General features: G+C 37.1%; 7 protein-coding genes and 1 non-coding gene across 9 annotated transcripts; 4 read left to right on the forward strand and 4 right to left on the reverse strand.

Annotated features, from left to right (window-relative positions):
- Positions 1 to 11953: 11953 nt before the first annotated feature.
- Positions 11954 to 17512, forward strand: LOC146531831 (uncharacterized). Its single transcript, XM_085197727.1, has one exon. The coding sequence runs from the start codon at positions 11954 to 11956 to the stop codon at positions 17510 to 17512; it is 5559 nt and encodes a 1852-aa protein (XP_085053853.1).
- Positions 17513 to 21082: 3570 nt separating this feature from the next.
- LOC146531832 (protein D2-like) lies at positions 21083 to 22628 on the forward strand. The gene is made up of 4 exons (XM_085197728.1): positions 21083 to 21238; positions 21703 to 21823; positions 22001 to 22211; positions 22493 to 22628. The coding sequence occupies exons 1-4, from the start codon at positions 21083 to 21085 to the stop codon at positions 22626 to 22628; spliced, it is 624 nt and encodes a 207-aa protein (XP_085053854.1).
- Positions 22629 to 25129: 2501 nt separating this feature from the next.
- Positions 25130 to 25291, reverse strand: LOC146531833 (U1 spliceosomal RNA). The gene has a single exon (XR_014878767.1). It is a non-coding gene; the product is annotated as a U1 spliceosomal RNA (small nuclear RNA).
- Positions 25292 to 34846: 9555 nt separating this feature from the next.
- Positions 34847 to 38041, reverse strand: LOC146531834 (protein D2-like). Its single transcript, XM_085197729.1, has 5 exons — positions 38018 to 38041; positions 36876 to 37004; positions 35985 to 36105; positions 35241 to 35451; positions 34847 to 34985 (listed from the first exon to the last, which is right to left on the reverse strand). Exons 1-5 carry the CDS (start codon positions 38039 to 38041, stop codon positions 34847 to 34849), a joined length of 624 nt encoding a protein of 207 aa, XP_085053855.1.
- A 98-nt stretch (positions 38042 to 38139) lies between these two features.
- Positions 38140 to 43618, forward strand: LOC146531835 (protein D2-like). Its single transcript, XM_085197449.1, has 5 exons — positions 38140 to 38256; positions 38548 to 38691; positions 39299 to 39419; positions 42048 to 42258; positions 43446 to 43618. Exons 1-5 carry the CDS (start codon positions 38248 to 38250, stop codon positions 43573 to 43575), a joined length of 615 nt encoding a protein of 204 aa, XP_085053575.1. The 5' UTR covers positions 38140 to 38247; the 3' UTR covers positions 43576 to 43618.
- A 4429-nt stretch (positions 43619 to 48047) lies between these two features.
- On the reverse strand, positions 48048 to 49258 carry LOC146531836 (dolichyl-diphosphooligosaccharide--protein glycosyltransferase subunit 4). The gene is made up of 3 exons (XM_085197124.1): positions 49121 to 49258; positions 48815 to 48971; positions 48048 to 48144 (listed from the first exon to the last, which is right to left on the reverse strand). Exon 2 carries the CDS (start codon positions 48922 to 48924, stop codon positions 48820 to 48822), a length of 105 nt encoding a protein of 34 aa, XP_085053250.1. The 5' UTR covers positions 48925 to 48971; positions 49121 to 49258; the 3' UTR covers positions 48048 to 48144; positions 48815 to 48819.
- A 169-nt stretch (positions 49259 to 49427) lies between these two features.
- Positions 49428 to 57470, forward strand: Nup44A (nuclear pore complex protein Nup44A). Its single transcript, XM_085197123.1, has 9 exons — positions 49428 to 49652; positions 49864 to 50020; positions 50246 to 50399; positions 50710 to 50817; positions 51400 to 51513; positions 51947 to 52105; positions 52445 to 52602; positions 52955 to 53123; positions 56459 to 57470. The coding sequence occupies exons 1-8, from the start codon at positions 49518 to 49520 to the stop codon at positions 53116 to 53118; spliced, it is 1149 nt and encodes a 382-aa protein (XP_085053249.1). The 5' UTR covers positions 49428 to 49517; the 3' UTR covers positions 53119 to 53123; positions 56459 to 57470.
- On the reverse strand, positions 53543 to 60705 carry LOC146531838 (hormonally up-regulated neu tumor-associated kinase-like). Of its 2 annotated transcripts, none has more exons than XM_085197122.1 (11): positions 60438 to 60705; positions 59862 to 59990; positions 59264 to 59430; positions 58895 to 58953; positions 58503 to 58632; positions 57725 to 57888; positions 56064 to 56215; positions 55078 to 55265; positions 54492 to 54581; positions 53949 to 54009; positions 53543 to 53640 (listed from the first exon to the last, which is right to left on the reverse strand). In XM_085197122.1, exons 1-11 carry the CDS (start codon positions 60561 to 60563, stop codon positions 53563 to 53565), a joined length of 1344 nt encoding a protein of 447 aa, XP_085053248.1. In that variant the 5' UTR covers positions 60564 to 60705; the 3' UTR covers positions 53543 to 53562. The 2 variants fall into 2 exon arrangements, with proteins under 2 accessions (XP_085053248.1, XP_085053247.1); XM_085197121.1 differs by having other exon boundaries at positions 55078 to 55691.
- Between the last annotated feature and the right edge of the window lie 3214 nt (positions 60706 to 63919).

Below are 63919 nucleotides of genomic sequence, written 5' to 3' on the forward strand. Positions count from 1 at the left end.
GTGTCATCCCCTCAGTGGAAATAATAACGTAACCCGCATTTAGAATGAAAGGTCATGAAATTAGCACCCCCAATCCTCCCCCCCTCCCCATTTCTTTTTACGCTTATCTAAATTTCATAGTTTCAGCATCGTGTTCCGCCATTCAACATACAATGTCTTTAATTCTAGCAAAGAGTGAGGTGGAGAAGATCTCTCTGCCAACTCTCCTAAGCAGAATATAACTAGAAACGGAATATAAAAAAAAAACAAATATAAATAGAAAAAAGACTAAGATAAACTGAAATAAATGAATAAACAATCCCAAAAACTAGGCCACAATCACTAATTCGTAACACATAAACAAACATACATTCCGTTTTATTATACAACAGACACAAGACCTCGTTCGAGGCCATAAATTATAATCGAAAAAGCAACCTCTCGAATCGCTAAAAATGTGAAAATTATAGCGCACTCCACACGTCAGTTCCCGGTATATATTACACCGTTTACGGCGCGACGTTTCGACCCATAAAAACTTTTAGTGGGCGTTATAAAAGATATTTTTTTTTGTTTTACAGATGATACTTTACTGATATTTTATTAATAAAGTGATTGTGGATTGATCGTTTGGCACAGTGTGTGAGTTCAATTCATAATGGGGGAAATTAATTATTTTCATTAGATATTCTAGATATCAGTTGAAAATCTGCTTTATCCAAATTGCTTGGATTGAATACAAGAAAACAGCTATACTGCGCCAGGACGGCCTTGTGACAATATGTTCACATGCTGTTAATATTTGTAATCGTAACCTCGTAATTTCTCATAAAATATGTCATAATACCTCAAAACATGATGCTATTGCTATTCTGAAAAACCATAGATAACGTTAATTAAACTGTCATCATGACAGATGACAAATAAAAAAACCGCGAAAAAAGAAAATGGCACACAGCTGACAGCCTAATCATCGACGTGCGTTTCATTTCCTAATGTTAACACACTAGCGGTTTGGAAACGCACTTTTTATCTATTAATTTTGCAATTAATTATATTATGACTGAAGTTTATATTCCTAGTGTCTCGTTAGTTAAAGAAATAGTAGAATTTTATAATAAATAATAGTTATCTAACTAGAAAAAAAAATCTTGTGATTATTGTTAAGTTTGATGATGTCGAGGCAAGGCGTGGCGTTTGGTTTCGCCACTCAACACGCACTATCTTCAGAATTTGGCGGGAAATGGGGAACGGAGAGTTTAACACTAGGTGGGTACAGCGTAAAACTGATTTGAATCTAATAAAAAAAATGGTATGGATTCATCACAATTACTACCAAAAAAAAATTAAAATAAAAAAAGCAACTTACAAAACGCGTTAGTGTCATGAAAAAAATTTGAAATGGGCACTCCCTAATACGACACTCACCCTCCATAATGACCACCAGCAATACGAGTTTCAGATGTACAAAACACCTATGAATAAAGCTGATTTATGAGGTTATAAATTTGAAAACGGGCTCCACGCCACGGAATGCGTCTATCGCCATATTTCAAAGTAATGCCCTTGTTTAGGTTTCTGAATGTTGACTTGGAGCATCGGATCGTGCGAATTTCGGACATGCATTCGATATCTTTGGACTATATTTTATTGTTATATGCCCAAGCACCAAGACCGCCTTGGTTTACTTTAGGCCCAAACGCGATAGGTTGTGGGTTCAATACATTCGAGGAAATGAAATATTTAATATTTTAATTTCTTTCCTCTTAAGAGAGCAAAGGCCAAGCCTGATAAGACATGGCGCTGCAATACGGCGTTCAACCGAAAACGCTACAGTTCTGGGTTTGGTTCTTCCTTGGGGATATAAATTACTTGCATTTCCTTGCCCAGGTAACAACGAGAAGCAGCCGTTGCCGCAGTTTCACTAAAATTGGGCGGTGCGTCTGTAACGGAGTGTCTTAACACTAGATTCCCTCTGATATATGCAGAATACACCTTAAATAAAAAAAATACAAATTTCCAAACAGCACTTAAATCAACAACTAAGACTATTATTATCTATCACACCAGCAATTAGCTATCTCCAATGCACAAACCAACGCTCACTCAATCCTACATACATAAAGCAAAAGTACAGGAACGCACGTAAAATACGCCGCTTACAAGCGATACTCGTACTCGTATATCAGGCGACATTCATAACCAAATGTGGGTAGTTTACAGTAGACCGACTGTACCTGCTAGTGCAATATCCGTACCCAGTTCATATCCGTTGCTCACTCTACATCTTGTGTGTTTGGCTTAAGTCATAAAATTTAAGAGATTTCCTTTATTGAGACCAGTCGTTGCGCAGGCATGTGGTCGTCCTGTGCTCGTCCTGTCCTCGTAATATTTCAAATTTTCATTACCTCGTTTTGGTAACGAAGTAAAGAGTAGCTTTGAGTTCGACTACTCAACACGCAATGGCTACAAAATTGATGGGATGACAAATGATTGGGGTGATTAACACTAGGTTCCCAGGTTCCCTCTGCCTACCCTGCTATGTTCGAGACAGTCTGAAGCTTCCCTAATGTAATAAGAACAATTCTCAAAATTACTTATTGGAACTTCAGAGGAAAGGGGGAAACAGAAGTGTATTAATGGAAGTATTTTAACACTAGCTTCCCAGCTTTCCACTAGCATACGAAATTTAAAAAAAAATACCTATCTCTCGTAACTTAAAACGTGGACAGCGAGATAGTTGCGGTAGGTATATTAAGGAAGGTAGGCGTTTCAAATGTATTCGCTATAAGCGGCCGCCGCAAAGGGATCCACCGATAATATTTCACGTCTGCCAGCGACGATGATTCTAGCATTGTCATCTTATATTGACTTTAGTTTTATTTTTGTAAGAATTCTTAAATTTATTGAAAAATGTCTCTTTGTATCAAACTAAAAAACGAATTGAAATCCCATTTAGAGTAATTCATTGTATTTAATCTCCTCGTTCTTGTAACGAATTGTATATTAGTTTAGTTCTGCCACCCCGTACCTCATAATAGAAAAAAATGGAAACCTTATACGATGATTTAGTGGTGCTTCTGTCAAGACCATTTTTCTCGAGAATGAAATTAAATGAAATTAATATCAATTATTAACGTCTACAATCCTTAGAGCACAAAAGAATCAATCTTCTAATAAGGCAAAAAAATAATTACGAGCCTACATTTATTTTGTAGTTTATATCATACAAAATGAGTGCATTTGTTGGTAAACTTAAGTTTATCAATTCAAAAAGAAATTCAAAAACAAACTTATATAGTTTATAAATTATACTTCCCGTTGACCTACAATCCTGAATGACGTAATCCGGCTTGCACATGAACAATATTTTATTACTAGAATCTTATTGACAATTGAACTAGGAATTAGCACAAGAAATCACCAAAATTGTTAATTTTACACAGTTGCCAAAAGTCATAAGAAAAAAAAAGAAGCTCGAGCCTATTAATTCTTGTTGGCGTTGGGATCTTTATAGCGGCAGTTTGCGGCTTCTGAGAAGTCTCGGGGGAAATTAGGGAAGACGTTGCAGCAGACACTACAAAATACCCAATTTTGAAGTTTTAAACAGCCAACGAATGGCCGGACGGTGTATGCTTTCTTTTTAATGGTCGAATGAAAAATAAAAACTTGGATACCTTGACGGTCTGTTACGTTCGGTTGGACGGTACTTTCGAATGTTTATTGCCGTACGATAAAAGTGAAGATGGTAGTGACATGAGATGTTATATTTAATATTGGGGTATTTATTATGTAAGGACTTTACGCTATAATCCCGCAAACAGCAGGGCAAAGGGAACATAGTGTTCAGACACTCCATTCCCCACTTAAGATAAATTTTCGAATCGAGGCTTTTTGCCTTGGTGCCATAGGGAAGAAATAAATATATTAATAAATAATAATCCATTCCCCCGAATGAGGATCGAACTCTCAACCACCGCGTTACAGGCACGCTAGTGCCTGCGCCGCAACGATTCGTGCTCGTGCTTGTCCGATTTTTTATGATCAAATGTTTTATTTAAAAGATTTTTTTTATATTAAATTAAAACAAATAATCTTTATTTGAACTCAAATTTATAATTTTATTCTATTGATTACAAAAATAAAGCTGTGATGTGAAGAAATTACCAGCTATGGGATCTCCCAAGTCGTGCTCATTCACAAATTCACTGAAGTCGAACCTGCTTGTGTTTGTTGATACACTGCAAGAGAAATATTAATGAGAAATATTAGACAGCGGCAGTGTCTCTCTGTAAATGCGACAATTGTGGGTTTGATTCTCGCCCAGGGGAATTAAATATTTTCATTTCTTTCTTCTGATAACAAGACAAATCGCATAAGTAATATTCAATAAATTTACTTTAAAATTTTGCAGAAATTGGAGAACAGTGTTCCTAATAACAACTAAGTTCTCTCTGCATTCTGACTTCGATGCTCAAAAACTTCAATGCACTTGCATCGTTTTGCCCGTAAATTTAGTAATAAAGAATTTTCTTTCCCTTCACAAGTTTAAGGCATGCAGAAGCACTTCACGATGCTCTACAAATTATATGATATGTACAGTTTGAGTAAAAACAAAAAAAGAACATAATTAAACTAACTTGATCGTCAATTCCAAAGTAACATTTATGGGTTGTTTCTGCTCATACACGAGGAATATGTGACGGTTAGGGGAACCACATGTGGGGGGCAGGTAAGGTGAGTACGCTGCAAGTAAATCTCCTGCTAAAAGATCGTCGGCTGGTGTGTTCACTCTAAGTCCACTTAGAAACACATGCTTGTAGTCGCCAAAACGCACTCCGCTTACATCTGGGTCTGTGAAAAACAGTTCAGTTCAGTTCTTCAGTTATGTTTTAGAAGTACCAGTGCAGGTGTTTCACGAAGCAAAAGGAAATTGATCGATAAATTGAAGGTAACGCAATTATGGAGTATATATATAAAAAGAAACTTAAAAAGCGCCCGATTAATAAAGCAATATAAGCCCGATTTAACATTCATCTATTTACCCATTTTGTTTCTTTCTGTATCTTTCTGTCTTTAAAACCAAAATATATTATAAAAAATATAAATTACAATCATGGTGATTAGCGAGTGGCCGCCGCGGCATAATCGTGTGACTGAAACGCGATAGTTGAGGGTTCGATTCCTATTCGGGGACTTGCCACTTCTGGAGTGAAAATCAAAATATTTAATATTTTGATTTTTCCGTAACAAGATAAGGTGCGGCGTTGAGGTCCACCACTCGACACGCAATGCCTCGAAAAATGGGGAACGGGGTGTCTTATCACTGGGTCCCAACAACAGGGTAGCTTTGCCTACCCTAAGTAAGTAAGTTCAATTCCTTCTCTGGGATTAATTATTTTCATTTCCTCGCTCATTTCTTTTATGCTAAGTTTGAAGCTGAAGAAAATACCATACTTACTAATATAGAAAATTGAGTACAAAGTATCGGCATTGTAGTTCCAATATATGTATGGTACATATCCCACTTTAAATGGAAACATGGAATTACCCAAATTAACGCTTCCATAAGTATGATATATAATCTGAAAAATTAAAAATATATAATAAAAAAATCGTAAAAATCAGTTATTACAAATAAATTATCTAAGCCTAGAGGGCCATATCACATCCTACTAAAGCGTGACAATCTTCAAGTCCTGGCGTCATCATCAGACCAGCTATATTTTTTACTATCTTCAAATTATTCCTACACATTGCAGGGCAGGTAGAGCGAACCATAATCGATTAAAATCTTATAAATACATACTCATATGTTAACTCATTGAAATTCCAATGAATTCCTAAGATAATTATATACTTCTACACCTATGAGGCTTAAAAGTATAGGATAAGAATTTTATTACATTTATTAAAATTATCTGTGGATTTATTTTATATTTTTTTATATAACAAATAAATTAAGCACGTAGCAGGATAGGCAGAGATAGTTTAGTGTTTAGACACTCCACCGGTTTCTGGAGGTATTGCGTGTTGAGTAGCGGACTCACCCTACTTTACCTTGACTATAAAGCGAAGAAATAAAAATAGTAAACATATAACTTCCTCGAGTGGGAATCGAAGCCACAATCTGTCGCTTTTACAGTTACTGACACTTACCGACAATTTCTCAGTAGGGGCATTCGGCAACATTTCTGGCACAATTGCATATAGTTCAAAAGCTCTGATAACACAGTTCACTTCGTCGGATTCCGAAGAACTTGAGGAATAACTGTGAGAGCAGGCAGATTTTTGCTTATAAAGTCCCAATTCTGAATACGAGCTTCCATTTACTACAGACAGCATCAAGATGGTGATGCATATTGCCAGTTTCATGATATCTTTTATTAAAACCTGCCAATAAAACATAATTACTGAAATAAAAAACAGCATGAAAAAGAAAAACTGACTGTAAATGTGACACTGAGTATCACTAACAAAACAATCCGCCGCTCAACCCGCAATGTCTTGAAAATTTAACAGGATACAGCGTGAAAATTAAAAAAAAAAGAAAAAATATATACTTGCTCCAGATATAATATAAAGGATATTATTTATATACTTATAAGCATTGCTTAAGCAAACGTGTGAAATGGTTATATTTTAACAACAATTAACTTTATACTAAGTCTGAATAATATACACAACTGATATGTTAATTTTTATTTCTAATACAAGCATTTATTAATTATATTTAAATAATCCATATATTACTGATAAGAATATTAAATTCTTTTAATGTTATCGGACTGTAAAGTGAAAGTTAAACGTTAAACGTTAATTTTTAATACAGTTAAGACTAAGACAGCGTTTGACAGTAATCCCGTTGGTTATAGGATCGATCACTACTCGGGGGAATGAATTGTTTTCATTTAACTGACATTGACGTAAGAATAGAAGGGATAGCCCACTCCAAAAATTCACTCACAAAAAAAAAACCTAAAAAATAAAAAGAACATTTTACATTTACCTATTAATTTATTTCCATTTTTAAGTAATCGGAAGGCCCCTTATCTGAAATAACTTCATATGTTATTTATCCCGATTCTGGATGATGGGTAAAAAAGTTACGAAAAGATCTGGCCTCAGTTGATGATGTATGAAATGCTTTAACAATATACTTTAACAATTGTCTGATGAAATTGTCAGTCATAATAGCATTTTAGATCTTTTCGTGAAGATACCTCGAAGATCCACTGACTGGTGACGGCAAGATGACATTGACCGATATTGGCGTATTTACACTTACATCTAAGTTGAAAGCAACGAACTAAAATTCAATCTTTCTGAAATACTGACTAAGCAAATACGTAAACTATACACTTTAAAATGTATGAACATTTTAGATCTTATTTCTTAAAGAATCCTGTTAGGGAATAACTAAATAATATCAATCATTCAATGATACAATAATTTACGGATATTGTAAGGGATAATTATTTCACTTACTCGCGTCACGGAGCAATTCCGTCACTCGTTTTAGGTGTCTATTTTCTCTTATTGTAGTAGGTACTCTATCTCTAGATCCTATGTCGTCAACGACAAAAGACCCACCATTTATCTAGAATTTGCTCGCTGCGCAGCATGTGTGAGTTCTAATTAAAAATAAACAGTATTGAATACGAAATTATTTATTTGGATAAGGTTAATATTCTAATGATGAAAGAATTATTAAAATCGGTTAAGTAGTTTTTGACTTAATTCGTTACAAATATACATACAAATTCTTAAAAATATGGTAAGAAATATTTCTAACATTAGATTTCACATTAATAATATGTATAAAGGGTTTTTTTAATCCTGACAAATTGTACAAAGACCTGCCAAAACTTGCCATGAACTATGATTTTCTTTATTTATCTGTGTCTAGGAACTTATAACATACACTTATGTTGTTAAGATATTGCTTGAGCAGGTGTCAAAACCGCGCTTGGCCTAAGATAATCCTCGTTGTCCGTCATTTTTTATTGCATCACGCTACATCCTGTACATACTAAGTTATTCAGTGACCTAGTACTAATACACTCCGTACCAATTAAGTTCCCAGTGTCAGAATTCTATAGGCAATGCGTGTTGAGTGGCAGAACTCAAAGTTGCACTATGCCTCCTTACCAGAGCGAGAAATTTTTTTCGAGTCAGAATCAGATCCACAACCTGACGCGTTTATAGTCGCACACTTCTGCCTTTACGCCTCGACTGGCCTCAACTTATAACAATATAATCTTAGCAAGCAGCATAATTATATTTATTATATAATACATTAAATAAAAACAAAACAGAATTTTTATTAGGTTTCTTTATTTGTACTGAACTAACAAACATCTTCCAACATGGATTCACAGAAAGGTGCAATGGCAATATTAAAGTTTCCAGAAACTGGATCTCCCAAGTCATTTTCAGTAACAAATCCTTCGAAATCGAATTTTCTCACATTTGATATAACACTGAAAAAGATACAATTTTAAATATATTATTAGAATACAGATATTTTAGCTGTTCTATGGACTTCAATAGAAATGTTCAGTTTGGAACAAGAGATTTACAAGGATGGAGATCATAATTTCTCTTTTTTTTAAATTATTTGGCCTGTTCTATCACTAAAAACATAATTTCTCAAAAACGGAGCGAAAAAGTGGGAAACGGAATGTCTTATCACTAGGTTCCCAATGCCAACCCTATGTTTAATTGAAGGAAATACCAGTTTTTTCTTATAAAATATTGTGAAGGCTTATTGTCCTTTAATATAATTTATAAAACATGAGTACAATACCTAAGCATTAAATCAACAGTTATATTTATTCGACTGCTCTGTTCATATATGAGGCCGATTATACGACATCCTGGATATCCTGTAGGTGGTACAAATGGTAGGAAGGCACCAAGTGAGTCACCAGCTGCAAAGTTGCCTCCTGGGATGTTAACAGATAGCCTGAATAGGTAAGAATACTTTGCGGATCCATGTTCTACGTAATACATGTCGGGTGCTGTAAAAAAAAAATTGAGAAAAAATTATGATATTATAATTTTTGTAACTATAATAGGCTTACGTTTGAGTTAAAGTTGAAAATGAATTATTTTTTTTAAGTGTAAGAAAAAAAACCTCAGAGGATTTCTCTAATTTCCTACAGAATGGGAATAACTGGCTAATTATTCCATTTTATCTCCTAAAATCCATGCAAACAGATTTGCAGGCGACGACCAATCTTTCTTTCATAAATTACTAACTTAGTCTACTATTAATTTAGTTAACTTAGTCTACCAGTATTTTATAAAATACCAACTTACAAACATACATAGCCGTATACAACAACGAAGGATCACCTTCAAAGTAAGGAAAAGGCTCATTTGGATAATTGAATCCTAACAATGAATTGCCATAATTAACCGCATCCTTTCTATGTTCGAGTTTTGCCTGAAATTCACAAACATAAATTAATATCATTTTAGTCATTTAATAAGAAACTAGGTCTGCCTAGAACTTTAAATTACTAAGATAAAGGGTTTCTAGGAGGTGGTTTTGGCACATCGCTCAATGATTGAGGAAAGAACAGTCAAAAAATTTTTGAAGTAAGAATGAGAGAGTCAGGAGGAGATCTTGGGTGACCTTCGAGAATATAGTATCAACGATTACTGGTGGTGGGTCACATCAAAACCTCTGCGTCTATGTATGTGCAGGTTAATGACAGTGTACGAGGCGGAAGAGGTGTGCAGTGACCATAGCACCTCGTTCTCTATTGATACAATGTGAAGTTATTAAAAACTTACTGAAAAATATTTAGTAGGTGCATTTGGTACTATTTGCGGGGTGACAGCATACTTATGAAAACTATCCACTATAAAATTCTCACTTGGAAATTTACAGTCACTTATTACTTCGTCTCCCATCATGGGGACGATTAAAACCGCCATATAAAATAGTATGCAACGCATGGCTAAAGAATCTTGTTCGCGACAACCGACGCGCATCATCGGCTGTGAACTCGTCACAACATGTTAGAGACTGTTTAGTTTGGCAAAAAGTGACGTCATACCACTCTCGTAATTTTGAATGTTATTATTAGTGTCTTTTCTAAATTAATAGTGTTTTTTTCCTTTGTAAATAAGTAATTACATTAAATAATAAATATAAATAAATTTGGGTTCCGTTTTAGATAATAATTTTCGACTTTATATCTTATTTGTATAGTTGTACTATGATTTGCCGCATTAATCGCTTTTTATATAATAGTAACTTCCGTATAGTAAATTTTATTATTAATTATTGTTTGTCATAGTTTTCTGTAACAAAATAACAGATTTGTATATTCCTAATGTGTGTAATTAATTTTAGAGAGAATTTTCATTGTAAAAACTCATGTAAAATTCGTCATCGTAACAGCATTTTTCGTAATTTAATAATAGATAATACTTAAATAGTATAATGTTTTATACATAGATAGATAGATATTTTTATGTTCTTTTAATATGTATAAATTGTAAAAACATCCGATTTTTAGTTATTAAAATATAAATGTAAATGTGTGATAATCATAGTAAAAATATTGTTGTAAATAAAGATAAAACGGCTCGGTGGCTCGCGGCTCTCGTTACCGTTTAGCTCCGCGCAACGGAGGTGCGCGTCGGGCGAGACAGAGACAGTCGGCAATCAACGGTGAGCACAACAGGAAGAAGATAGAATCGGAACAAGACACGAATAGAGCCGACAGTCACCGACCGTTATACAGTGATCAACATCTTGTTTCAATATCCTGTTTCAACATCCTGTTTCAGTATCTTGTTTCAATGTATAGCAAGAACGTCTCACAAGAACGACTCACAAGAACGTCTCACAAGAAGGACTCCCAAGAACGTCTCACAAGAACGTCTCACAAGAACGTCTCACAAGAACGTCTCACAAGAACGACTCACAAGAACGTCTCACAAGAACGACTCACAAGAACGTCTTGGGGTCTCAGCATACTCCGTGTTCCCATGATCTGGAACCTATAGTGTGCAGGGCGTCAGCGGCTCATTCACTTGAGTTCCGCCCGTCCGGTACAACGTGCTGGTCCTTCGAGCTGGATCTGGGGACTCCTCACCGAAGCTGAAGCATCATCCGTCATCGTGCAAGTTATCGCAGTGCTCCGTCGCGCAAGTGCTCCGTCGCGCAGTACTCTATCGCGCAGTGTTTTCCGTCGCGCTCGCAAACGCATTCGCCGTCGCGTTTCGCATCCGTATCGACTGTCGCGCTCGCAACTGCGCTGACGTCACATATCCCGTCACGTCGTGAGTGTTTTGTGCATCCGCCTTCGTGAGTCTTCGTAAGTGCTCCATCGCGTAGTGCTCTCCGTCGCGCCGTGCTCCATCGCGCAGTATATTCCGTATTGACTGTCGCGCTCGCAACTGTGCTGAAGTCGCCTTACTCGCCTGTAGTCTTCGTGAGTGTTCGTGCATCAGCCTCTGACATCCGCCTTCGAGTGTTATCGTGAGTCTTCGTGAGTGTTCGTGCATCAGCCTCTGACATCCGCCTTCGAGTGTTATCGTGAGTGTTCGAGAACCTTCGTGCATCCGCCTTCGAGTATTATCGTACTACATCGCGCAGTGCTCTCCGTCGCGCAGTGTTCTCCGTCACATAGCGCTCTCCGCTGCGCTCTCCGCCGCCTCCGTTGGCGTCCGCATTGACTGTCGTGCTCGCTACTGCGCTGACATCTATCGCGCCGTAAGTCACGTCGTGAGTGTTCGTGCATCCGCCTTCGAGTATTATCGTAAGTCTTCGTGAGTGTTCGTGCATCATCCTCCGACATCCGCCTTCGTGTGTCGTCGTTCGTCTCCGAGAATCTTCGTGCTTCCGCCTTCGAGTGTCGTCGTTCGTCTCCGAGAATCTTCGTGCATCCGCCTTCGAGTATTATCGTTTCGTCTTGGTGAGTTTTACCAATTATCGTAGGTTTTTACTAAGATGCCTATCACAAGATCAAGAGGTCGATCCGAGGGATTGAGATATGAAGCCGACCCTTCATCTAGTCACACAGAGGTGACACACCCGCCTACGAATACACAAGAGGATTCCGAAATAGAAAAGAACTTAATAGTACCAAGTGACGAAAAGGAAGACTCAAGAATTATTTCAATTAACAAGGAGGAACAATTTGAAGGCACACAAATAAAGTCGACAACTTCGAAACGTGCAAACTCGAAGAAGTCTACGAAATCCAGACGTAGAGCAAGAAATGCTCGTGAAGAAATACTTCGCATCAAGCTTGAACTCGCGCAAATAGCTCTGGAAGATGCTGAATCAGATAGTTCAGAATCCCAGGAAGATAATATATCGAAAACCGACTACGTTAGCTCCTGGATTGAAGATAATGCACAAATCGTACAAAAATCACTTACACCATGTGCAGATGTTCCGAGGCAACCACATCCAGTGCCGTCATGCTATAGAATGCCTCAACATCCGAATATCGGCAACAATTCCGAAAATCAACAAGCAATACAGAGAGATTCAACAAAGGAAATAGAGGAGCTAAAAAAGGAAATAGAAAATTTGAAGAAAAGATGCGAAAAAGCCGAAACCGCTCCTACATCGTTGTGTATGAAAACAGAGGTACCTAAACCTACAATGTTACCTCCATCATCGTCATACAATTTTCCCGTCGCGTCCAAAGTCATCATGGATCTTCCTACATATAGTGGAGTGTTAAATGAATGGCTATCATACAGGGCCATATATGAAAACACTAAGGGATACTTCAATGAAGTTGAAAATACAGCCAGAATTCGAAGAAGCCTAACTGGAAAAGCATTGGAAGTCGTCGACACACAACTCATAGCTCATTCAAAACCGGATGCCATCATAGAAGAGCTTGAAATGAATTTCGGTCGTCCAGATGCAATCGCATATAGTGAATATGACAAGCTTCGATCTCTACCTCGTTGTGCTGACAATCCAAAGGAGATACATGCATTCGCCAGTAAGGTAAGAAGCAGTGTCAATCTGTTTCGCGCCCTCGATTTACACAACTTTATCACTGCGCCAGATATAACGAGGGCCCTTCGCGAAAAGCTACCATCGTCGTTATGTACCAGGTGGTACGAGGAACAAGCATCTATATTCAAACCAGACCTGACGCACTTCAGCGAGTTTCTCACCAAACAAGCAGCATGTCGCACACCTTATTCAACAGAGATCCCGCACTCAGAGCCTACTCGTCGTGTGATACATAGAACGCACAATACTACCGAAGAAAGGAAAACTAATAGATTTCATGGAATGGTGAAAAGTACGTGCAAAATTTGTAACAAAGAAGGTCATCACAGTATTAGCTGCAAGAAATTTCAAGATGCCAACTCAGATAAAAGATGGGAACTCGCCAAAGAACACCGACTGTGCTTCAGATGCCTGCGGTTCCGACAATCAGGACATTCCTGTAAACCACAGAAGTGCAATATTAAGGGATGCATCGGTACTCATCATCGATTACTACACTATGATAAAAAGGAGAAATCAGAAATTCGAAATCAACAAGAAGAAAAGGAAACCGTGGCCAACGCATGGGTACCGTCAAAGGCGCATGCTTATCTTAAAATCATACCAGTCAGAGTTCATGGACCGGCGGGAGAAACCTCCGCATACGCTCTATTAGACGACGGATCAACTGTATCTCTCATAGATGAAGCTTTGGCAAAGGAAGTCGGTGCTGAGGGACGGCTGGATCCTTTAAAGATGGAAGCAATCGGGGATATAGTTATTGAAACGCCGGGATCAAGGCGTGTTACCGTGACACTTGCTGATTCACAGAAAAAGAAGATTAGCTTTACAGCTCGTACCGTTCCGCATCTTAATCTTTCCCCGCAAACAATTCGTGAAGAAGACTTAGCTGCCTGCGATCATCTAATAGATTTGAAGAACCAGCTCACCTACGACTCAGCCACGCCTAAAATTCTAATTGGTCAAGACAATTGGAATTTACTACTCGCCGAAGATGTCCGTATAGGACCGAAGAACCAACCAATCGCTTCACTCACGTCGCTCGGGTGGGTGCTACATGGTGCGCACAATAGGACATTGGGTCAGAAAATCCATTTCGTCAATCAAGTTACTGCTATTGAAGATAGAATGGATGAACAACTGAGAGATTACTTTGCCTTGGAATCTCTTATCATTAATCCGCGTCGGCCAGACTCTGATCCAGAAATAAAGGCTGAAAACATTTTGAAGAAACACACACACCGTTTACAAGATGGGCATGTTGAAACCGCACTTTTATGGAAATCAGAGAACAGCATCATGGTTAATAATTATGAGTCGGCGCTGAAGAGGCTCATATCAATAGAGAGAAAAATTGATCGTGATCCTGAACTGAAAAGGAGATACACCGAACAAATGGAATCACTCGTCCAGAAGGGCTACGCTGAGGTGGCACCTAAAAGTATCTCTCCAGGCAGAACATGGTACCTGCCACACTTCGACGTGCAAAACCCGGCTAAACCAGAGAAGCTTCGCATTGTTCACGACGCCGCTGCTAAAACCAAAGGTATGTCACTAAACGATTTCCTCTTGACTGGACCAGACCTTCTTCAATCGCTTCCTGGAGTCATGATGAGATTTCGCCGTCATGCTTTCGCTGTATCAGCCGACATAGCCGAAATGTTTATGCAAGTCAAAGTAAGACCTCAAGATAGGGATGCCCTTCGCTACCTGTGGAGAGGACACCGGCGGGAGGGAACTCCTGAAGAATATCGCATGACGTCGCTTATATTTGGAGCTGCGAGTTCACCATGCACCGCGATATTCGCTAAAGATTGGAACGCAAAAAGGTACATCGACACGCATCCAGAAGCAGTGGAAGCTATCATCCACAACCACTATATGGATGACTACCTAGACAGTTTCCGAAGTATAGAAGAAGCTATAGAAACTTCCAAGAAGGTCCAACATATCCACGGAGAAGCTTGTTTCAAACTCTGCAAGTGGGTTTCAAATATCCCGAAAATAATAAATGAACTTGAAAAACAATCAAATATGACAGAAACTATTAACCTGGGTACCAAAGAAGAAAAGATTTTGGGTTTAATGTGGAGACCGTCAACCGATGAATTACGATTCAATTTAAAACTAGCAAGATTACCGCCCAGTTTATTAAAGAAAACAGCTCCTACGAAGAGAGAAGCTCTGAAGATAGTTATGTCACTCTATGACCCACTTGGTTTCGCCTCACCCGTTACTATTCGTGCTAAACAAATTCTTCAAGAATCTTGGCGAAGAATTATAGATTGGGATCAACATCTGGATGAAGATCTTTCCAAGCAGTGGGCAGAATGGATGCTACACCTTCAGAAATTGAAAAATGTGAGCTTACCTCGATGCTACTCTGGTTATAGTGATGCCACATCTGTACAACTACATATATTCAGCGACGCCAGTGAAACAGCCTACGCAGCAGCTGCCTACTGGAGGGTGGTTGCTCCGGATGGAAAAGTCCAAGTCAACATGATCATGGCTAAAGCGAAAGTAGCCCCGCTCAAGGTTATGTCAATTCCTCGTTTAGAACTACAAGCAGCCGTCATGGGAGTTCGCATAGCAGAAGCTGTCATAAAAGAACATCGTATTGCGCCGGAATGCAAAATCTTTTGGACAGACAGTAAGACAGTTCTGACGTGGATAAGAAATGGAGCCAGGTCTTATAAGCCATTTGTCGCACATAGACTAGCAGCCATTGAAGAATATACCAAAGTTGAAGAATGGCGTTGGGTACCTTCTAAGCTCAATGTCGCCGATATAGCCACCAGAGAAGTACCATCTGATTTTGGAGCTGATCATGAATGGTATCACGGGCCTGCCTTCTTGAAAGAAAATCCGAGTACCTGGCCTATCGAAAAACCGGTCGTGTCAAATAATACTGGTGAAGAACATACTTTTACCGTTAAAGAACTCCAGCTGAAGACAAAATTACGTGAAGCAATTCCTGATCCACAACGCTTCTCAAAATGGGAGCGACTACTTCGTGCCACAGCTAGAGTCTTGCAATTTTTAGATATTTGCAGAAATAAAAAAGAGAAGATCTTTTATAAGCGAACACGTAGAAATATGGAATCAGATCCTACGTGGAACAAACGAAGAGAAACATTGCAAAAGAAATCTACTACTCTACATAGCAAGAAATCTATGGATTCCAACAATTTTCTGATATTGGATTCGAAGTACATTACAAAAGCAGAAAATCTTCTCATCCGAACATCTCAAGAAGAATCTTTCAATGAAGATATCACAGACTTAAGATACAACAGGACTATTGCCAAACAAAGTCGCCTTCATTCATTACCCGTAGAACTCCGAGATGACATTGTCGTTCTTCGCAGCCGTATAGCCGCCGCCGAGGGAATAAAAGACGAAACAAAGAAACCACAAGTCTTAGATGGAGATAACTACATCACACAGTTATATATTGATTGGACCCACCGTTGTCTTCACCACAGCAGCACCGAAATAATAGTAAATGAAGTACGTCAACATTTTTGGGTAATTCGTCTTCGTCCCACCGTGAAAAGGATAGTTCATCAGTGCCTCAAGTGTCGTATTCGCAAGGCACAACCCCCACAGCCTTCTACGGGTGATCATCCTAAATCCCGTCTCGCTCATCATCGAAGACCATTTACATACACCGGCTTAGATTATTTTGGCCCTCTCACAGTAGTCGTCGGCAGACAACACGTGAAACGTTACGTCGCACTCTTCACGTGTCTTACCACTAGAGCAGTTCACCTGGAAATCGCCGCCAGCTTAAGCGCAGACTCTGCCATACTTGCATTGCGAAGATTCGCTGCACGTCGAGGATGTCCTTCCGAAATTTACTCAGATAATGGTACAAACATGCATGGAGCAGACAAAGAACTTCGAGAAGCATTCAAAGAAGAAGCCAGTCGTCGAGGCATCGCATGGCGTTTCATAACACCATCTGCACCATTCATGGGAGGCGCATGGGAACGTCTTGTTCGCTGCGTGAAAACAGCTCTATACACTATTCTTCGTGAGAGATACCCCCGAGAAGAAATTTTGGCTACATTACTCTGCGAAGTAGAATATACTGTGAATAGTCGTCCCCTCACACATGTTTCTGTAAACAATGACGACGAAGAATCTATAACACCCAATCACTTTTTACTTGGGGGTTCAGCTCGTCTACCTGTACCTGGCACATTTAGTGAGGACGACATCGATAGCAAAAAGCAGTGGAGACGCTCACAGATATTAGCGGACATGTTTTGGAGACGCTGGGTTCGCGAATATCTCCCTGAACTTCAACACCGGCGGGAGCCTCATGGTCGAGGCCCTACTTATGAAATAGGTGACCCGGTACTTATAGCCGACTCACAACTTCCAAGAAATACGTGGCCAAGAGGACGCATAGAAAAAGTATATCCAGGTGCAGATGGACAAGTGCGAATAGTTGAAGTACGCACTAAGGGTGGTCTTCTGAAAAGGCCAACCAAAAAACTCGTTCCGCTTCCAAAGTAAGAAGACGTCGTCGCTCACCGCGGGAAAGATGCAGCATCACATCGAGACCTGATTCTGCACGGCGGGAGAAATGTTCGCGACAACCGACGCGCATCATCGGCTGTGAACTCGTCACAACATGTTAGAGACTGTTTAGTTTGGCAAAAAGTGACGTCATACCACTCTCGTAATTTTGAATGTTATTATTAGTGTCTTTTCTAAATTAATAGTGTTTTTTTCCTTTGTAAATAAGTAATTACATTAAATAATAAATATAAATAAATTTGGGTTCCGTTTTAGATAATAATTTTCGACTTTATATCTTATTTGTATAGTTGTACTATGATTTGCCGCATTAATCGCTTTTTATATAATAGTAACTTCCGTATAGTAAATTTTATTATTAATTATTGTTTGTCATAGTTTTCTGTAACAAAATAACAGATTTGTATATTCCTAATGTGTGTAATTAATTTTAGAGAGAATTTTCATTGTAAAAACTCATGTAAAATTCGTCATCGTAACAGCATTTTTCGTAATTTAATAATAGATAATACTTAAATAGTATAATGTTTTATACATAGATAGATAGATATTTTTATGTTCTTTTAATATGTATAAATTGTAAAAACATCCGATTTTTAGTTATTAAAATATAAATGTAAATGTGTGATAATCATAGTAAAAATATTGTTGTAAATAAAGATAAAACGGCTCGGTGGCTCGCGGCTCTCGTTACCGTTTAGCTCCGCGCAACGGAGGTGCGCGTCGGGCGAGACAGAGACAGTCGGCAATCAACGGTGAGCACAACAGGAAGAAGATAGAATCGGAACAAGACACGAATAGAGCCGACAGTCACCGACCGTTATACAGTGATCAACATCTTGTTTCAATATCCTGTTTCAACATCCTGTTTCAGTATCTTGTTTCAATGTATAGCAAGAACGTCTCACAAGAACGACTCACAAGAACGTCTCACAAGAAGGACTCCCAAGAACGTCTCACAAGAACGTCTCACAAGAACGTCTCACAAGAACGTCTCACAAGAACGACTCACAAGAACGTCTCACAAGAACGACTCACAAGAACGTCTTGGGGTCTCAGCATACTCCGTGTTCCCATGATCTGGAACCTATAGTGTGCAGGGCGTCAGCGGCTCATTCACTTGAGTTCCGCCCGTCCGGTACAAATCTGAAAGAAAAAAAATAAAATAAAAATTACTGAAAAACTTTGTTTTCTAAAAAATATAGTATGGAATGAAAACGTTATTGTTATAAAAACTCCCATGTAAATTGCATATAAAAAAAACTCATTTTTAAAAACATAATTAACTATCAAGGGATTTTATAGAGCCAAATGAAAATAAGTTTGATTATAAAAGTCCTAATTTTAAATTTAAATTACTTTAAACAATAAATTTTAAAAATATTGGGCGAAGCGAAGCTAAAACATATTTATGCTAACAATATTAAATACTTACTAACAATATTATATACTTAGATCGCTCTGTCGAAGCGATATGTCGACGCTACGAAAGTTATGTATTTACTTTTATACTAGCAACAAGACATGAACCAAAAATTTTACAAAAAACATTGATATGTAAATTTATTACCTGAAATGGAATTTCTAATACACATTGGCACTTTTAATATTAAAATGTCGAGAACCATCGCGGCGCACCAGGCGCAGTAGAATAGTGTTTGACTGTCGACGTTATTGTTGTCGATGGGTTCAATGTTCAGTTGAGGGAATGAATTATTTCATGCAAAACGAAAACTTGAGTTGAAGTATTGTGAATTTTGATATATTCAGATTAGATTAAAATTATTACTTTTGAAGCGAAATTAATTTGGGTTTAGAAACATTTTGTACTAATATTAGTAATCATTTTTTTTAAAGAATTAGCTCATTAAAATTTATAAATAAATAAATTATTGCAAATTAAAAACTTTTAAATTCACATTATAAAAAGATAACTCCATTTGTGTACATATCTTAATTATTTTGTCATGCTTTACATACATTGTTTAGCATATCAAAATACTTGCTTTATCACATAATTATAATTTTACATTCTTATTTAATTTTCATTACTGGTTTATAATGATTTTAATTTTTAATCTACATTTCAATATCATTAGCACTGATAACTTTAAAATTGGCAGTCATAATATAAAGGGTTTCGTTCAAATATTTTTTTTTAATAAAAACTTTCACGCTGAAATTAAAGGGACTTATAAAACTAAAAAGTGTTCATTTGGAATCGTAGCTCATAAACATTATGAAGCTTATAATTTTTTTCAAAGATTCTACGTAACTTTTATCCTGGAAAGCACGCAAAGCCACGTAAATACTGGCTGGTACAATCTTTGAAACCACGCAACGGATTTTAATTTATTTTTCACTAATAGACAATTTAAAGGTATAATATTTTATGTATTTGCACTTATTACACTCGAGATAAGCCGCAAGAATGTGAAAAACTATTTTATTTATTTATGTCTACTATAACTATTTCATATTTTCAATCCAAAAAAAAATACAGTCGAATTGATAATAGAACTTTTCTTACAGACTTTCTTTCTTACAGATTTTTTAAAGTGCAATAGCAGGTATATATATTTTTTTTAATCTCTATCATATACATTTCGAATTTCGAATTCACAGTATGAGTGACCTCTCTGGCAGAATAGGGATCTCTCTCAAGGTACCCTAAATAACTTTTTTATTTAAATTAAACAATTAATGAACTTTATTTGTGGGGGAAATATATGTATGGGATAGGAATTCATATCAGGGTCGTTAACTTTACTAATTTGTATATCAAGAACTCATAAAAAATATGTTTACGTGATAAGAAATTTAAGTTTTATTAAAATTAGCATAATTGTATAACAAGTATAGCTATATATGTACATATTTAAGTGAAGATACATACATATTGAATTATTAGAAAGAGTTTACTTAAAGTAAGCGATCGAAGGAACATATTGTGTAAGTATTTTTTTTTATTGTTAGCTTCACGCTGTATCCCGCACTTTGCAGTACCTGTAGTAGGCAGAGGGAACCCATTGTTGACACTTTGTTCCCATTAAGACACTTTCGTCTCACATATGAGTCGAGTGATGCATGGTGAAACTCATTTCCGCCGCTTGCCTCGTTACCTGAGCGAGAAAATAAAAATAACGAAAATTTAATTTCCCCAAGTAGGAATCGAACCCACAATCGTCCCGTTAACAGTCGCATGCTTACGCCCCGCGGCTCGTCCGCCTCAATAAAATATAAATAAAGAATAACAAAAACGTATTAGGTACTTGCCATATTTCAAAGCAAGCAGAATAGTAGAAATGGAAGACATCCTTTACAAATTTGATATAAAATATTTTGTTTATACAATTATGGACAATACAAAAATTAAGAATTTTTAATTATTTTTACATCTTCACCACTAACGTCAATGTGGGACTAATAAGAAGAGCCTAATGATAAATAATTCATAATCAATAAATTGAAAATTTATAAAAAGTAAATAATAACAAAATAAAAAAAAATAATAAAATAATTTAAATTGTTTCAGAAATTTTCAAAATGAAGATTCACTTAATATCACTACTTCTAGTAGTGTCTTTCGCTGCAGAGATGCGTACTTTGAAAGTCTCGCAAAGCTCGTCTACAGATAAAATGTGGGAAGAAGAATCAATTGTTCCAAACATCATTACTAATGCACCGTCTTCTGTGCTCAAAGTAAGATTTTTTTCTTTTAAATATCACCTAAGATTTTCAAATTTCTTAGAATTGATAAATAAATTTTGAGATAATTTGGGGATATTGGGGCTGTCCAAAAATGGTAGTTGCAAAAGCAATTTTCAAACTTACCTCCGTAGATTGAAAAAGAAAGCTGTTTTACTATTTATTTTCAACAAACGAAACCAATAAACTTATAGGGAGCTTTTATTATTGATTTATCTGAAAAGATTTTTCTATTTAGAATCTTCAATGGTTTATTTACACATACAATTTGCTATGTAGCGATGGAATAAAAAATATCGTCCTCTTTGTATCAAGTGAAGCCAGTCGCGGTGCAGAGTAGTAGTGGCCAGTCTGGTGTAATTCGGAGTGTCTCAACACTAGGCTCCCGCTACTTACCCTGCTATGTGGGATATAGGGTGAAGCTAGAAAAAAACTATATGAATATTTGAATTTATCAGGTTACATTTGAAACAGCGTCAGCCATGCTTGGCAATACCGTGTGCCCCTTAAGAACAGTGTTGCCGCCGGTTATATACTTTGACGCGAAGCCGGGTTCCTATTACACGTTTATATTTGTTGGTAAGAATATTTCATTAACATATAAACATAGTGAAATTGTTTAATTATTTTCATATTATTTAAAAAACTGGACAAGCGCCCACCGAAGGCACTCTGGGTGGCAGAACTTAACGCCGCGCTTTGTTTGTGCACAATATCTATCTAAAGAATAATAATAATGCCCATTTAAACTTCCAGACCCTGATCTACCATCTCGAGCTGCGCCCACCATACGCAATCGTATTCTAGCTCTGTACATAAATATGGTCAATTCAGACATAAACAGTGGGTTCTCACTCGCACCCTATACACCGCCCACTCCTGGCCCAGGCTCTGGCCCTCATCGGTACATCGCACTGGTGTATGAACAAAGTGGCACGATTGAAGTCAAAAGTCGACCTTTGATAGAGTAAGTTATATTGTCTCTAGGCTTTTCTTATTTTTTTTATTTGTATCCCACACGGAGAAGGGTAGGTGAGGGAACCCGGTAACATAGTATTCTGGTAACGAGGCAAAGCGTGGCGTTGAGTTTCTCCACTCAACACGCAGCAACTCCAGGATTCGGGAAGTGAACGGAATGTCTTAACACTAAATCTTCCATGTTTTCTTCGTCTGCCCTGCTATGTGCGGGATAAGCTACAATATATATTATTATTGGTACAAATAATAACAACCACTTTTTCTTTTCAGGTCCGTAATATCGCGTGTTCGATTCTCAGTGAAGGACTTCGCAATAAACAATACGTTGGGAGACCCCATCGCTGGCAACTTCTTCTTATCAGAAATGACTAACAGTTACGAGAGTGAATGTAAAAAGTATTTGTAATCATAATCAATATTACCTATATATTTGAATATTATAAATATATAAACTATTCTATTATTTAATAATAAAATTTTGTTAATTTATTTATTATTATTTATTTATTATTTTTCTCGTTCAAAATATTTTTTTGTAAATTTAATTGAAATTTAACCCTCACAGCTAAGTTTATAAAGCTGAAATGTTTGTTTGATTGAACGCGTCAATCTTAAAAACTCCTCGAAATAATATTTTTATGTTAGATATTCCATGTGTTAACCAAATCTATATCTATTACATTTCGCATTCAAAAAAGAGGGGGCCGAGTCGCTACTCGCGGCGCAAGGGTGGAATTGTAAAAGCGACGATTAAGAGTTCCATCCCCACTCTCCGAGTGAAACATTTAATATTTTCATTTTTCGCTCATATGAAAGAAAAGACAAAGATTTTGACAAAAAGTGGAAAACAGAAATGTATTATTGAGAACGGAATGTCACCAAGCACCCTCTGTCTCCCCTAAATTCCCTATTATTTTAGGAAATATCCAAATTTCTACAGACTATATAACGATTATTTAACTAACATATAATAATATTAACCAAAATATATCAATATCGGAGTAGATCAAGTATAATTACATAGACAATGTCAATTAAACAGAACATATTAGTTTAGGGATCATCCATTTTATTAGTATCTCTAATGCCCGAGAGCTCGCTCAGCAAATTGCGGTTTTCAATATTGTAAAACTGTTATTATTATTGCCGAATCCATAACTGTTAAGGGGAAGGCACATATTTGTATTTGTTTTGGTTAACCAACTAAATATTGTGGTTATTTAATTAATATAGATATTAGTTATAATAATGATTGGTTCACATTTTATAATTATATCGACGCCATATTGGTTATTATTATAGAATTAGGCGTTCGACTTTGAAAATATTTATCATTTACTACTTTTTGTTCAGAAATGATTAAAGCTATTAATCCTATTTTTATATCAAGAGCATTTTTATCTTTAATTGATGTAAAATTTAGTATCTTCCCGAAAAAACGTCTACTTAAACAGTTCTGGATCTTCAGTAAGATAAATCAATATCCAATATTAGAATTATGTTAAGTTGTATGCTGAGGACGTTGCGGTGCAAAACTTTACTAATATAGAAATTATCGTAAAAAAAATGAAAAATTATGTTAAATATATATTGAAAGCTAAAGTTCAGATCTCCCTCCTCCCCGGAAAATATATCTAGATTTACCTATATTTAAAAACATATCTAAAATATATACTAATATTTACTATAAAACTAGCATGCCCTTAACAAAAGTAAGTTTCAAGCAAAGTGACTTGGCAGAGTAGCAGCAGCAGTCGAGTTAATTCGACGATTTGTCCGACATACGACCTTCTAGCCGATGCCGCGCCGCCGCGCCGTACCGTACACTGACTGTTTGAATATCCTCACTTAACTAAATATACTTATTAAAATCAATTATGTTATACACTAACATGGAAAAAGTATAGAAAAGTAGTAGAAAGATTAGAGATATTATGTACAAGGAGGTCAGTCGTGGCGCAGGGGCACAAGCGTGTGACTGTAAACGAAACAAGTTCTGGGTTCGATCCCCACTCGAGGCAATGGGTGAGTGAGTGAGATGACCACTCAATTCGTAATGCCTCCAAAATTCGTCGAAAAGAGAGAAACGGAAGAATCTTAATCTCTTTACTCTAAGTTCTCAAGTTCCCACTGCCTACCTTGATAATGTGTGTAAAAAAATAGTAAGCACAAAATTAACAAAATATATATTATATATGTATATATTTCTATATGAAATAGTTCATTAATTCGATGGTGGCTGCCGAAGCTAAGATGCAATTCTATCTACAAAATTTTCCATAATTTTTAATGAATACAAAATAGGACATCACTTAACAGTCCACCGATTATATATGACACGATAATATTATGTCATTAACCGTTGTGTTGTAGACGGGGGGCTATTAGTGTTGTGCTCGTTAAATTGTCACGCTTCATTCGATATCACCCTACATAGAGGGCCTGGATTAAACCTACCTAGTCTCGATCTAGGCTAGTCTGTAAGAAAGTCTTTTGAAAGTCGAGTTATATTGGTATTAGATTTTATGCTTCACGTATTTAGAAAGAAGAAATACGGAATTTAGTGTTAAAACACTCGTTTCCCAATTTTTGGCCCAATTTCCGAAGGTGGCGGAACTCAAGTAAATATATATAAAGTAAATATATTGACTCATTCAATATTTACAAATGACCGTGTCATTAATTATTATGTAGGTACACATTCATCATCATTCCTCTCTAACTTTATCATTTACCATATTAGTAGTAGGATGTATAAAGCACGATACTCCTACTATTAATATAATTGCAATATTAGTAGTAGGATTTTTTAAATTTATTTTTAATTACTAGTAGGATTTACGAGTCACGATTGTGATGTGACTGTGAGGTAACTTATTTATATAGTTAATGTCTAAAGTTTTAAAAGGGGGACGGCGCGTACGCAGTCCCCACTACCAAAAATTACGCGTCCGAGTTATCCGCATTAGGGATAATCACAGAGGTCAACCCCACCGCAGTGCAATGGAGGGGCCTCGCTCTGGGGGAACCGCCTTTGTGATCACGGTGTCCCCTACGCCAGGTAAGTATGCTCGTAGTAGTGGATTTCATTCGTCCGGCGCTTGCGCCGGGAAACAGTACAGGGCGGTTGCCCTTCTTCTGCGGTGTCTCGCGGCGGCTATTACGATAGCCGCGTCATTGGGGGATGGCCTGGGAGCCAAGGGGGAATCGGGTTAACTGGGGGGTCAACTGGGGGGGGGGGGGGAAAGTCGTGGTGAAGGGATGAGCTGTGTGCCCCCTGGGCGGTCAGCCAAGCCAGGTGAGACTCACGGTTACCCGTGAGAGGCCCAGCTTAGGCGACCAGCGACCGAAGGGGCAGCTCAGGAGGCGGAGTTAGGTAGGGTGAGGATATCCCTTGGTAGGCGCATCTTGTCCGGTGGCCTGGAATGCCATGGCGCGATGTCCTGGAGATGTGGGTGGTCCGATGCATCGGCGCGGCTGTATGCGTTGCGCGCGAGCCGGCCGATGTGTACCTCCAGGCTCTCTATTCTGAGGTCGCGCTGGATGGTGGTGTTCCGAACGTAATAGGGAGCCTGGGTGACGCGCCGGAGGGCGACGTTTTGGACCACCTGTAGGACCTTGCGCTGGGGCGCACTTGCGAGCGCGTACCAGGCCGGGGCAGCGTATGTGAGGTGTGGCCTCACGTAGGACTTGTAGAGGGCAAGTCTCGTGCGCAGCGGTAATTTCGAGCGCAGCAGCGGGCGGAGGTGGAATAACGCCACCTTGGCAGCAGCAGCGGCCTTCTTCACCTGCCTGGACATCTGCAACCTCCTGTCAATGGTTACGCCCAGGTAAGTGATCTCCTTTCTCCAGGGAACCTGCTCACCCAGCAGGCGCAGCGGAGGAGGGAATCTCAGGTGGCCTCCAAACAAGATTGCCTGGGTTTTAGCCACGCTGAGGGTGAGCCTCCACTCCGACAGCCAGCGGGGGAGCAAGTCGAGTGCTCGCTGGAGTTTGGTGGCGGCGTGGACGGGCGTCAGGCTCTTCGCGAGCAGGGCGATGTCGTCGGCGTAGAGCGCCAACGTCGAGCCCTGCTCTAGCGGGATGTCATCCGTGTAGAGGGCATACAGGGCAGGGGATAGTGAGCTGCCCTGTGGTACCCCGGCGGCGATCAGGTGGCTGCGGGAAACTGCACTCTCCACTCTGACGCGAAAGGTCCTGCCGTCGAGAAAGGCGGCTAGGACGGCGACGACGTGGTGCGGGGTTCCGGTACGGAGAATCTTCGTCAGAAGGCCTGGGTGCCAGACGCGGTCGAAGGCGCCGGCGACGTCCAGGAAGGCTGCACATGCACTCTCCTTCCTATTGGCTGCTGCTGCGGCGAAGTGGATCACTCGGGCCACTTGGAGCGTGGTTGAGTGGCCACTTCGGAAGCCAAACTGTTCGGGCCGCGGTTGCAGGTGCGGCTGCAGGAGTGGGAGTAACATCCTCTCGAACAGTTTGGCGATGGCGTTCAGAAGCGTGATGGGGCGGTAGCCCTCCGGTTTCCTATGATCCTTCCCTGGCTTCGGGATCATCACGACCAGACCCTCCTTCCACGCCCGGGGGAAGTAACCCAGGCGCAGAATGGCGCTGAAGAGTCTGGCCGTTGCTGCAGTCAGTCGGTTGTCGAGATGGCGTAGGGCGCTGTTTGTGATTCCGTCTGTTCCGGGAGCCTTCCTGGGCTTGAGGCCCCGGATTGCCTTCTTCACGGCCGAAGGTGAGAAGAATGGTGGATCAGGAGCAGTGAGGGCCTTGAGTGAGGAGAGGCGCGTCTTCACCTCCTCTTCGACCTCGGCATGGAGGACTGGGCACTCACTGGGATTCGGCTGGAATTGGGCCGCCAAATAATCCGCCAGCATGTCGGCTCTCTCCTCTGAGGAGTATCTCAGGGAGCCGTCTTGATGGAGTAGTGGGCGGGCTGGAGGCTTCTTCTTCATTATTTGGCGGCTGAGCTTGTTCAGTGAGGGGTAGTCCTCACATGCCTTGGAGATCCGCTCTTCCCATGTGTGGGCCTCTCGGTCGCCAAGGGCGACTCTGACTTGGTCAATAAGCCTGTTTAGCTTGGTTTTTGTGGCAGGGTCCCTGTTTTTCTGCCACAACTTGCGGGTTCTTCTCTTCTTTTGGATGAGATCTTCTATCCACCTGGGTGTGGGAGGGAGTCCGCGCTGGCTAGGTGGAGTGGTGGCAGTGTCGATGGCGTCCTTAATGTTGCCCACTATGGCGCTTTCAAGGCGGTCGATACTTGCTGCGTCGATGAGGGGTTCGTTGCATGGGGATTGCATGGAGTGGAGCGCGCCCTCAAAGCGCTCCCAGCAGATCCGACCACCGGACGGCGGGCCCCTGGCGAGGGTCGGCCTGCCCTCAAGTGAGACAAGGACAGGCTGGTGATCGGATCCGAAGGCGTCCGATATTACTTCAAAGTCTATTGCATCTAACCCCCTGTGCACGACCAAGTCGATCGTCGTGGGGTCGTGTCTGGTGTTGTCGGAGTAATGTGTGGGCTCGTCAGGGCCGTCGATTTCGTAACCGAGCCTTTGGGCGTCGCGGTACAGGTATCGCCCTGCCTGGTTGGTGGAGCGACAACCCCAGGCGGTGTGGTGCGCGTTCCAATCGCCCGCGACCAGAGTCGGGGTGCTGCTGGTGAAGTGCTGCTGTACCACGTCGACGGCCAGGCGAGTGTTGCCCGGCCGGTACGTAGCATAGACCCTCAGTGGTTTGTCGTCGTGATGGATTTCGACACCCAGTGATTGGAGTGACTGGGTGTCGATGACGGGCAGCGGATGCACAACCAGATTCTTGCGGGTCGCGACGAGGAGGCCCCTGAACGCGTTCTCACCGGTGGCGTCCAGCCGCAGGACATGGTATCCTGCGATGCTAGCGGAGAATGCCGGGTGCAAGTGGGTTTCATTCACCAGCGCGACGTCGACGTTGTGTTGGCGCAGGATATAGCGGAGGGCGGGCATCTTCCTTCGCAGCCCCCGGGCGTTCCAGTATATGATTCTCAGTTTAGATGTGAATGTTAAGCAGGTTCTTCATTCCTTCCATAACACACTGGACAGGGTCTTGACCTTCCCTCAGAGCGAGGAGAACGTTTTTGAGGGTGTCAAGAGCCCTGTCGATGGCAATGAGTGCAGGCTGCGCCTTGGCCTGCGTCTGCAGTGTGCTTGTTGTGGCTGCGGTGGTGCCTGCAGCGGGGGCTGTGGCTGCGGGGGTGCGTGTAGTGGGAGGCGGGGGGTTGGTGGACGAGGCACCGGTCTGCTCCTGTTGCCTCCTCGTTCTCTTCCCTCCCCTTTTCTTTGGCCGTCTTCCTCCTTTGTTAGAGGGCGGGTTAGCGGGTGCCATGAGGTTGGTGGCCTCATTCTCCGCTTCCACCGTGTTGTCGTCCATTCTGGGGGCGGCGGCTTTCTTCGCCCTTCGTGCTGTGTCGGCTTGGGAGAGGGCTACAGTGCCGGCCCTCTTGTTGCGCAGTTCGCGTTTGAACTGTGGGCAGGCGGTGTGGTTGGCCGGGTGCGCGCCGCCACAGTTCGCACAGGTAGCTGGTACTTCGAGCGGGCGCGGGCAGTCGCGCGCGAGGTGTTCTTCCCCACACCTCACGCAGGCCAGGCGTCGGTGGCACCCGTGGCTAGAGTGCCGAAACGCCTGGCAGCGATGGCACTGCGCCGGGCCCCGCTTACTCCTCCAGGGTTCTACCTTGATACCCGGCATGTTCAGTAGTTCAGTAATTTGGTATATGCCGGGTATCAGATTCGGGGTGTTAGTGAGCGTCACGTGGAAGATGCATCCAGGCCGGCCCTTCCTCGCCTTGATCGGTCGGGCGTACTCGGCCTGGAAGCCGAGTTCTCGGAGAGCTTCGCTTATCTCGTCGGGAGTCGTCGTGACCGGCAGCCCTCTTATGGCAATCTTCCTACTCTTTTCCGCCGGTAGAGCGTATGAAAACCACGAGATTTGTTCCGACTTCTCCAAGTCGGAGAGATACCGCTGGATAACGCGGTATTCTTCAACGGATTCCGGTGAGAAGCGAACACCCTTGCCAAAGGGGCGCGCGTTCGGGGCACGTCCTAGTTTCATCTTTAGCGCCCGAAAGTGTTGAGTCCAATTCGGGAGCTCTTCTACCACTAGGGGCGGGTAGCGTGGCGTTTTTGGCGGCTTCGTAGTTGCTGGTGTTGCGCTGGGTACCGTTGGGATGTTGGTATTTGAATTCCGAGTGGCATCAGCAAAGGTTGGGGCTGCTGTCATGGTCACGGGTGTGGCAGCTGCAGGATGAGGGTCCAAAAGAGGCATATCCCTGTCTTTCCCTTCATCTCTTTTTCTTCTTCTTCCATCTGGTCGGTCACTCTGGATGGTCACCGGGCAGTGGCGCTTTCCGGTGTCAGCATCTCCATAGTCCTCGGTGCGCTGACGACGCACCGGGGTCTGGTAAATGGGCTGCGACTGCGCCTGGTCTAGCGCTTGAGCACGGTCGTTTAGGAACACGGCCATGTGCTCCATCAGCTCCCGACTCAGCACACCATTGCGCTTGAGTTCTGCCAAAGCTACCATGTCCCTATTCAGTGATGACTGCGGGGACATGGCGTCGTCCAGCACCCTGGGGGGCGCGGAGGGGGAGCGCTTCTTCGGCTCCTGGTGTCGGTGGGCGCTGCGTGCGGCCCTGGGTGCCTGGCCTGGGGCAGGCGAGGCGGCTGGTGCGGGCGTCGATCCCGCGAGGCACGGCGCGCCAGGTTGCGCCGCGGAGAGAGAGGGCTCCCTCGACGTGGTCCCATGGTCCATTGCCTGCACGGGTACGCCGTACAGCGCAGTGGAGCGCGGGGGCCGGGTGCCGCTGGTTGCGGCGGTGGCTGCGGCCGCAGCAGGGGACGCTTGTGTCCCCGCACGCGGCGGCTGGTGGCTGCTCATTCCTATGAGCACGGGAGGCGGCAGCAGTTGACTGTCCTCACAACCCTTCTGCCCATCTCGGTCCGGGCAGGGAGTCCAAGGGGAAGGGGGTCCCCTCCGCACAGGCCAGTGCGGGCGAAGTTCCTCCTTATTTGGTCACAAATAAGGTGAGAGCTTCTTGGTGTGGTCCTCGGGTTCGGGTGAGCTTGCTTCGGTCCGGTCTTCTTCTGGTAGTGATGAGTACTTGATCCTAAGCAGGTAACAGTCAGGCTGATCCAGTATGCTCGTAGCCCGGATTTTTGGGGTCGTCATGTTTCGCGAGGAAATCTCGCCAGCGCGATTTAGGAATCTTGAGAAATTGTACAGCATCATCTATTGGCGATTTTGTAAATTATATTTTGTGTTTTTAGTTTGTACACAACTTATGAAATTGAGTTGATGTGATGAATTTTACCACAAACATATTGGTTTGAGTATATGATTATGATGCTGTACGATTAAGGGATTAGGGACGATAATAAATTAATAACCTCTATTGATTTGTACCAAAGATATTTATATATGGTATTAATCGGACTAAACTCAACACTTATGGTTCCAGATATTTTAGATGTAGCAGATATTTCAGGTTAAAGCGTTTTCCATAGAAAAAAATAATCAAAATACATGTCAATAGTAAATTCTCATCACATTCAACAATTTTTGTTAAAGATGCTATTCATTTTTTCTTATAGTATAGTTCTATATCAGATGTGAAAGTCTTCAAAATCAAATTTAGCCTAAATCCTGAACAGGTTTTATTATAATTTAGACAACGTAAACTCTAGAAAATTCTACTTAAAATACTTTTTTAAGTACATACCTACTTTTTTCTAGCTTCACGCTGTATCCTGCATATTGTAGAGTAGGCGAAGGGAACCTAGTGTTAAAACACTCCGTTCCCCACTTTTCCTCAAACATTGGACGCATTGCATGTTCAGTGACGAAACTCAACCCTCTGTTTTACCTTGTTACCATAGGGAAGAACTTAAAATATTGATAAATAATCATTCATTTCCCCGAATGAGAATAGAACCCACAACCCACGCCCGCGCACAGTTACAAACCTAAATAATATACATATAAACATTATACGTACCTACTTACATAAAAAAATATTTCAACAGTTTACTATACGCTCGAACGAGTCGATAAATATTCTATTTTCTCTTTTCATATCATATTTACTATGCGGGCTTTGGGCGGGCTTTATTTACTTTTTGTTTCGCTACCAAATAACTGGTGTTTATTCAATATTTTCATTGCCGAATATGACTTTTAAAATGGTTTTTTATTTCAATCTACGGCCTCGTTGAATTGGTGATCGAATGTTATTCATCGTTATTTTTTGTATTTATTATACAATATTAGTGCTAACGGAGTGTCTTAACACTAGGTTCCCTCTGCCTTCCATGCTGTGTGCGGGATTCACCGTGAAGCTAATTTTTATTATACAGTATTAACTGTTTGTTTTTAGTAAAGACCGTAATCGCAAGTTCGAATTTGGGTAAATTATTGTATTTAGATAAATATAATCGGGGGCAGTCATAGCGCAGGCTCAGAAGAGTGTAGCGACTTTTAAAGCAACAGGTAGGTGTAGGTTCGATTCCCGCTCGAGGAAATTAAATAGATTAATAAACAATATATCATTTCCTCGCTCTGGTAACGGGGCAAAGCGCGGCATAGGGTTCCGCTATTTAACACCCAATGCCTTCAGAATTGTGTAGAAACTGGGGAACAGGGATGTGTTAATTAAAATAAAGTGTCTTAACTCCAGGTTGCCAGGTTTCCTCTGCTTTTCGTTTTCCGTCTTTACTCTCATATGAGTATTATATTTATTTTTTCAATAATATTAATAAAAGATATGAAGCCGCTACCACCTTTCTATTATACAGTACCTATAAGATAGATACTCATACATACGTTGATAATATAATAGAATTACGTTTCAACTTTAGAGACACCAGCTCGCAAAATTTGTGGAGCGATATTAAAAATTCACAATTTATGTTCCAATAAGGTCTATTTACTCGCAAGATGAAACTAACATTATATATTTATGAGGTATTCTCACAAAAAAACCTGTTAAATATCTAGATAGAAATTCTCTTTGAGAAAATATTGAAAAACCAATTTTCTATTCTCTTCACACGTTAGGGGTGTGAAAATTAATTTTTGTTTTATTTAAAAAAAAATAACATAATAAATTTATTTTTTATCACCTAACGACGCAGCGTCTGAAGTAAATTCAATGGTTCGATTCCCTCTTTGGGAAATAATTTATTTTAATTCAGTAGCTTTAAAAACGTAAGTTTCAAATATTATACAATTAATGGGAAATACGTGATACAATGTAACGTTAAAATATTTTTTTTCTTGATGTTAAGTCTTTACATTCTTCACTTTATTTCTAGTTTGAACTTGGAAAGAATTGTAATTTCACTTTCACTCAAAAAGTGCTTTCAGTTTCTACAAAAAAACTTTATTTCGTCTGAGTTCAATACATCGTGTGTCGAAATTAACTCAACTATTGTCTATTGCTTGTTAGAGTAGGAAATAAAAATAATTTATTGCCCTGAGCGAGAATCAAACCCCCATCGAATTTTTCAAGTAGCCAAAAAATATTACTAATAATAATTCCTTTATTATTGTTTAATGACAACCCTACATTTTCGTAATACCTATTTACGATAAGAATATTCAGAATTTATTATTGAAACAAAATATTATAAAAGCTAGTAAGTAATATGAGAGCAGAATTTTCAGTCAGTGTTCATTATTTAGGGGCTTGTTTCACATATACATACATACATATGAATGTATATATCATTTAATATAATGATGAGAATACTACATCCAACCAGCTCTTGTTATTTTGATGAATGCTTATTTGAATAAGGCTTCATGTTTTTTTCCCGTACAGCAGTTAATTGCGTTAGGAGAGCTGGAAAATGTGAGTTCCACCACAAAATGCCTCCAGAATTCAGTGGATAGTAGGGAACAGAAGTATCTTAATGGGAACATTCCAGGATCCCTTTACCTACCGTGCTATGTGCGGGATAGCGCGTGAAACTAAAACAACATATTTACAGGCAATAGAAATATATAAATTAGCGGCGATTACTCTCACATAAGCTCTACCAATAAATCAAGAATGCTTTATATTATGCGTAATATAAAACACTTATTATATCTATACTAATATAATAAAGCGGAAGAGTTTGTTTGTTTGTTTGTTTGTTTGTTTGTTTGAACGCTAAGATCTCTGGATCTACTGGTCCGATTTTCATTGTTTTTGTTTTGTATGAAAGCTGCATTCTTCAGAAGTGCTATAGGCTATATAACATTACATTACATATATATACTAATATATTTTAAAGTACATTCTAATTTGACATGCAATTTATTCTGCTATGTTAATAACAACCGTCGTTGCTACGCGACCGCTACCGCGACGTTTTGATATTCATCCTTATGAAAATAAATATAATAGTCACTTTTAGCATTTTATCTAGATTGAAATTATAGTTTACTGTATAACATACTAATAAATAATTAAGGAGATGTCACTGATTCCAAATGACCTAGCCACCTAGCTAGCGGGCGGCACAGTATGACCGACGCGAAGGGGAGATGACGTTGACGGTTTTATAAATTTTCATACATTTTCGAACTTTATTTGTTGTTTATAATTAATTTAAAATACACTTTGATTCTCTTCTTATTTTATTTGATATTGCCCGCTAAAATTATCCTACCTAATAGAGAGAAATGTTTAGTTATTTCGTAGAGTCGATATCTATGTACGCACGCACGGAAAACTTTAGGTACTTTTTCTAATATTAAGAATACCTATCCTTTAGTTACTTTTAATCCTTTTGTTAGTTCATTTCAATAAGTCAGATATTTTTTTCTAATAATGTGTATCTACTTATTATTCTTTTTGATTATTTGAGCTTATATTTTCTTACTAATTCTATTGAGAATTGAAAATAATTTAATGAATATATTTAATAAATATTCTTATAGTTGAAGCAGGCGTAGCCGCGTCCGGGTCCACTAGTGTATAATAATTTAACATTAAAAATTCGAACCTTCACCTATAACACAGTAAATAACATAACTACTCCACAATAAAGGTGTTTTTAAAGAAAGTGTGAAACTATTTAAAACGTCGCCCTAATTATTAACTTCCTGTGCTATTACACTCTTGACACCTTCTAAGATCAAAGTACTACTCGACACATAAAGGGTGTGAAGGGTTATACAAGAAAATGTACAATGAAATGTATAATTAAACTCTATCACGCTGTATAATTTATAATTAGTAGTATAGTTATATATAAATAAATAAATAATACAAGTATACAAGTGATAAATAAAAATATATGAATAGTGATATTTAACTTAAAGACATCCCATCATTTTCTGCCCTATATCTGAGACAAAGCGCGGCGTTGAGTTCTACGACTTAACGTATTGTCTCAAGAATAAGGCGGAAAGAGAGGAATTAGCTTCATAGCAGGGTAGGCAGAGGAGAGCTGGGAACCTAGCCTATTAAGAGGCTTCCATTCCGCATTGATATATGTAGTTAAATAAAACGCGACGTTTGTTTTTGCTATCTTATTAAAATAAGTAAAAGCTAAAGAAGAGGCTGTTCTCATAATATATATTTATTATTTTTTATCGTTTTATTTAAGAACATTGTTGTTGTCGATCATCTTCCTCGCAAATGATGTGCTGTGAACGGAAGAAGTTTACAGCGACGGGGTTCCCTAAATTGTACTCCTTGGCGAAAGCAGCTATAGAGAAATTCGTCAATTTTCTCGCCAATCTACATAAAAGTATAAATATAATAAGTAAAAAAATATTATTATAAATGTAATGAAAATATGTCTTACTGCAAAAAAAAATATATGTCATAATGTCATCTAAAAATAATTTTTTTTCCAAAAGACATGTCAGTGACATACGAACCATCAAAATGTTTGTATAAATTGCAAAAACGTCTTAGTTTGTTTTCCTAACTGGTAGAGCTTGTGAGTCCGATCCACCAACTCTACGACGACCTTAAAAAAATAGTACTTACGTTACAAAATAATTAGTTTTCACGTCAATACGGTCTTCCTGTTTATACAGAAGGAACATAAATCGATGATATCCAGATCCCGGTTGAGGGTTGGGCGCTATATACCTGACTATACTGTCCCCGGCTGATATGTTCGACCCGGGAATGTTGACAATTAGTATATGTATATACTCCTTATCGAAACTGGACGAATATGACGGCGTGTCCGGGTCTAAAAAATAAAAATAAACTATTTGTAAAATGGTATTTTCCAAAGTTTTTGTAATGTTTGGAAATATCCGCAGTTTAAAGAAAAAATATATTGACAAATCATTGAGAATTTACATTTTCTTGTGTAAAGAAATTCATTCACTTTTTTGTTTCACATATTAGCACATATAATCGTTACGTACGAGGAAATGAAAATAAGCCATTTTCCCCACTACTGCAAAGTGTTCAAAACGTCGGATTTCCAAAAATGTATAATACTAAAAATACGCGATTAATCCGATTAAATACTTTCATTTAAAATGTGTAATAATCGTGAAAATTAAAAATCTTACTATGAAAATATTACTCTTCTCTTATTCTTCTGTTAAAATTGAATATAAAACTGACTGACTGAGACTGTCCTCAACATGTACATATATACTTAAAATCATATTTGTTATAGATTTAAATAACCAGGAAAGATACAAATAGAAAAAATTATCATAATTTTTGTAAATCAAGCAGAATTTTCATACAAAATACAAAATTTCTTACCAACTGCAGCTAATGTATACAAAGCGTCTGGACCAGCTTCGTACGTAATGTAGGGAGGGAAAACGGCGTCGTAAGGAGAAATTACGTTACCAGCGTTAACGGCTTGCGTGAAATATTTTACCTGTTAAACATATTTATTTAGGTAAAATGGGAGTTTGGGTTGGGTTAGTTAAGAGAGTGAGAGGTGACTGTAAACGCAGTGATTGCGTTCGATTTGCGTTGGGTTCGATATCCACTCAAGGTATAATAGAGAGAGATTGCGAAGATGCACGGCGTTGTGTTCCGCCAATCAAGACGCAGTATCTCGAAAATTATGCGGAAAGTGGGAAACGAAGTACCCGACACTAATAATAGTCTGCTTACTCTGATATACAGTAGCGTAATTCAACGCCGCAAATCTTAAAACAACGCCTACCAGAGTGAAGAAATTAATATAATTTGAATATATAATATATAATCACCTTTACAATCAAACACCATTGTGCCACGAGCTTGTACTTAATTAACATTAAATTTAAAAAAATGAGCTTCTTCACGCTGTATCCCGCACACAGCAGGATAGACAGAGGGTATGTATTGTTAAGAAACTCCATTTCTCACTTTCCGCCAAGTTCTGGAGGCATTGTTAGTTGAGTGGCGGAACTTAACGATGCGCTTTGCCTCAACACCAGAGCGAAGAAATTAAAATATAAATAGAATAAATATTTCCTTCCTCGAGTGGGGATCGAACCAACAAGCAGTCGATTTTGCAGCACAATATGTGCCCCTCATTAATTAACATTAAATATATACGGTGCATGGAAAGCGTAATGTCTTAAAACTAAATTCCCTCTGCCTTCGCTTCTACATGCAGGATACATCGAGAATCCAAAAAGATAAGTGAATACTCACTGACAGCTGTCCAGGTTGAACCACTGTCGAAGTAGAGCCACCGTCTAGCCAATTTGTCAACGTATCGTAGATACCAGCCTCTCCTTGAGCAAATATTGTGAAAATGATACTAAGAATTAACATTTTCATCTGAAATAAAACTAGAAATATTATGTAGAATTTTTTAAAACGATTTATAGAATTGGTTTTTGCCATCCAATTGTGTAAATGCGAAAAATAAAGAGCTTCACGCTATATCCCGCACCACAGCGAAGTAGGCAAAGGGATCCTGGGAACCTAGTATTACGACATCTATATATATATTTCATTGGCAATCGAAGTTGGAGTCGACCCCACAATTGTATCCCGCATACAGCAGTACAGGCAAAGGTAAACTCGTGTTAAAACACTTAGTTCACTTTCCGGTCCAATTTTTTATTCTTTTCGTATTGAGTTGCGTAACTCAACGCCGCCCTTTCTTACTTACGAGGAAAAGTGAATAATTAATTATCCAAAATGGAAATCGAATTCATAAACATCTTGTTTATTATAAACGGGCGGCTGAACAACGCCGAATAAAAAGGAAATTTTAACAATGACTTGTCTAAATTAAAATAAGTAAAATTTAACTAAATAATTTAATTTTAATTTAAACACTTACTTCAATTGTAGGTAACCAATAATTTTAATACCAAAACCCCAAATACATGATATCTAAAAAGAAAATTTCTTTTATATTTAGTTTTTGAATGTTTTCTTATCTATGCTATTGAATAAAACATATATTCATAATACTACAGTGTAACTTATTTTATAAATTTAGAATCGGCCACAGAGTTATACACAAAATATATATGATAGAAGTTTTTGGGCTATTTTTTACCTATTAACCGGTAATAAGATTATTAAATTAGTTCACCCAAATCCACGAGCGTAGAATTAAGGAAATTTGGGCTAGTCTGTGCTCATTCCAAAACAGGCCTGTGCCCACCCCACAAATTTTGTTAACAAAAAGTTTGCCAGGGCATTTAAAAAGCAAATCATGGCGCGGGGGCTTACTTCAATCACTTATTTTTTTCACGCTTCACGCTTTATTCCTAAGCCAGGTACTCCTGGACTCCTCCAGAAAGAACGGAGCACCAAATACTACAGTCTCTGCATACCCGTTTGGCTTCTTCTTTATACATGCCCTCAGATTTCTATTTTAAGGAACAAAAACAATTTATTATTTTTATATTTTATTTTAAATTACCTATCCGCTTATACTTTGAAAGTTATAATTGATAACTACCTCATATAATTATCAGTACTAGCGCGCAAAGAAACATATTAAAAACCAACGTTGAAACATTAACACGTATCAGTTTCTAATTAGTCAAAAAACATTGTACAAATGGAGATCGTGAGTATTTTATACATATTTTTAATTTTTTATTTTTTCTGTATCCCGCATATAGCAGGATAGGCAGGGAACCTAGTATTAAAACACCTCCTCCTTCCTCACGCATCGCTGAGTTTTCCAGGCATTGTGTTTGCCTTGGTTGGAAGCGAAGAAATGAAATGATAATAAATAATTTATTACCCGGACAGGAAATTGAACCCGCAACCGTCACGTTACAGTCACACACTTGTGCCTCTGCACCTTGACGGCCTTACTCTATTATTTGATATTGTAAGTATATATTTTTTGCAGACAAGAATATTGCTATTTCTTTTAATTAAAATATGCGTGGCATCAGAATCGTCATCAAGAAACAAGCATCAATGCTCTACCGCCTTTAAAAACAATTACGTTGTTCCTGATATTATTCCGGTGGTACCACCAAACCTTTTAAATGTAAGTACAAATTTGTTTTAGAGGAATGTAGTTTTTGATGTTATTATTAACTAAATTAACAAAATCAATCAATCAATAAACAAAAGTAGTACCATAAGTTCACCAATTATTTTTTATCCCATACTTCTGAAATACAGGTTTTGTGGTATTTGAAACGTTCAAAAATTCTAAAGAAGGTAGCAATTAACGCCCAATATTAATAATGTATCTCCGATCTCCAGTTAACGTCAATCTTGGATTTTTTGACATGTCTATCCAATCACTAACCTGCATGCCGTCTTCCATCTCTGTCTATTTCAATCTATGGTTGCAATTTATGGATTAGGATTGATTATTAACATCGGGCGTTAAAGTCTAAATTTACTAAGCTTTAATTTTTGTTTGCGTGTTGAGTGACAGAGTTCAACACCACTATTTGCCTCGTTGCCAGAGCGATGTAATTAAAATATTAATAGAAAAAATAAAAATATTAACTTCCTCTAGTGGAAATCAAACCCACAAACTATCGCTTTACAGTCATACGTTTGTATTCCAGCGACAGACTTTCAAACGAACGAATCTTTTTTAATGTAAAAAAATACATTTATTATAATTTTTGCTTGTACAGGTCTACTATAGTTCAGTAGACATTAATTGCGGGACGAAGATCGCCCAGACGCAATCCATAATGATGCCAGAAGTAACATATTCAATCCATCCGAATACTAACTACAGTCTATTTTTAGTTGGTACGTATTTATATATGTATTTTTATCTACCTCAGAGCAGGGATCATTCCAGGGCTGACAGAAGCAACCTGGCCTAAGCAGAAACACAGTGTCTTAACACTCTACCACTTCTCGCCAATTTTTCGAGGCATTACTTGCTAAGTTATAGTACTTAACACACAATGCCTCGTTACCGTGCTTTATTGCGAGGAAATGAAAATATTAAATAATTTATTTCCCCCCAATGAGAATCGAACCCCCCAACTACATTCTGAGCCACTGTCCAGTGCCCCATACATATTTACATACTCACACTCTGTATCCCTGCACACTGCAGAGTAGGCAGAGGGTACCTAATGTTAAAAATCTCCGTTCCCCATATACATTTGAATTTATTTTTTAAATTTAATTAAAATATACATTTAAATCAATTTCAATGTATATTTTCATTTCTTCTCCAATTCCATTCAATTACACATCCACGTATGGGGACCGAACCTACAACCAGTCGCTTTTATAGTTAAATACTTGTCCCCCTGCGCTATGACTGGTCTCAAATAATAATTACCTTTTTCTTTAACTATTTCAATAATCTCACTTTTTATAGCAAACATTATAAAAATTAAAAAGTAAAAAGAAAATATAATAAAGATATAAAAACAATAATAAAGAAAAACGTAAAATGACTTTAAAATTTTAAAGTACAATAACGAATACAATGTTTTTCTAAAGTAAAATGAATAATGCCACAAAGTAAGAGCCGTAATGTGACATAAAAATTTTGAAGCAAAGTTGCAACACAAAGAAAATATTATAGAGTGCATTTGCGCCTCCGACCTCTCCGCGGACCCACGAGTTCTTACCTCTGGAGGATTAACTTGTAACTTTTAAAAGATTTCAGCAACATATCGTTGAAAACTTGGAATATCTACATATTATATATTTGTTCGTAGTTCTTCGCTCTTGTAATACGAGGTGTTGAGTTGCACTTCTCAACACGCAATGCCTCAAAAACATGGCGGAAGGTAGGTAACGGAAGTGTGTTATTGGGAACGGAGTCTTAACACTAGATTCCTGAGTTCTTCTACTCAGAAAATTAAGAATTAAGTGTGACTATACTATGCAAGGATCGTTATAAATAATATTATACTAGTACCAGTCCAAGCAGGATGAGGATCACTAATCCATACCTATATTATAAATTCGAAAGTAACTCTGTCTGTCTGTCTGTCTGTCTGTCTTTTCCGCAATCAGGGCCAAACCGCTAATTTAATTGTGATATAATACTCATATAGAGATACTTGAGGGTCCCGGGATGAACATAGGATACTTTTTTTTTCTCATATTTGTAATATTTTCGTTATATACCAATATATTAAAATAATTAATTTGACAAGGAATTTATTCCGCCATGTTAATAACAATCGTCGCTACGCGTTGCTAAGCAACGGCTTGCAAAGTTTGCTGTTTTAAGAAAACGTCACCCACAGTGAGTTTGCTTAATGCATACATGGTGCGCGCCGATATAGATTTATACAAATCTCTTTATACAAATCATTAACAAAAATTAGATGATTTCTGTAATTTGATATTCATCCTTATGAAAATAAATATAATAGTCACTTTTAGCATTTCATCTAGATGGAAATTATAGTTTACTGTATAACATTCTAATAAATAATTAAGATGTGACTGATTCCAAATGACCTAGCCTTCGGGCGGCATAGTATGAGTATGACCGACGCGAACGGGCGGATGACTTTGATGATTTTGTAAATTTTTATAGATTTTCGAATTACTATTATTTTTTATGTAATTATTTGCTGCTTATAATTAATTTATCTCAGTTCGGTTATCTATACCGATGTTATACACTTAAAATATCGTAATTTTAATCATTTGAGATTTTATTTAATATTGTTCGCAAAAATTAATAATTATTTAATATAGAAAAATGTTTAGTACGCGCGCACAGCAAACTTTAGGTTTTTTTTTCTAATATTAAGAATTTCCTTTAGTTACTTTTACTTCTTTGGTTTGTTCATTTCGGTTACTCAGATATTTTTTCTAATAATAAATCTCGACTTATTATTATTTTTTAACTTATTTTAATGATTTAGGCTTATATTTTCGCGGGCGTAGCCGCGTCCGGGCCCACTAGTCTATATATATAAAAGGACATGTCCTCACTGACTGAGGTAAGACGCACGCACAGCCGTAACCGCTGATGGTAGAAACGTTAAATTTGGACAAAAGTTTACTTTCGTAATCTGGACATCCACTAAGAAGGGATCTTGAAAAATTTTAACCCTAAAGGGGTGAAATAGGGGTTCAAAGTTTGTATGGAAAAAAATTTAAATCGGCAGCGATTTTTATAAAATTTGAAATTTAGATTTTTAAAAGTATTTAATTGAACACGTGTTTCATGGTTTTCTAGAATTCTCCCCTTAAGGGTGCAAATAAGGGGTTAAAAGTTTGTATGGGAAAATTCTTAAATCGCCACCGATTTTTATAAAATTTGATATTTAGACTCTTAAAAATATTTCATTGAACACATGTTTCATGGGTTATTAGAATTCACCCTTAAATACGCAGGCGAAGCTGCGCGCGTCCGCTAGTATATTTATATACTAATTCTTTATTTTCCAGATGCTGACGTCCCTTCCCAACAAACACCCTCTCTCCGCTCAGCTCTCTACTGGGCAATTGTCAATATTCCCGGGAACAACACCGAATCGGGGTTTACGGTGACTCCGTACGTACCACCGGTAGTATACCCTGACTCTGGAATACATCGATTCGTGTTTCTTTTATATATCCAAGATAAAGAATTAGATGTAACTGATACTGCCTTGCTGAGGTAAATTTATTTTTTGTATGTTATATTTTATAGCTTAAATGGGGCTTCGTCTGCTTGTTTAAAGCAGCAACTATGTACAGGGACACAAGCGAAATGCGACACGTAGTGGATTCGAAAGCCACAAAGGGGTTTTAACCCTATAATATTTGTCTTAATAAGTAAATTATAATTAAAGTTGAAAAACTTTAATTAAAAATAATTAAGAAATTAATTAAAACTAAATTATATAAGCGAATAAAAAATAGTATATTTTCATTAGTTTACTTTTTATCATGATATTAACATAATTTATTCTAAACAAAGCATCAAGTACAAATACAATTTTAATTTTCCATAGGTTATCTAGCTAGGGAGGCAAAAGGAACCTAGTGTTAAGACACCCCATTCCCACTTTCTGCGTGTTGAGTGACAAAACTCAACGCTGCGTCTTCTTTTGCTACCACAGCGAAGATATAATAATAATTTTCTCCTCGACTGGGAATTGAACCCATAATCACCGTTTTTACAGTCAAGCCTCAAATCAAGGTCTTAATTAAACAAACCCCTTTAAAGAACGAACAAAATGCTGAAGAACTAAAGCCACTCGTTTCATAATTCGAGACCACTGACTGCCCTGTTGGTAAACTCAATGATGTTTTCACTATTATGCAGTAAGCATGTTGCTTGCATTTCGAATGTTATGTTTTATTTTTTTTTATTTAATTCCTATAGAGGAATGTATGTTTTATGTTATTTTTACTTTACCATAGAAATCGTCTAACAAAAAGTAAATTACAACCGAATGAATTCTCAAAGAAACGCGGTAAATTCAGGCACTAGTTTGTTTTAAGCCGTGAAAATGTGAGTCGGACTCGCCCACTGCGATTTTAGTAGTTATTTGGGTGAAAGTTTAACAAAAACCTATCCTTACAAACTTTCACATTTATAATATTACTACTAGAGATTCAAAGGCGACTTCGCTCTCTTAAATTTATTTTTATATTATAGGATCATAATATTTTTAGTAAAAAGTATGCTATGTCGCCTTTTTAATAAAACAAAGTATTCTAACACGTCTAAGAATATGTGTACAAAGTTTCATTTTAATCAATTAAGTAGGTAGTTTTGGCGTAAGTGCGTAACAAACTTACATTCAGATTTATAATACTAGTATAATTTTATAAATAGAATTTAATTTTATTTTCCAGCTTAGCAACAAACCGTACGAGGTTCTCCGTCTCACAGTTCAATAATGAACGTAACAGTACGCTGGAAGCTGGAAACTTTTTGACGATGAAGGTGGCGGCCAGCGGTCAAAATAATTATTGTAAAGCCTAATTTTTGTTTTTTAATAAATTAAATTATTAATTATGGTATTTTATTTATTGTTTTAGATGTTTCATTTATTTCGCATTTGTTTCTCCGCCCCGGGAGGTTAATAATGTGTCGAAAATTGGGCGGTGGGTAAAACGGAGTGTATTAACACTTCACACACACACTCCTTCCTTTCCGTTCTTTTTGCCTACATTGTTACTCAAAACTATTTTTTTTCATTAAGCAGCTTGTATAATTTTTTTATTATTTGTAATTCCAAAAAATTATCTCATTTTCTCTGCTTATTTTAGTAACAATCTCTATTTCACAAGAGTCACTTTCCAAATGCATATCACGTCAACATCTTTATTTGTAATTCAAAATGGCGTCAAATCTAACCAGCAGTGCTGCCATATCATTAATAATATTCATTATAATTATATTACAACACTTAAATATAACAAGTTCGCTTTTTCTTATTAAAATATTTAAATTTCTTTAATTCAGTCGCTTAAAAGCCGTGGCTCTAAACCATCATGGCGTAAGCAAAAAGATAATAAACAAGTCTTTCTTAATTAAAAGTCGCGAGACCGAGACGAGTAATTATGAATACTAGAAAGCCAGGAAAGTACACAAAATGCGACATAAATATAATGTTAAAGAATCCGCACTTATGAACTTGGGTTTTTTAGTGAATACTATATAGCTATTTTACTCGGGTTTGCGTAGATTTAGTTATTATTATGACTGGAGGCCAGTCGCGGTGTATGGGCTTAAGCGTGTGATTGTAAATATGACAGGTTGTGGGTTCGATTTCGACCCGAGGAAATGAAATATTCAATATCTATTTTCATTTCTTCGCTCTGGTGTCGAAGCAAAGCGCGGGGTTGAGTTCCACCACTCAACACGCAATGCCCCTAGAATTTATTTACACTAGGCTCCCAGTTTCCCTTTGTCATATACCGAGGTTCCTTAGAGTATGTAAGACAGCACTATGAGGCTTCCCAAATTTGTAATGGGTTCGCGAAAAGCGGAATTTTATATTTCACCTCGTAAACGAATTTACAACAACAAAATATACTAATTTAATATGGCAACAAATGTCACCACAAACGTGAAAACACCCATAATCATTATCGCTAAATATATATTGAAAGTCAAGCTGTTTTCACCGTTCTATGAAAAATAGTGAATTAGCACTAAGATTGCTTTTTATTACAGTCGTTATTGCCTCTGTATAATTTATTACACGGTCAGTCTCATTCGGCCTCGGGGGGCGATTATCGGACTTCTAGGTTATCTGTGATCGAATGGCGGGAAACGATTTATTATATAGGTTTAACAATAAGTATTATTTTTAGTAGTTACTCCCTAAATTTGAAAATTAATTTAATTTTATAATTTGAGAGTAAATAGTTACTTTTTTATAGTTTTTATGTTTAAACTTCGTATTAACATAAAGTTGTGTTTGGTTCATTTTAAACAATCTGTGGTAAATTCGTAAGTTGTATTTCTTGTCCTAAAATCCTAAAATTGGTGCGGTACTTGGTAGCGTCGGTGAACGAGTCAGTCGCTCTTAACCAGTTTTTTGTTTATATGAATAAGCTTCGTATTGATATAAAGTAAAATAACCATTTAATTTATTTTACATAGAAGTCGGGAAAACTTTACGAATGTTTAATGAGGTGTCTTGTCACTAAGTTCCCTCTTACCCCCAGATGTGTACGGAATAACAGGATGAAACTAAAAAAAGTTAATTTCATGCGTAAAACTATAAATACATGAGTTCACAATCCATAGGTATAAGCAGAAGTACACATAACGTCAGAGTTAATTTAGCTCTTGTTCAGGCAGCGCAGTGCATGTGGCATGTACTGGTAGCACGACTGTAGGGAGCGTGTCATGGCAAAGTTTTCACATAAATTTACTGCGACGTGTCATATAATTGTGTACACGGTGGCTAATCAAGCTGTGGCAATTTGGTTGGTCGTGTAGACAGCGTCCGCTTGTACTACCTACCTACTAGGCTACCTAGTTGTGGATGATTGGATTGGATCCTTCCTTGGATTAATTGTAGTAAGTTGAGTTTTGGTTCTGATAAATGGGTTCATTTTAGTTGGATTTTTTTATAGTTGTTGTTTTTGATCATTAGATATAAGTCTCATAAGTAAAAACTGCTTTATGCTTTTCTTATATAGCAGAGTAGGTAGGCACTGCACTAGGTTAAGATATTCCGTTCCCCACTTCCTGCCTAGTTTTTGGGAAGTTGAAGTGGAACTCAACGCCGCTCTTTGTCTATCAGAGTAGACAGATGAAAATAAATAAAATAAAAATGACACATTATTTAATTACGAACATGTACATACATTAAATATATTTTTTATCTGTATTTTTCTATGTCATAGTTAAATAAGCAGAATTTAAACCAAAACCAATATAATTTCTCATTAATACAATTCGTTAAAAGAGAACAAGAGAAAACAATGTCTACAATATAATATTTAATAAATAGCACAAGTCCAGCCGACAGAAACTATGTATTGTATCCAACGATAGCTACATTTGGAAGGAAATGCCAAACATTTATGTTATGTGAAAAATCTCTTTAAGGACCCGGGAATTTCGGGAAAGAAATTTATATCCCGCATCCGTAACATGTTCATTGTAATAGGCATTCCTCGTCGGAATAATGTCGTTAATTAAACATCGCCCGCTGCCCTTGCTATTGGACAAGAATTATAGTTTTACATATAAATAATACTTAGGTACCTATGTGTTTTTTTTGGTTTATAGTTAGTTACTGTAGGTTCAATTTCGAAAGGTTGTCGATTCAATTTCCAGTCGAGAAAATTAAATATTTAATTGTTTACATTTCTTAGCTCTGGTGTCGAGGCAAAGCGCGGCGTTGAGTTCCGCCTCAACAGGCAATTTGTTGAATTCAACTTGAAAAATGATGAGTGGAGTGTCTAATCTCTACAATTTAAGGAATTTGTGAAACAACTCTTTTGCTATTATTTCGGGATGTAAGAAAAGATGTGAACATGAAAAATCTGTTTTCATTATTTATTTCATCAGATGATGACTACAAGAAGGAAATATATGAGTATCATAAGAAATTATATTAAACACATACACAATCACAACACAAACACAAAATTCAAACGTTTCTCCCGATTTCCATGACATTCCATTATTACACCCTGACTCGACGGTAATGGGACCGATGGGAAAGAAAGATCTTTTAAACAAAAAATAATCGTTTCTAAAATCGGTCTGCAAAATCACAAAACGATCAACGGACAAACATAAAAAAAATATACTTTGATACTTAACAAAATTATATACCTAATTATTCGAAAAAACAAGTCGGAGAAAACAAACATTATTTTAAAAGTTAAAGAAAATGTATACTTATAATTCAATACTATTTTTTAATTATAACTTGTAAGGCACTCGATATCCAGAAATATACTTATCTAAAAGGGCAGATAATAGAAAATGTATCGAATTATCATTTGGTTCCACTTAAGTACATGTGGAACCAAATGATAAAAGCTACCTACCTACATAAATGCAGTTACCAACACAGAAAAAAGGTTATAATAAAACGAATGCTATAATTTACTAATCTTTTTATCTTTGTTATTATAATTATGTTGCATTGGAAACAGATTGTTGAAATGCATTTTTCTTGAAGATTAAACATCAACAATTTAATAATTTATGATTATTTTTGTTTGCAGCCTCTTAAGGTTTTTTATTCGTCCTTACGATATAGCACACACATAGCAGGGTAGGCAGAGGGCGTCGTTAGACCAAACGACCAAAAGACTCTCCGTTCTCATCTCGCGTGTCGAGTGGTGTGGACTCATCACCGGAGCGATTGAAAATAGTATCTAAATATTTTATTTTCCTCGAGTGAGAATCGAACTAAAACCTCTAGCGTTAAAAGCCGCAGGTTTGTGCCCATGCACCACGGCTCACTCAATTTTTTTTTTGAAAAAAGTATTTAATAAAAAATATCCTTTTTTGAAAAAGTGGTGTTATTTCTTGAGATATGCTTGTTAAGAAGTATTACATTAAGTATTCATTTCATTTTTCCAAAATTCGGTGGACATTAGCTAACGGAGTGTAATAACACTAGGTTTCCTCTACGTAGTGTGAAACTGATTTATTAAAAAATAAAAATTAATACTAACATGCATATAAAAAACGTGACGCCGGGCCGTCGTGTCGCAGTGGATCAGTATTTGACTGTAAAGGCGACGATCGTAGGTTCGGTTCGCACTCAGGGCAATAAATTATTTTCATTTCAATCCTCAGTTAAGAAGACAAAGCGCGGCGTTGACATCTGGCACTCAACACAAATCAATGCAACAACAAGTTGCCTCTGCTCATATTGATACAAGCGGGACAAAATGTGAAGCTAAAAATAGGTCAACTTGTTTCCACTTTTTATATAAAAGAAGGATCAAATACGTAAATAACAAAACAGATTTTATAAACCTTAGTTTATTAGCATTTTCATTATTTTATCATCATATATAACTTAATATATTAAGAATTATTAATAAAATAAATGTGGGGAATGATCTGAAACAACAAAAAAAATATGTTAATAAAGATATTAAAAACTAAGTAAAATTTGCTTTTTTATGCAGCTAATAATATAAAGCAATATTTTCCTAAAATTGAAATACACATTTTTATTTTTAAAACTTGTTATGGAAAAAATATATATTTAATAATTATCATTACTAAAGTAAATCACACAGAAATACTCCAATTAATGCATAACCTACATAAGTTATTGTAAGGACACATAGAAGGGGAAAGAGACCGAGAGAACTATGTATCATTTTCTAAAGTAAATAAATGAAAATATTTTTCTTATAATACATAATCGGCATAATTGTATGGGCAGAAGATTTAGTATTAAATTTATATGAAATATTATATTTTCATTTCCTTACTCTGGTAATGAGGCCAAGGCGAGGTGTTGAGTTCTGCCATTCAACATGCTATGCCTCCATCCAAAAAACAAACCCATATATCCAGAATTTGGCAAAAAGTGGGGAATGGAAGTGTTACTGGGAATGGAGTGTTTTAATATTAGGCTCTCAGGTTTATTCTCCTTATCCTACTATGTGCGAGATAAAACATGTTGCTAAAAAAATACTAAATAGTATAGATAGTCTTGAATGCGACTGAGGGCCAGATTATCGAGTCACCGCTGTATGTAAAACATATAAACAAGCAATACCGGGTCTATTTGGAGCTATTCGCATTGATGTAGTGATAGAGGATGACCAGTAAGAAAATAGAAACTCCTAAAATGTTGGAGAACACTGCCAGTTGAATATCGGTAATCATTTTGACTTAATTTTCTTAATTTCTCTAGATTTCTTTATAGAAGTAACCTGAAAAACACGAATATTGTTTTAATTAACGATACGCCGGTTATTATAAATAATTGTGAGTTCTATAGGAAACACAACAAAAATATTTTATTTGTAGGTATTTATACTTAGGAACTGCAAAAAGATATTATATCATATTAAAAGCTTACCGTGTGTAATTGTGTTTTTATTTCTTTTGCCGAAACACTTATATTCAACAACTATACTTAGGTACACGTCATAAGCATAAGATTTTTTGACAGATGAAATAATATACCTAGAGTTTGTTTAAATAAATTACCTTAAATTATTTTCATTATTTACTATATATAAACTGAAAGTTCATTAAAAATAATTATCAATTATTTATACAGATACGAATTATTTTATTGCATATTCTACTTAAAATAGCATTAGCGATTTGGCGGCTATAATAATTATTTATATTACCTGTTAGTAATGTCAATGTCATTTGTCAAGGACTGTCCGATGTCCGTTATTTATTGCAATAGACTACCTGCATATATGTATTTTGTATTTTAGAATTATTATTTATAATATATTAAAATGAGTGATACATGTGCGTCTAATTTATTTGAATCTCATACGATTGTTGCGGATCACAAAGATCTTATTCACGATGTCGCTTACGATTTCTATGGAGAAAGAATGGCAACTTGCTCGAGTGATCAGTACGTGAAGGTAAGGTTATGTTTTTGTTATCAATCATGTCCTAGTTATTTTACTATAATAATTAATCAGCATGACGTATCATATAATGTCTATTCGAAATTTTAATTCATTGTATGTGTATCTATTAATAAGTTGTATCAATGTACAATTGATGAAACAAAAATAAAATTTTGCCGACATTTCTGTGTAACAATATTTTACATATGTGCTAAAATTTTAGGTTTGGGATTCCGATGGTCAAGGAGGTTGGAGACTGACTGCCAGTTGGAAAGCTCACCATGGTTCTGTGTGGAAAGTAACATGGGCACATCCAGAATTTGGACAGGTTCTGGCTACCTGTTCCTTTGATAGAACCGCTGCTATATGGGAAGAAGTTGGTACGAAAGTTAGAAATTTATTAAGAAAAAAGCTTTTCAATCTATAAACAACCTATTATATTGAGACAGAAATACAATTTCACATTTATCTAATTAAATTAAACAACAAAAATGTCTTATAAAATTGATTTGTATATTCTACTATAAGAAAAACATTTAGCTCTATAGAGAATTAATTAAGAGAGAGAATTATGTTATAAAAAAAAGTTTCACTTTTAATTTTAGGTGATACAACAGCTTCCGGATCAGAAAAAGGTCTAAGGACCTGGGTGAAGAGGTCTAACTTAGTGGATTCTAGAACATCTGTTACAGATGTAAAATTTGGCCCAAAACATTTGGGCTTACTACTTGTTACTTGTTCAGCTGATGGTATTATAAGGCATGTTCTATAGTTATATTTATTAATGTATTTAAAGTTTTTTTTAAATATGCCCAAAAAATTTGTATGGCACTCCAAATTCATGCTTCTAAACATCAAATTCACCCCTTTTTACTTACTTTATACTTCAAAGTCTGTCTGTAAAAACAGTAGTTACAGGTTCAATTCCCACTAGATTTTTTTCTTAATTCATGTGAATAATAGATAGCTGAATATCTTGACACTACATTCCCATGCTTATAAGGTTAATGCTAAGATAAAATTATTTAAATCATTAAAATAATTTAAACTTTATTTTCTATATATCTAGAATATATGAAGCTCCCGATGTAATGAACTTAGCTCAATGGACTCTACAACATGAGATACCTACAAAACTATCAATCAGTTGTATATCATGGAACCCATCATTATCAAGGTATTTATTTATTTTATTATGTAAAAAAAATGTTGTGAATTTGATTTTGACTCAAGGAATTAAGTTATTTTTGCGTAAAAATGGAACAGTCCATCTTCTGAACTTTTCACATTTATAGTATTAGTAATGTCCAGATATATATTTTTTCCACATATTATTGACATTTAGGATTTTAGTGAAGAGTGCTCAACTAACATATTTGGAAAGTTATAATAAAAGAACATAATAAATATTTTTTAATAACAATCATAAAAATTATTAAGTCAATAAAAATTATTATCTAATAATTTTCATTTATTTATGTATTGTAATTATTTAATAATTACATTTTTATTTATTATTATTACTGGCCTATCTTTGAAGTCAATTGCGACATAGTGATTCAATTTGCACTCAAGAAAACTTTGTGATGAGATAAAAATATTTAATATATTAATTCCCTTGCTCTGGTTAGGATGTAAAGGGCAGCATTGAGTTCCGCCTCTCAACAGGAGGAGGAATGGAGTGTCTTTATACTAGATTCCCATTCCTCTACCTACCCTGTTGTGAGTGTGAAGCTATAAAAAAAATATCAAATTTCAGAAGTAATACAAACCCACCAATGCTGGCCATTGGTAGCGATGAACCAAACAACATAACAGCAACCAGCACGCAAAGCGACAAAGTGGCTAATAATGAAAAAGTATTTATTTATGAGTAAGTAGCTTAAAATATATTTCAAGCCTTTGCTACTCAGTGGTTTCGATTATGAATGCAATTGTAGCGATTTAAAACCCCACTTGTGAAGAAATATTTATTTTTTACTTCCTTGCTCTGATAAAACAAAGTGCAGTGTTGAGTTACGATAAAAAGTATAGAAATGTGGACGTAAAGGTTTAACCCACACTTCTTGGACACCATCCAAGCACTCTTTCCAATTGATAATTCTATGCAATCATTTCTGGGTAACAGAAATTTGTAAAATTCATATAATAATTTCGACATATGGCTTAGTGGTCACAGCCGTGGTAATGGTGACTGGTGGGTAATTGACAATTAATACTCAAATTTTACTTAAGTTGACTATAATATTAACAACAATAAAGGATAAAAACACACATTTAAATATATATGTTTTTTTTTTTTTCAGATATAGTGAATCATCACGTCGTTGGACCAGAACAGAATGTCTGTCATCTGTCACAGAACCCGTTAATGATTTAGCATTCGCACCGAACTTGGGAAGATCATTCCACCTACTTGCCGTTGCTACTAAGGATGTTAGAATTATAAAATTAGAGCCTATACCGTAAGTTTTTTTTAATTTCACATTGTATCCTGCATATAATAAGATAAGCACAGGGAATAGGCCTAGTATTAAGATATTCCATTCCGTTCAAGAATTCAATGGAAAGTGGTGAGGTTCCATCTATCTGTAAACTTGGTTCTGGGTTAGATTTCAGTTCATTAGAAGAATTATTTTAATTTTTTCATTAGACTAGATAAAACTCCGTGTTTAATTCCGCCGCATATAAGAATTTCAACATACCTTGATAAGAATGCATGGCTGAGTGGTTCAAGTCCTGCTATGTTCAAATTTTTTGTTTTATTAAATTCTATTTTCTTTATTTTTTCATACTCTTTATAGTGAATCAACGGGAACTTCGAATGGTTCGGTGCGTTTTAAAACGGAAGTGGTAGCGGCGTTTGACGATCACATGTCGAATGTGTGGCGCGTTTCGTGGAACATAACTGGAACCTTGTTAGCTTCCTCCGGGGACGATTGCTGCGTTAGATTGTGGAAGAGTAAGTGTTTTTGTTTAGCTTTCCAAGGAAAATGCTTGAGACATCGCGTTTGACATACTCTATACTGCGATTGAGGAAATAAAAATAATTCATTTCTGCAAGTGGGAATTGAACCTACAACACTAGTTTACAGCTATGTGTATTAGTTAAAATTTATCTAAAATTATTATTATCCATTTCACTATTTACTTGCATTTGTATATTATTTTATTGAATCAATGAAATGTATAGTCAGACCCATTCTAAGTTTATGTGTTTCCTTACTGTCTTCTTATTGAGTGATTTCTTAATGGTCATTTCATATCTCACCTAACTATATGACCACCAATGCAATTCACTTTTCCCATTCCAGTGCAATACATGAACCAGTGGAAGTGCGTAACTGTGTTACGCGGGGGTGCGGGCGCCACTACCGCAGTGGGTGCGGCTTCAGTTCCCGACAGCGTCACTCGTTCACGTACACCTTACACTAGATTGGCTCCTAGCGCTAATCCTGCGCATATGCCGTTTCACTGACAGCGGTGGGTATTTTTAAAAAATGTCAGCTTCACCCTGTGTGCCGCACATAGCAGGGTAAGCAGAGAGAACATAGTGTTATGACACTCCGTTCCCCACGCACCGCCGTATGAGTGGCGGACCTCAACGCCACGCTTTGCCTCGACATTCACAGATCTAAAAAATATTTTTCTTTCCCTAGTGTGGAATGACAACTGTAAAATTTGTGTATTGCAGATTCAAATTAATATCAATATAAATAATTATTGTCAATACGCTTATTAAAATTGGTCATGTCTAACGTTGGCGAAATCTCCCGCGTTGAATAAAAAAACCTCAAAGTGAAACAACACAAAAATATTTTGTTTATTCACTTAAAATTAAACATGAAGAAAATCATCAAAAATATAATAAACAAATATAATAATAATAATAATATTTATAATTCACATCAAATTCATTTATTTATTTCATTAGCGCAGTCCGTCTCATGCGTTGTAAATGTCCTTCCTTGTTTAATACTTTTGTTGAATACCATCCCACCTGTAAAATATAATTAAGATATATTTAATTTTTTTATAAAAATAGAATATAAATACGCTTCACGCTATCCCGCCTATAGCAGGATAGGCAGAGGGAACATAGTGTTAAGACACTGTTTCCAACACACCACCTAAATACCAAGCAAGAGATAAAGAAAATTTAAATAATTCATTTCCCAGGCTGGGAATAAAACCCGCAACCGTCACGTTTACACAGTCGGTCGCAAGTAGAAAACGGAGTGTCTTAAGTTTATGTTATATATCCTGCTATATGCAGGATACAGCGTGAAATAAAATAAAAAAACTTACCGGCATTGCTCTCTCGCTTTTGCAATGACTGTTCGAAGACGAATGTGGACTCACAATGTTTCTATAAATGTAAAAACTCTATTATATCAAAACACGTTATTATTAACACGAAGTGGCTAAGAATTACTATAGATAGTTGAGTTAAAGATCGTCGGGTTCGATTCCTGTCCATAGCTTCTTATTGTATCCTGTATTATGTAACAGGGTAGGCAAAGGACATGTAGTATTAAGACATCTCGTTCCTCACGCACCGCCATATTTTCAAGACATTGCACATTGAGTAGCGTAACTCAACGCCGCCGCCAGTTACCAGCGCGAGAAAATGAAAATGTTAAATAATTTTCCCGCGCGGGAAGCAAACCCACAAACGTCTAGTTATCAGTCGCACCTATATCGCCACGACGGCCTTAAAATAAACTATATATTTACAACTGAACCAAGTTTAGACTGGAAAATTTATAATTCTTAATTATAATTAAGAGTTAACTCTTAAGGGAAAGATAAATTCTCTTAAAAATAAATTAAATATATATATTTTTTTACCCCAACGAAGCTCTTTTGATGGTAGTTGCGGTAGACTGTAGTAACACTCGCGCTGACGAATTCACAGTACTTGCGGCATTGTACCAACAACTGAAATAATTCAAATTAATTAAAACATCAATCAATAAATCAACATCATGCTGTATTCTGCTCACATCAGTAGGCAAAGGGAATCTTTTTCCCACTTCCCGCCGAATTCTGAATTGCAAGTATTGCGTGTTGAGTGGCGGAACTCAATGCCTCGTTTTGCCTTGACATCAGAGCAAAGAAATGGAAATATAAATTTAAATAAATATTTCATTTCCTCCAGTACGGATAGAAACCCCAACCAGTAGCGTAGTAGTAAATAGTTTAATCATATAAATAAATTGAATTTATAAAAATGAGAAAAGCTCTACTGATATTTCTATGTAATAATTGAATATTTTGATTTTTTAAAAGGCAAAATGCAATAGCTATTATATTAGCTGTTTTTTATAATTTAGTTTTGGGCTGTAGTTAGAGATAAATTAAATTAAAGTAAATTTGGTGTTAAATGTATAATACAAAAATGTTAATATGAAAAAAACTACAAAATACAACTAACCTTGGTACAGCATCGCCCCCTCGTTTATAAAACTTCGACCGTCTAACATCCACCTTAGGCTCAGTATTAAGTCTCAACGCTTCATCTTTAATATTATTTATCAACATACGTTTACTATCCATTTCTGTGTTGGAATGTTCGTCTATAATAGGAAGCCTGGAATCCAGGCCGTCGCCATTATCTAAAACCTTAAAAAGTGGTTTTTTCGCGAAATTCGGCCTAATTCTTGGATCAGTCATAGTTTTAACGGACGATTGGTACGTAGAACTTTGTCCCAATTTTGATATAGGCTTGAGTAGGAAATGGGATAGCCTCTCCCGATTATCCTGCTTTACTTTAGCATTAGGGATAGGCAAAGAATTCTGTATAGATATAGCTTGGCTTAAATGTGTCCTAGGTTCTTCATACTTTATACGATATTCTGGGGGACTTTGAGGCCTCGGTTCTTGCATGTTCGAGGACCAAAGGAGATCTAAGCCGGAATTAACTTGTAATTGATGTAAATGTATCTTAATATTGTATATTCCGGCGAGAGGACCGAACGGGTCGGCCTTGATGCCCGCCATCACGTCGATCAACGTTTGACCGCAAAGATCTGAGATTTTTCGGTGTGTCTAGGAAACAAAATTGAGATGATATCTGCCCGAACATATTAAGGAATCATGGTTTTGGGATTCATTCCCATTCAGGTGAATAAATTATTTTCATATAAAAATTAGCGGTGACTTCCGCCGTCTAACGCGCAATTTCTCTAGTTAAGATGAAAAGTGGAGAACCATGTTTTTTTTAGTACTTGCGAGGTACAGCGTAAAGCTAAAAAAAAGAAAAGGCTGTTCATCTTTACCATAACCAGAGAAAAAATTATATTAAAGAAAGCCACTATCCATCCAGACAATGATATTTTCTATCAGGAAAGAATAAGAAACTTTTTATCAGCCAATATTATACCATTTTTCTTATATAATAATATTTTTCTCCACATTCACCTCTCTATTAGTCTTCGAATCGACAGTAGCAAAGGGATGTGTTTTCATCCTCATGCCAGGTTTCTTGATCCACCGATGTCGCGCGGCTTCTTCAATCTTCATACGGACTTCCACTTTAGGCTCCAATAGGTGTTGAATGAACGTTTTGCATTCTGAAATTGTCCCTCGTAAGGAGATCGAACTGCTTCGCTTCTATTCCGTTGTGTTAAAACTACGACATATTTTTCGGCTTCACGCTGCATGCTGCATATAGCAGGATAGCCAAAGAGAACCTAGAGTTAAGACACTCCATTGCCAACTTCACGCTGAAATTTCTAGATATTACGTTTAAAATAGCGGAACTCTACACCGCATAATATATAAACGACTTATTAAATATTTTTTTCTATTTTCAGGTATAACGGTGAAGAATCATCTTCCCGCAAAGAGAACGTGAGAATGTTCATACGAATAGACTAAAGTGAAATCATTTTTGCTATTTGCAGTGGATTAAAAGTGTTCTTGAAAAAAAAACTGTTTAAAAACAATTTAGATTGTGTTATAAGCGAATAAATACTGTTTTAGTGTTAACTGATAAGTTGCTATTGTTATTATTATGCAGGATTATTGATAATAAATAAAATTATTTTATTTATTATCTATAGTCTTTTTAGATTTTTTTTAATAGTATAAAACACAAAGAATAAATTTTTACGCCGGCATTGGTTAATCAAAAATAAAAAATATATGTATACTGGCAACACTAAAACTAATTAAATTGGGTGTCAAATATTATTCTTTTTTTTCAACTAGTGTTGAAGAACTACTATTTAAAGTAATATTGCTTTATGATTTAAAATGTTCTGTAATAAATTGAAAACTAGTAAATAATTATTATAAGAATATTAAGACTATATGCACATATTACACAATTTTTTAACTAGGTGTTCTACATAGGAAAAAAAATAACACACAAATTAACAGTAGTCAAATAAAAGGCGGCACTAAGTTCCGTTACCTAATATGTAACTATATCATAGAAAATTGAAACATACTTAGTTTATAGATAATATAATTATGTTAATGTTAATACATAGCAGGGACGGCACAGGAAACCTGGAAATCGTTAAGACACTCGGTTCTCATTAAGACAACGTTTTCCAATTTCCACTGAATTCTGGAGGAATTGCTTGTTAAGTGGCGGAACTCGAACGCCGCGCTTATCTTCACCAGGAAATGAAAATATTAAATATTTCATTTCTTCGAGTGGGAATCGAACCCACAACCTGTGGCTTCTATTTTTTCTTTTCTAAAATGAGTGTATCTTTATAAATTGTACAGTGTAAATTCACTTGTTAGAATGTATTTAACTTACTTCAAGTGTACTTTGAGCATTGTTTATTTTTGAATAAAAATAAAAAATATAAATATTTCTTTTTATTTAATCAATATGTACTGTAAAAGGATGTTAAAACTTTATACGACGGAATTTTTACGAAATTCATAAAATATTTTAGCTCTATTTTACGTAGTGTGGACAGAGGTAACATAATGTTAAGACACTCCGTTCCCCACGCACCACCCAATTTTGTATCGATGTGATTTGAATATAAGTTATTCAGATACACCTAACCTGCTATATGCTGGATATATACACACAAAATTTCTACTCTAATTCTTACCTGAAGAAACACAAACAAGAGCGGCGTGCTGTTTCCTCGTGAACCCCCTGGAGATGGCCGCCCTCAGTTGCGTCGACTCTCCGCTCTCCTCCCTCCGACCACCGTTCTCCGCGCTCCCCGCGAACGGTAGAGTGCCGGTCACCATGCCGTATACTATCACACCGCTGAATGGGATGTTGATATTATATGTAGGTATATCAATATATTTCTTGTTCGTAAAGTTGGGCTTAGAAAGAATCAAGTTCATACAATCAAAAATTATTTATATCGCTCTAGTGTCGAGGCAATCTGGCGTTGAGTTCCGCTACTCAGAAATGGGGAGCCGAGTACTAGAGATGACTAGATACTGCGTGAAGCTTTAAAAAAGTTTTAAATTATATAGAAATATAAATATATAGAACGCACAGCCGTAACCGCTGTGCGTAGAAACGTGAAATGACAGATTGATGACGTGGACAGATGTTTATTTTCGTAATCTGGACGGATACCCAAAATTTTGAAAAATCCCTTCAAAAATTTTATCCCTAAAGGGAAGAAATAGAGGTTGAAAGTTATATCGCCACCGATTGTTAGTAACTAATTTAGACATTTACAAATATTTCATTGATCACGTGCTTCATGATTTAATAGAATTCACCCCTAAGAGTGCAAATAAGCAGGCGAAGATGCGCGCGTCCGCTAGTTTAATATAAAACATATCTATAAATCATCAAATAATTTAAAATCTTAAAAACAAGTTTCCTTCAAAAGAGAGAAAAAACAATATCAAAACCCATACATGCTCCAAAGATCGACCTCCGGACCATACTTCCGTCCGTCCACGAACAGCTCGGGCGCCGCGTACTCGAGGGACCCGCACGGGGTGCGCAGCGCACCGCCCGCACTCCAAAGGTTGGACAGGCCGAAATCTGATAAACAATTAGTTCATTTATATCTGATATCAGCTTCACGCTGTATCCCGCACACAGTAGGGCGGGCAGAGGGAACCTAGCGTTAAGACACTCCGTTCCCCACGTTCAGCCGAATTTTAGAGGTATTGCATGTTGAGTGGTGGAACGCTTTTATCTCCACACCAGAGTGAAGAAATGGAAACATAAATTTTAAATAAATATTTAATTTCGTCGAGTGGGGATCAAAGCATAAGAGATGCAATTATAGACATAAACTTACCCACAATCTTAATAAGCTGTTTAGTGCTGTCCAGCATGATGTTCTCCATTTTTAAATCCCTGAAACAATATTTCTGAGTTGCACTTAAGTGCGAAAAAATTTTTTTCTGTTTTAGTTCTTGATTTAGCCACACGCTGTAACACACTCCTTCCTATTATGCTACTTCCGTCCCCCACTTTCCCCCAAATTTTTGGGGCAATGAGTATCAGTTGGCGAAACTCAACGTCGCGAAAAATTATTAAAATATTTATTCATTCCTTTTTTTCCTCGGTATAATTAAATAAAAGCAGACTCAGATTCTGCCAATTTAAGTTTAAAAAAAGTGACATCATTTAAAATGGGTAAGTGTTTCCCTTTCCCCATACCTACCGATGCACGACCCCCCTAGCATGCATATGCCGGACGGCGGACACCAGTTGCGTGGCAAGAGCTCGAGCCCGCGGCTCGGGTAGCCCCCGGGAGCGCGCGGCCAGAACGTGAGAACAGAGGTTGCCCCCGGCGGCTGCTTCCATCACTATGTAAAGACGAGGACCATGCTGTTGAACATATTGTTTAGATTTTATTTTTCTTCATAGAAAGCTTACTAAATATGGATTAGTGAATCGTGTCGCAATTAGATAAGGTCTGACGATAAACTTGCTCCTGAGGATGATATTTTGATTAATATACTGGGTAATGATTAGGTATATAAAAATCCTTTAATTCCTCTGGTCTGCTCTACCAAAGTGTGGGCAAATAGACAATAATACAATAAATGTATGGAAAATGGTTGTTTCCCATTCTAGCATATAACATACCCTAATATGCTCTAAAAATTAATTAATCTCAAATGATATGAGAAACACATCATAATCCGTAATCCAAAGGAAGTAAATAACAATATATTTTATGATTTTTTTTTTAAATGATTTCACATCTATACCGTTTATTTAGGATACAGATAATAATTAATATATCATACACTCACCATCATAGTTTCGTATAAGGCTGCTATACACGGGTGGCGTAACTTGGACATCACTCGCGGCTCCCTGTGCAGGTTACGACGCGCGTATTCTTCTTTAATACACGTGAGATCAACTATTTTTATTGCCACCTGAAATTTTGTAGTACCTTTATATTGAATACATTACGAAACTACCTCAGAAGTTATGGTGAATAATTTTATATATTTATATTCTCAGTTTGTTAATTCAATATAATGTAAATTTCAATAAAAAGTAAATGACAGTTGCAGTATTTGTTTTTACGAACATGTATAAAATATTTATAATCTGTAACAAATTGTTTCAATAAGTTCAGTGCTTTCAGTTTCGCCTATATTAAATAAGAAAACCGCTGTATTGACTAAAATTAATTTTAGAAAGAATTATATTATCATATCTAGATATCATCAACCACGAAAACGTATACCATTATTAAATTTTAATATACAGAAAATAAGATCAACACAATCAAAAACAAAGATTAATTAAAATAAAAAAAAACAAGTAAATATACAACTAAGTTTTAACAAAAGAACGATTACTTAAACTTGGCAGACCTTCTTTCCAATAACTCTATGTGTTGCTTCCTCTACTCTCGCAAAATGGCCCTTCCCGAGCACCTTACCGGTCATCAGGTAGTTACCAACGCTATATATTTGGCTCTTACGCTGTACGCCAGCCATTTTGATGCTTAATTTCAAACCATTTCGCACTGAACAATAAAACTTTGCAATATAAAAGACATTACAAACGTCAAACAAAGAAAACAATCGTTTGTTTGCACTTCGAAATTGGAACGGTTAATAGGAATGTGGGATGCGACATTTCTAAACCTATTTTTATCTGTAACCAGTACAGTATAGTTAAAAAGTTGGCGCCAATCTATTATAATGTGTTAAATAAAATAAATAAATAGCAAATGGTTATCTAAATTGTCATCTTATTTTAAAATAGTAATATTAATTTGCTTTTAATTGGTTTAAATACCTAAGCTAAGGTTATATATTAACTCGAATATTTGGCTGACCAAATAAGTTATAGTTGATTTTTCTTGCTAATTAAATACTAAAAGTCTATTCATTAGTATTCAATAGAAATTCTTTACTGTATTTATATTCCTATTGTAGTGTATTCAGAGACCGAATTACAAACTAACTTCAAAAAAGAGGATATTCTCAATTCGGTTTATAAAGATTTTCGTGAGTATTTTTTTAATGCGTAACTAACATTTGGTCCCATAAAAGTTTCATTTAGTATGGCACAGTAATTTTTATTTTAAATAGAGAACCAACTTAACCGACTTAAAAACTAAAAAGCATTACACACGTCTTATACAAAGTTAAGTACCTCTAATGTTAATACAATACTGTAACAGGTTTTTGCTACCTACGTTTCGCACACCGTCGTAGCAATACCTTGGCACACCGCATCGCACGCATGCACGTCACCTCTTAAGCCATAGCGCTCCTAATCCTCAAAAATCCCTGACATCCGAAGTTTAATTCTAATTTTTAAAAAAATTAAATCAGTTTCACGCTGTATCCCACACCAGTGGCGTAGCTAGGGGGGTGCGAGCGGTGCGGTCGCACCGGGCATCAACAGGAAAAGGGCATCAAAGTCGACGATTAGTGTGTTTTTTCTTTGTTTTTTAGACCTTTTTTTTTTTAGAAGTCAACGTTGACGATCACTTTGTTTTTTTTAGAACTCATCAAGAGAAAACAGGGATAAAGTGGATCAGGTTTTTTTTTTTAGAAGTCATCGTCGATGATTACCTTTTTTTTTTTAGAACTCATCAACAGGAAAGGGGCATCAAGTCCCACGAGCCGAATACCCTAGCTACGCCACTGTCCCACACACAGCAGGGTAAGCAGAGGGAACATAGTGTTAAAACAACCCGTTAATTGGCGAAACTGAAAGCCGGACTTTTTGCCTTGGTTCCAGAGCGAAGAAACGAAAATATTATTAAATAATAAATACATTCCCTCGAGTGAGGATCGAACCCACAAACGAGTCGCGTTACCGTCACATCCTTGTGCCCCTGCGCTACGACGGCCTCTAAGTTCTAATTTTTATGTTAATAATAATTGAATACACGATCATTTAATTTAATTATAATAGTTTAGTGTGTCCTTACAATCATTCTAGTTTTAAAAACTATTTAAATATCTGTCTTAAATTGCGGATTTAAATATCAAAGTATATATAGTGTAATAGTGTATGTCGGCTGGTGATAATTTATTTCAATATTAAGAATAAATTCATAATTAGTTAATTAATTACAAAAGATGTTTTAAGGAGTAAAATTAGAATTAACATTTAAGAGTTAATAAAATGCTGTAATTATTGAATTGATGGTTCTGTATTTGTCAGCTTCCGGTGGCGCCACTTTGGGCGCGTCACCCTTGTCAATGTCATTGTTAATTTATAAAAGGCCGTGCGGGTGTTGTACGCCCAGTCGAGGCTCTGCCACGGCTCGGAGCACTACTCGTGCTCCACCGCTGGTTAACCTCGACTATTTTAATTATGAATGTTGTTAAGACCTATTCGTAATTATACTGGACTGGAGCAGTGAAAGGCGAGTGTTGATATATCGGAAAGGGATCCCTTAAGCCTACTCCTGGGGTCACAAGTCCCAGGCACTGCTCCAAGCCATCATTTAAAGAATAAGATAATGTTGTTATTATTTTCCTTGTAATTTACTATGTTTCCAGTTATTATTTGGTTTATTTATTTGTTTTAGATTTACTTATTTATTTAATTTAGTATTTCGAGTAGAACCAAAGGCCAGGACATGGTCGGGGGTTCTACTCGTTTATTTTTAATGTTTATTACGCCTTTTATTTCCGACATCAGAAGCGGGATAGATCCAGCAGGTCCATCCTTTCACATCTTCTGAATAAACAAACGTGCCAAGGCATTCGGAGACACTCTTGCTAATAGAAGAGATGAGAAACGCTGTCTAAGCAACATCAGGCTAGTATGTAAGTTAGTCATGAGTTACTTGCAAGTTTATTTACTAAATTCAACTACAACAATACTATGACTAAGATTGAGTAATATTTATATCGCTACACTCAATCCAGAGGAGGACGTACTTTTAAAGAACTGGCGTAATCACGCTGAACAAGTAAAAAAAAAACAAAACATGTGTAGTGAATGGAGATTTACAGATGCGGTCAAGGCAGAGTTTGAATGTGTGAACAATGAACTGGCCTTTATCTAGTGAGTGTGCGTCTAGTGGGTGGGCAACTATTCCCGAATTAACCGGTCACATCTACTTTTAGGCCTTGAGAAGTTGGATCACGTAAAGCGCCCATACCTCACTGGCGTCCCATATGAGCGATGAATCGTCAGGGGTCTATAGTCTGCTTTGGGTATGAAGGGGCTGGACAAACTCAATTCAGTTGTAATAGACTGACAAATAAAGTGAGTGACCACGGACCATTTTTGAATTCAGATTCTGCTTTTGAAGCTAGTTCAGACAGATCAGAAGAAGCCTGGGCCTAAATGCAATTACTGTGGCAAAGTTGGGCGTGTGGAGTTTGAGTGTTTCAAAAGAATTGGTGATGATTCTAACATAGTCAACTTGGTGAATGAAAGTAATGAACTATTTTTTTTTTTATGGAAAAAGGACAAGGCAACTCTTTTGATGCTGAAAGGAATGGGTAGCAGGAGCGTTTCAGTCTTGTCTTTTCAACAAATTGAGACTGTGTGTGGTAATAGTGTGTTTGTCGAGATAGTGTTTCGCATTATTGAAGACATTGAAACTCCTTGTGTCGTTTTTAATTGGTGCGGATATAGTTAAGGGAGAAGGGCTGAGTGTACTTTTACCAAGCAGGGTATCACTGTGGTAAGAACATTTTGAGAAGCCATTTCGGGATATTGACGCTGACTTGACCGACTAAACGAAAATTAATGAATTTACGATTTGATGGCCGATGGTGTGGCCCGAGAGAGTGCTTCTTGATTCGCGAGCCCGGTAATTCTTGTGAAAGAGGAAACGGTGAGGATAGAATGTGCACCGATTGCTGCGAGCTTA

The sequence above is a fragment of the Heliconius melpomene genome, chromosome 14 (assembly GCF_056956725.1).
Source record: "Heliconius melpomene rosina isolate 202511_hmr_F chromosome 14, ASM5695672v1, whole genome shotgun sequence".
In the NCBI taxonomy this organism is placed as follows: domain Eukaryota; kingdom Metazoa; phylum Arthropoda; class Insecta; order Lepidoptera; family Nymphalidae; genus Heliconius; species Heliconius melpomene.

Excerpts from the sequence above, each read along its gene's own strand:
- LOC146531835 (XM_085197449.1), top strand. Across the intron at positions 38,692-39,298 it reads TACCACCAAACCTTTTAAAT|GTCTACTATAGTTCAGTAGA; the intron begins GTAAGTACAAAT and ends TTGCTTGTACAG. Across the intron at positions 42,259-43,445 it reads ACTGATACTGCCTTGCTGAG|CTTAGCAACAAACCGTACGA; the intron begins GTAAATTTATTT and ends TTTATTTTCCAG.
- LOC146531836 (XM_085197124.1), bottom strand. The coding sequence starts at position 48,924 with ATGATTACCGATATTCAACTGGCAGTGTTCTCCAACATTTTAGGAGTT.
- LOC146531838 (XM_085197121.1), bottom strand. The coding sequence starts at position 60,563 with ATGGCTGGCGTACAGCGTAAGAGCCAAATATATAGCGTTGGTAACTAC. Across the intron at positions 59,431-59,861 it reads CCTTATACGAAACTATGATG|CATGGTCCTCGTCTTTACAT; the intron begins GTGAGTGTATGA and ends TATGTTCAACAG. Across the intron at positions 57,889-58,502 it reads GAGGTCGATCTTTGGAGCAT|CGGTGTGATAGTATACGGCA; the intron begins GTATGGGTTTTG and ends CATCCCATTCAG.
- LOC146531834 (XM_085197729.1), bottom strand. The coding sequence starts at position 38,041 with ATGTATAAAGAAGAAGCCAAACGG. Across the intron at positions 37,005-38,017 it reads ATAAAGAAGAAGCCAAACGG|ATGAAAATGTTAATTCTTAG; the intron begins GTATGCAGAGAC and ends GTTTTATTTCAG. Across the intron at positions 34,986-35,240 it reads AAAACTAATTATTTTGTAAC|ATTGGCGAGAAAATTGACGA; the intron begins GTAAGTACTATT and ends ACTTTTATGTAG.
- LOC146531831 (XM_085197727.1), top strand. The coding sequence starts at position 11,954 with ATGCCTATCACAAGATCAAGAGGTCGATCCGAGGGATTGAGATATGAA.
- LOC146531832 (XM_085197728.1), top strand. The coding sequence starts at position 21,083 with ATGAAGATTCACTTAATATCACTACTTCTAGTAGTGTCTTTCGCTGCA. Across the intron at positions 21,239-21,702 it reads CACCGTCTTCTGTGCTCAAA|GTTACATTTGAAACAGCGTC; the intron begins GTAAGATTTTTT and ends TGAATTTATCAG. Across the intron at positions 22,212-22,492 it reads AAAAGTCGACCTTTGATAGA|GTCCGTAATATCGCGTGTTC; the intron begins GTAAGTTATATT and ends TTTTCTTTTCAG.
- Nup44A (XM_085197123.1), top strand. The coding sequence starts at position 49,518 with ATGAGTGATACATGTGCGTCTAATTTATTTGAATCTCATACGATTGTT. Across the intron at positions 49,653-49,863 it reads CGAGTGATCAGTACGTGAAG|GTTTGGGATTCCGATGGTCA; the intron begins GTAAGGTTATGT and ends CTAAAATTTTAG. Across the intron at positions 50,818-51,399 it reads TGGAACCCATCATTATCAAG|AAGTAATACAAACCCACCAA; the intron begins GTATTTATTTAT and ends ATCAAATTTCAG.